At 40.5% G+C, this 66,682-nt stretch overlaps 11 protein-coding genes across 26 annotated transcripts in view; 7 read left to right on the forward strand and 4 right to left on the reverse strand.

The window, feature by feature from the left end:
- Positions 1–12,076: 12,076 nt before the first annotated feature.
- On the reverse strand, positions 12,077–13,258 carry LOC116202774 (F-box/kelch-repeat protein At1g80440-like). Its single transcript, XM_031534389.1, has one exon. It carries the CDS (start codon positions 13,256–13,258, stop codon positions 12,077–12,079), a length of 1,182 nt encoding a protein of 393 aa, XP_031390249.1.
- A 1,668-nt stretch (positions 13,259–14,926) lies between these two features.
- On the reverse strand, positions 14,927–22,211 carry LOC116208972. 7 transcript variants are annotated; one of them, XM_031542568.1, is made up of 17 exons: positions 21,925–22,073; positions 21,453–21,546; positions 20,975–21,369; positions 20,654–20,879; positions 20,322–20,567; positions 20,141–20,238; positions 19,792–19,890; positions 19,597–19,684; positions 18,883–19,112; positions 18,131–18,312; positions 17,718–17,917; positions 17,241–17,573; positions 17,043–17,144; positions 16,642–16,939; positions 16,145–16,293; positions 15,767–16,051; positions 14,927–15,645 (listed from the first exon to the last, which is right to left on the reverse strand). In XM_031542568.1, the coding sequence occupies exons 3-17, from the start codon at positions 21,271–21,273 to the stop codon at positions 15,436–15,438; spliced, it is 3,045 nt and encodes a 1,014-aa protein (XP_031398428.1). In that variant the 5' UTR covers positions 21,274–21,369; positions 21,453–21,546; positions 21,925–22,073; the 3' UTR covers positions 14,927–15,435. The 7 variants fall into 7 exon arrangements, with proteins under 7 accessions (XP_031398428.1, XP_031398437.1, XP_031398418.1 ...); XM_031542577.1 differs by lacking the exons at positions 20,975–21,369; positions 21,453–21,546 and adding an exon at positions 20,880–20,927 and having other exon boundaries at positions 20,322–20,535; positions 20,654–20,697; positions 21,925–22,211; XM_031542558.1 differs by lacking the exon at positions 21,453–21,546 and having other exon boundaries at positions 21,925–22,079.
- A 910-nt stretch (positions 22,212–23,121) lies between these two features.
- On the reverse strand, positions 23,122–25,508 carry LOC116199828 (probable inactive heme oxygenase 2, chloroplastic). 2 transcript variants are annotated; one of them, XM_031530375.1, is made up of 4 exons: positions 24,934–25,504; positions 24,321–24,544; positions 23,646–23,753; positions 23,122–23,553 (listed from the first exon to the last, which is right to left on the reverse strand). In XM_031530375.1, the coding sequence occupies exons 1-4, from the start codon at positions 25,472–25,474 to the stop codon at positions 23,461–23,463; spliced, it is 966 nt and encodes a 321-aa protein (XP_031386235.1). In that variant the 5' UTR covers positions 25,475–25,504; the 3' UTR covers positions 23,122–23,460. The 2 variants fall into 2 exon arrangements, with proteins under 2 accessions (XP_031386235.1, XP_031386244.1); XM_031530384.1 differs by having other exon boundaries at positions 23,411–23,553; positions 23,646–23,776; positions 24,934–25,508.
- A 265-nt stretch (positions 25,509–25,773) lies between these two features.
- Positions 25,774–32,108, reverse strand: LOC116199812. 4 transcript variants are annotated; one of them, XM_031530339.1, is made up of 10 exons: positions 31,076–32,056; positions 29,317–30,474; positions 28,036–29,130; positions 27,808–27,849; positions 27,519–27,595; positions 27,274–27,358; positions 27,074–27,157; positions 26,855–26,956; positions 26,672–26,770; positions 25,774–26,306 (listed from the first exon to the last, which is right to left on the reverse strand). In XM_031530339.1, the coding sequence occupies exons 1-10, from the start codon at positions 31,799–31,801 to the stop codon at positions 26,196–26,198; spliced, it is 3,579 nt and encodes a 1,192-aa protein (XP_031386199.1). In that variant the 5' UTR covers positions 31,802–32,056; the 3' UTR covers positions 25,774–26,195. The 4 variants fall into 4 exon arrangements, 3 of the variants coding, with proteins under 3 accessions (XP_031386199.1, XP_031386223.1, XP_031386214.1); XM_031530363.1 differs by having other exon boundaries at positions 29,317–30,427; positions 31,076–31,209; XM_031530354.1 differs by having other exon boundaries at positions 29,317–30,431; positions 31,076–31,201.
- Positions 32,109–34,755: 2,647 nt separating this feature from the next.
- LOC116192891 (26S proteasome non-ATPase regulatory subunit 14 homolog) lies at positions 34,756–37,751 on the forward strand. Its single transcript, XM_031521586.1, has 6 exons — positions 34,756–35,009; positions 35,510–35,687; positions 36,289–36,370; positions 36,810–36,986; positions 37,093–37,260; positions 37,357–37,751. Exons 1-6 carry the CDS (start codon positions 34,877–34,879, stop codon positions 37,546–37,548), a joined length of 930 nt encoding a protein of 309 aa, XP_031377446.1. The 5' UTR covers positions 34,756–34,876; the 3' UTR covers positions 37,549–37,751.
- Positions 37,752–38,700: 949 nt separating this feature from the next.
- Positions 38,701–40,088, forward strand: LOC116192413 (succinate dehydrogenase subunit 5, mitochondrial-like). Its single transcript, XM_031520960.1, has 4 exons — positions 38,701–38,938; positions 39,044–39,360; positions 39,493–39,678; positions 39,856–40,088. Exons 1-4 carry the CDS (start codon positions 38,755–38,757, stop codon positions 39,910–39,912), a joined length of 744 nt encoding a protein of 247 aa, XP_031376820.1. The 5' UTR covers positions 38,701–38,754; the 3' UTR covers positions 39,913–40,088.
- An 829-nt stretch (positions 40,089–40,917) lies between these two features.
- LOC116192412 (origin of replication complex subunit 2) lies at positions 40,918–44,256 on the forward strand. Its single transcript, XM_031520959.1, has 6 exons — positions 40,918–41,281; positions 41,412–41,518; positions 42,218–42,350; positions 42,496–42,790; positions 43,178–43,405; positions 43,631–44,256. The coding sequence occupies exons 1-6, from the start codon at positions 41,150–41,152 to the stop codon at positions 43,825–43,827; spliced, it is 1,092 nt and encodes a 363-aa protein (XP_031376819.1). The 5' UTR covers positions 40,918–41,149; the 3' UTR covers positions 43,828–44,256.
- A 3,085-nt stretch (positions 44,257–47,341) lies between these two features.
- On the forward strand, positions 47,342–52,510 carry LOC116216055. Its single transcript, XM_031551976.1, has 7 exons — positions 47,342–47,773; positions 49,122–49,179; positions 49,319–49,399; positions 49,519–49,554; positions 50,914–51,153; positions 51,256–51,397; positions 51,606–52,510. Exons 1-7 carry the CDS (start codon positions 47,592–47,594, stop codon positions 52,103–52,105), a joined length of 1,239 nt encoding a protein of 412 aa, XP_031407836.1. The 5' UTR covers positions 47,342–47,591; the 3' UTR covers positions 52,106–52,510.
- A 1,250-nt stretch (positions 52,511–53,760) lies between these two features.
- LOC116192269 (putative dihydroflavonol 4-reductase) lies at positions 53,761–55,916 on the forward strand. The gene is made up of 5 exons (XM_031520764.1): positions 53,761–54,081; positions 54,171–54,299; positions 54,410–54,574; positions 55,106–55,411; positions 55,619–55,916. The coding sequence occupies exons 1-5, from the start codon at positions 53,815–53,817 to the stop codon at positions 55,757–55,759; spliced, it is 1,008 nt and encodes a 335-aa protein (XP_031376624.1). The 5' UTR covers positions 53,761–53,814; the 3' UTR covers positions 55,760–55,916.
- A 160-nt stretch (positions 55,917–56,076) lies between these two features.
- On the forward strand, positions 56,077–62,289 carry LOC116192270 (B3 domain-containing protein At5g42700). Of its 6 annotated transcripts, none has more exons than XM_031520766.1 (8): positions 56,077–56,803; positions 57,250–57,348; positions 57,427–57,447; positions 57,530–57,568; positions 57,649–57,819; positions 57,923–58,129; positions 58,268–58,350; positions 58,433–58,737. In XM_031520766.1, the coding sequence occupies exons 1-7, from the start codon at positions 56,444–56,446 to the stop codon at positions 58,313–58,315; spliced, it is 945 nt and encodes a 314-aa protein (XP_031376626.1). In that variant the 5' UTR covers positions 56,077–56,443; the 3' UTR covers positions 58,316–58,350; positions 58,433–58,737. The 6 variants fall into 6 exon arrangements, with proteins under 6 accessions (XP_031376626.1, XP_031376630.1, XP_031376627.1 ...); XM_031520767.1 differs by having other exon boundaries at positions 56,381–56,803; positions 57,530–57,561; positions 57,657–57,819; XM_031520770.1 differs by lacking the exons at positions 57,250–57,348; positions 57,427–57,447; positions 57,530–57,568; ... (2 more) ...; positions 58,268–58,350; positions 58,433–58,737 and adding exons at positions 60,885–60,980; positions 61,104–61,135; positions 61,241–61,403; ... (1 more) ...; positions 61,829–61,912; positions 61,997–62,289.
- Positions 62,290–64,517: 2,228 nt separating this feature from the next.
- The window catches only part of LOC116192361 (probable protein phosphatase 2C 12), a 4,855-nt gene continuing 2,690 nt past the window's right edge, over positions 64,518–66,682 (forward strand). Inside the window, exons 1-6 of the mRNA XM_031520897.1 lie at positions 64,518–64,764; positions 64,992–65,292; positions 65,632–65,803; positions 65,945–66,098; positions 66,213–66,276; positions 66,637–66,682. The exon at positions 66,637–66,682 is cut by the window's right edge and continues 62 nt beyond it. Coding sequence (XP_031376757.1) covers positions 65,095–65,292; positions 65,632–65,803; positions 65,945–66,098; positions 66,213–66,276; positions 66,637–66,682 — 634 coding nt within the window. The 5' untranslated portion in view covers positions 64,518–64,764; positions 64,992–65,094. The remainder of the gene's footprint in view (positions 64,765–64,991; positions 65,293–65,631; positions 65,804–65,944; positions 66,099–66,212; positions 66,277–66,636) is intronic.

Genomic DNA, 66,682 nt, shown 5'->3' on the forward strand with positions numbered 1-66,682 from the left:
ACTTGGATTAGTCGAGCTTATGGGCTTCTTGATGTACACCAAGAAAATTTGAAGTATTTGTAACGCCACACGCAGTGCTAATGCGAACTCTAATTCAAATAATATGACAACAAGGAAAACGGAACTTAATTAATAGGGTCCACACGGATATTCAGAAGCTCAATTCAGTCCAAGATCGAGTTAGGTCAACACATAAAGGAGCAAACTCTCTCGGTCTGGATTCTATTGAGAAGACTCGGGACACCATTGCATTTGTCATTAAATTTTATTTCCTTTTTGCTCTGCCTGATCTCATCTCATCTGTTGGACCCACTGTACGCCCAGCACATGTCAGCCAAGCCAAGACTGGATCGAGCAGGACCCGCTCGTGACCCTGTGGGCTGATGTGCGTCTGGTGTACGAGCACGAGATTCCAGCTGCCTATATCTTTTGTTTGATGCGAATCCTGATATCCGAAAACTCCATTGGGTTCCGATTAATCTAGTCGTCAGGTCAGCCCCCTAACCAGTAAAGCTCTCCCATTTTCTTCCCATTTTTCAGGGTTTTGCCAAAAAATTCTTTTTGCAATTCAAACTGGCTTCTGCTACTATCTTGTGTCTTACGATGACGTCTCCTGGCCTTTGATTTCTCGTCATCATTTGCTTTTTGAGGTGCGCAGAAGCTTATCTGGTCTCTTTAAAAAACCGATCGCAAACTCTTTCGACGATCAGATTGATTTACATTCAAAATTGTAGAAGAAAGGGGAAAAATTCTGTAGAGAATAGAGGAAAATCTAATGATAAATATTGCTTGATCGAGCGAAAGATTCACGGTGAGGAGTTTCATGAGTTCCAAGTTGATGAGAGGAGGATTATTATGGTTTTTTTTTTGGCAAGTGATAAAATTTCATTAATCACCAAAATATGTACATCATATAACCAAGCCAGGATGCCTAATCACCAGGCAAACAGGCAGCCTACACACAAGAATATAAACAACTAAAACCCCTCAGTGTAGGTCTAAATGACTTAGCCAATACATAATGTCTAAAGCCTAAAAGAAAAATTGGAAAGAGTCAATATTCTTGCCCTCACATCGACAAGGATCTGCTGCACAAATATTGAAACAGACAGTATACAACAGCTTCAAGCAAAATAGTGTATATCCTCTTGCCTTTGAGAGAGGATATCCACTGCAACTCTGAATCCCATTCTATCTGAGCTCTCTGTATTCCAATCCGTGCTAGAAGACTCTTCCAAATTGCTTGGGTAACAGGGCAAGCAAAAAATAAATGATCATGAGTCTCTAAGCATCCACTGCGATATTCACATTTTGGGACTGAGACCTCGACTTTCCATTTAACCAACCTATCTGTTGGGCCGATTTCTCTCCTATATGGAGAATGGTGAGGGCGGGTGTTGGAAGTAATCCCACATGGAAAAGTTGAGAGGAAATCCATAGGTTTATAAGAGATAATGGTCTAGCAACCCATTGGCTTAAACTTTTGGGTTGCGGATGGGCCCGAGTCCAAAGTAGACCCGTGGATTTTACCTAACAAGTGGTATCCGAGTCCGGAAGTGGAAGGCCGGCTCGAAGTCCTCCATGTAGTCGAGAAGGGGGGGAATTATTGGGCCGGTTTCTCTCCTATATGGAGAATGGTGAGGGCGGGTGTTGGAAGTAATCCCACATGGAAAAGTTGAGAGGAAATCCATAGGTTTATAAGAGATAATGGTCTAGCAACCCATTGGCTTAAGCTTTTGGGTTGCGGATGGGCCCGAGTCCAAAGTAGACCTGTGGATTTTACCTAACAAGTGGTATCAGAGCCAAAGTAACGATCCTGGGGAAGTGCACACGCTATGCGTGGAAACCCACACCACGACAAGACCCGAGTGTGGAACTCGTGGCTAGTGATGGGCCTAACAATTGGTATACGAGTCCGGAAGTGGAAGCCCGGCTCGAAGTCCTCCATATAGTCGAGAAGGGGGGGAATTGTTGGGCCGGTTTCTCTCCTATATGGAGAATGGTGAGGGCCGGTGTTGGAAGTAATCCCACATGGAAAAGTTGAGAGGAAATCCATAGGTTTATAAGAGATAATGATTTAGCAACCCATTGGCTTAAGCTTTTGGGTTGCGGATGGGCCCGAGTCCAAAGTAGACCTGTGGATTTTACCTAACACTATCTTTTGTGCTTAATCTATCAAGCACGCATAACCAACTAACGAAGGATGATTGGGGAGTGTGCCCCTCAAATCAAACAGATCCAATTCATTCAACTTTTTGCCCTTTTAGTCTAAGAAAATTCCACAAATTGGAAGTAGTATACTGCCCCGACTTGTGAAGCGTCCAAACAACAGCATCGCATGCTGCAAACTCCACTTGTGCAGCAATGGCATGGATAAAGACAGCCTGAGGATCAGAGCTTCTAGGCCAATTCCATTCTCCATCAGCTAATACAGAACTGACTTTAGCTTGCTCTTCCATAGTTGGGAAACACCTGAATCCCCTATCACAAAATTTGTTCAATGTTCCAACATATAACCAAGAATCAAACCAAAAAGAGACTCTTGAACCCGAACCAATTCTACAATTAATATATGGTTGAATCAAAGACCTCAGCTGCACAAGTTTGTTCCAATTCCATGAGCAATCAACAGGAATCCTTAAGGACCATAGATGCATTCCCTTTATCAAGTATCTATATACCCAAGCAACCCAAAGAGATCCAACTTTGATTAGGATAAACCCCAGATTCTTGGCAACACAGACCTTGTTCCGAACAGCTAGGTCTTTAATCCCAAGGCCCCCTTCACTCTTAGGAAGACATACTTTCTCCCATTTAACCTTGCCTCACTTAGTGTGTTGTTCCGGCCCCTTCCAAAGAAGCTTCGGCATTTCTGATGCACAAGTCTAATTATCCTACTGGGGAGAATGAAATGCAAGCACCGATAGTTTGCCATACTGAAAAGAATAGAGTTGATTAATTGGACTCTATCCATATAGGACAGGTGCCGAACATACCAACTTTTAAAACTTTTGATTATCTTTTCTGTTAAAGCTTCGCAAGTCTTTATAGAGAATTAACCAGAAATAAGAGGCAATCTCAAGTATCTCACACGCCATACTCCTTGTCTGAAACTAGAATAGTCAAGCAATTCACTTACTTTATCCTCAGCAAGCCCTCCCGTGAAAAGCTCAGACTTCTCCGGATTGAGTTTTAGTCCAGACCATAGATAAAATTCATGCAAGATCTTCAGAACAGTTAATATAGAATCCTTGGTACCATTTGTAAATATGAACAAGTCATCCGCAAAGCAAAGGTGAGTCAACTTCATAGACTTACATCTCGGGTGATATCCCAATCTACCCCCTGCTGCTGCAGCGTCAATGCTTTTTGAGAAAGCCTCCATTGCTATAACAAATAGATATGGCAAAGCGGATCACCTTGTCTTACTCCTCTCTTGCAAGGGAAATAGCCTACCAAAGAATTATTAATGGCTACCGAATAAAAAGGCGTTGTTATGCATCCCTTGATCCAGACAACGAATTTGCTTGGGAAACCCATAGCTTCCAGACAATGTAGTATGAATTCCCAATTAACAGAATCAAATGTTTTCATGAGATCAACCTTGATGGCACTCCTAGGGTGTACACCATGTGTGTGATAATTTTTGACAAGTTCATGTGCAAGTAGAACATTGTCAGAAATCCTCCTTCCCCGTACGGAAGCTGTCGGGTTCAAGCTGATTAAGTCTGGAAGCACAATCTTGAGCCTGTTAGCAATCACTTTGGTAATACATTTATAAACAACACTGCAGCAAGAAATAGGACGAAAGTCTTTCATAAGATCACTCTTAGCCTTTTTGGGGACAAGAGTGATGATGGTTGAATTGGCTTCCTTTCTCATTTCACTAATACAAAAATAATGTTGCATAGCCGCAACAAAATCTTTTCTAACAGTCTGCCAGTCTTGCTTCAAGAAATAGGCTGTGAATCTAACCGGACCAGGAGCTTTCTCATTCCCCATTGAAAACAGTGAATCCTTAATTTCTGACTCAGTGATAGGAGAAATAAGATGTTGTTTCATAGAACCTACTATTTGCTTTGTAAATAGGGCAGCTAATCGTGAAGCAGGAATACCATGCACATGCCTTAGTACTTCACTACTTCTTCCTTGATCTCTTTTATATCTCCAGATTAATTAGAGAAAAACTATTCGAGATCAGTATGCAAAACTCATTTCCTCCACAGATTAGCACGCAGAGGTTCTTTCTTTGCATGTTAACTCCTAAGTCGTTGCGAACACACTTATTAAGATTTAATCTTGCACAAGCATGATAATTGCTGTAGTGTTCGTATGATGCAGCGCGCCATTTTACACCGAATAATATTGTCACTATTTCCTTCAGCTGTAGCCAAGAGAGGCCCACAAATGCGACAGCCCAACTCACCCTTCAATTGGCAGAAGATGAAGCCTACGGACCCAATCTTCTATTAGAAGGAAGATTCATAAACCTAATACGTATTAGATAAAATAAGAGAAAATAAAGGGACACGAGAAATCTCACTTATAAAGAATTGAATATAGCGACGTCACTGCATTGAAATAACCCCACAATCGCTCATAAAATTATTTTAGAAATATGACTGAAGAAGAGAGACGTGATTCATATGTAACTAGAAAAGAAAATCTGGCATAAAATGATGACCATGTCCCCTTATTTAGGGCGAACTTATCAACTCGAGTCACGTATAACAGCTTTGAAGTCTTATGATGCTTGATGTCGTTTAGGAGCACCAACAAAACTTCCAAAGGCTTTACTGCAGGAATAGCGTGGCGAGAGGGTAGCATTTTTGTGAAATTCTGCGATGAACATTCCCGATTCTTCTAAAAAATTCAAGCCCGTGCATGAACATATGGTAGAGTATTAAATTAAGAAACTCAATCAATCTTATTCTGCATATATGTGTTCCTACACAAATTTCATTACATGTTACAGTCTAAACTAGTAATCTCTGTATGATAGATTATTAATTGCATAACGTCTACCTGCGTACAAGCGAATGTTCATATACTAATGCATGATTAGTATAATTTATTAGACATTATTTTCATTCACGTACAGACAGATATATGTTCATAGAAAGACGCATTATATGATTATGAATGCGGTTTATTATGCATGCAGGACATAATTTCTATCTACGGGTGATTGCTAATAGAATGACCAGCACTCGGGCTGCTCTCTGGTGTGAAGGGTCGGAAATCCTGGTTGATCTGGGCAGTCGACACGGTCAGGTGTCCAACCCCAGGGCTGTGGCCGGGGCCTGTGGAGTCCTTCTGGCGCCCCTGCAGCTCAGTGCTGCCCCCCCGGGAAGCAGTGAAAGGACCATATGGCGAGCCATGGTGCTGATTGTGGTCATCTTCCTCTCGGCTAACCACCACTCCTGTACTACCCCGATGTTGTTTCGACTGGTCGTGACGAACGATGATAATATCATTGTTCTTGTGGCTTGGCAGGAGCTTCCTTGCCTCACAAGACATGATTAATATTGTGGCAGAGAAGGCCACAAGGAAGAGAATTAAAGGAGAAGTGCTCATAAGTTTGAGTTGAGCCATGAAAATCAAATTAATATATCAATGGGGAAAGAGAGGGAGGGGGGGATGATTTTTCAAAATGTTGAGAACGGCTTGAGACTAGTTGTGATATTATGGAGGTATTTATAGAGGCCATAGGCCATAGATGGAATAATTAGGAGAAAAAAGATAATCAACGATAATATTTCTGTCTTCTTTTTTTTTCTCTCTCTCTGTTGTTTTTTTTTTAAAAAAAAATTGGCAGATATAACACAGTTGAGAGACTGTTGAAGGCAATATGAGTGATAGGGAAAAAGAGGACGTAACAAAGTAGTATACACAATTATTAACCTGTGTCCTTTAATTATCTACTAGAATTTCTATTTCGTTGAAATAGCTCCATGATTCTATGTTGTAACCGAAAAAATTAACATAAAAGATTTTCATTTTTCACTATCCCGTGATAGGAAAGAAAATGAATTACCGACCTATATTTTAAAAGAAGATCTTAGATGTTATATATCAACACTTGACGGTTCAATAGCACGAATTCTGGTCCAAAAAACTTTGAAAATATTAAAAGACAATTACTAAATTGACGAAAAAAATGTAATTTCGATTATTTTCTTCTCTCTCAAGGTTTAAGCACAAGAGATTCAAAAATGCACCATGAAGATGCTCTTTAGAGATTGTTGGCTCCTTCTATATGCTCGTTTGGTCGGTTTTACTTTTTTGGCCACATTTCTCGTCGTTTTTAGTTTGATAAAATGTTATTCTTTAACATATACATCATTTTTTCCTTGTTTACATTCTCTTGACTCCATGATGGAGTGGTCTACACAAGCTCGAAAGTACTTCAAAACATAAACAGCTGCCTATCAAAATTAATTTGTTTGGACATAATCAATAGAAATCCCAACCGAATCATCAATCATAGTACATAATTTTTTTCCCGATTTTAAGGAAGGGGCCTATTACAATAAAATATAATTCTAATAGCTAATTATAAAGGGACATGGGTGTACTTCTGCCATCATAATCAAAACTGAAATCTCTTAGTGGCTTGGTTCATAGATGACGTGGTGGACTAAATCCATCTAATAATTTCTTTTTGAGGAGGGGAGATGTAATAGTTCTCCCTGCACACCTCCATAATTTACATCCAATTTTAATATAGCAAGTGCTCGTGGAGGGCCTCCATTCCTTAAATATAAATCAATTCAACGCGATCTTATTGAAATAAGACACGAGATCTGAATTACCTCTCGAAACATACATGGCAAGCTAACTAGCTCGGTCAATCTCAAGCCGTTAAGACGATACATTTACCCCGATAATTGGTCGATACAAATGTGCGAACATGATCATTGTAAGGATGAATTTATGTAAGTCTTTGTAATGATGAGTATCTACAAATGGTGCAACAATTAAAGCATGATGATTAATTATTTGGTCAAACATATCTAGTGATTGGGAGGTTGAGAGGTAGAGAGAGGGTTGGGTTTCCTGAAAGTTTGGGGAAGCTTCTCGTCAAATCAAAATGAACCGCAGGTTGAATTGTCCAAGCCCCATATCTTCTTCAGTCACCAATTGCAATGATTATATGCTCTGGAAAATGTAAATGCAATCGACCGGTAGGGAGTCCATCTTCCAAAAAGGAGAGAATCATTCGCAAGAGCAGCCGAATCATAACCGTCGAAAAAGTCAAATGAAAGAACACAAAATTACCACACGTATATCAACATGAATCGATTTAAGTGATTCGATATTTTTTCTCCGTAAGTGAAAATCTTGAATTCGAGTCTTGTGAATGAAAAAAATTTACACTATGAGAGCTTTATCCTTTAATTGGCAGACCCGATTCGACTGGATTAGTCGAGATCCAATTAAACTTCTAAATACCATGATTCACACCAAAAAATTACCGCGTGTGTGCTTGCTTAGTCAATGAGAGAGTCTGTTACAATTTTCTTGAGATCTTAAGTTCAAATCTTATTGAGAGTTCTGGAACGAACTCTCGTGAATGCATTAAATCGAGCCCGTGTTGTGATAGAAATCCCGATAAGATTTAGACCTTGTAAATACAATAAACAGATTAAGATTACACTAATTTTGCATAAAATGTGTCATGTAGAGTAATTAGATTGGAACATGCCATGTTTTCTAATTTTCTTGAGGTTTCGAGTTTGAATTCTATTGAGAGTTTGTGGAAGTAACTCTCATGAATGCATTAAACCGAGGGTCGATGATATGATCAGGCTGGACCAACCGTTTACGTTTGCTGGAGTATTTTTTTGAATTCAGGCCAGATAAATTAATCCCCCACTGTTAAAAAAAAAAAAAAAAAGAAGCAAGAGGAAGAAAATATCTAGCATATAAAAGCAAAAAAGAAGGAATCTATACAATTCGAAGTAGCAATTGAAAATGGCGCATCAGTCACATTCAAGTGGATTCTCTTTGCTTTTTATTGCTGGCCTCTAGTGCAAAGTTATATGTCATAATTATGTCCCAATTGATGTACTTTTCATGAGTTCGAAGCCATCAAAAAGGGCAAGAGTTGACCCCTTTTTATTTTCTTGATAGTTCCTACATATCCTATGGTTAACTGTGACTCCGAAAACCCTAGCTAGCTCATCAATCTGTGACTTATCCTGTCCCGAGTCCCCAGCCGCCAGATCGCTCTCATCCCTCGCTTTCTTTTTTCTTTAAACAACTGGACGGTTATTAATTACATAATGGTAAGGTTGGGGCACCATAGAATTTGCTTTTCGCACCCATTTCAAACCACCCGACTTTTTATGAACACATAAAGAAATTTAAGTGATCAGAACAAGGAGTGTATATCTATAAAAATAAATAAATATATAAGATTGATGCCTAGCATTGATGAGAATAGGACCATCAAATGAAGAGGATGGATGTGGAACGTTGGTCCTCATATCATAGAAGAGATTTAAAGGTCCAGGGGTTTCCTTGAACTGTTAGATCTTGAATGATGCATGAAAACATTAATGAATAATTTGCAACACGCATGAACTTTTTTTGGGGCAAACCAAAGTGTATGAAATTTAATATAAAGAATTTTCATAAGAATACATATAAGTAGAAATACAAAAAAAAGTTGATATTGATTTATCATGGTTTTCATAATTTGAAGATCGAGAATTTGAATTGAAATAATATGAAACAAAAATTAATTCACTTTTACGAAATAGGCTCTTAGGCTAAATATAATGAAAGAAAAAAAACCCAATGTACTTTGTGGTAAACTAGTGGTCAAACTTACTTTTTTATGGTTGAATAAGTTACTATTTATGTGAGTTGTGCTTCTACTTATAATATATTATATATAGAATCTAGACAAATACAATCTGATTTGGTTTTTGAAAATTCAATATGTTTCATATATCTATAAAATAATTGATGTAATTGGTTTTTTAAAAAGTAAATATCATTTAACTTTGTAAAGAGTTAAATTATATATCAGTAATCCCAAATCATAATGACAAAGCATCATATATCTATTGTATTTATGGATCACACACATATATCTTTTTTATTATTATTATTATTATTATTATATATAAAGATAAAGATAAGCATATTTTCATAGACTTTCTCTCACCTGTACGGACATGTTGAATCATGAGATATAGATATTTTATAAAATACAATAGATAAAGATTTTTAAAATTTTAATAAATTAAAAAATACTAAAATAATCAAGAAAAATTCATTTAAAAATCGAACATTCTTGCTTTCATATAGATATATAGATATAGATACATATATAAATTTCCATGATAGTTGTACTTAAATTGAAAATTATATATATACACGTATATATAGACTCACACGTACATGGATGAATGACCAGCCTCTGGAGCACCATTACCCCCATTAGCACCCCAAAAAACATAAGTCGCCATTTTGAGGGAAATTTTCAGCAGATTTTTCACCCGGAAAAATCTGCTGAAAATATAATAGGTATTACAAACAAAATATAAAGTCGCCGTTTTTTAGGGAATTTCTGATAAATATAAGATATGTGGAGAAAAAGTTTTGCCTAGGAAATCCATTGGAATTGTGATTTTGGATGGATTTTCTCCGATTCTTCCCTCATAAAATTAGCAAAATCTTTTAGTTGAATGGTTGAGCAAACAAAGATTTTTAAAAGAAGAATCTTTAAAAAAAATAAAATTAATCCGAATCAAGCGAAAGTTTTTACTCAGAATCAGAAATCATTGTTTTTGACGGATTCTCGACGAAATCATCCCTGAAAAAGCTTGTGGTGGCAGTGGTTGAGCAACAAAGATTAAAAAGAAAAATGAAATTTCGAAAAGTTCGCTTGAAAATCTGAAAAATTTATGACGGTGGTTTTTTTTCTAGCGAAAGCTTTTACTTGGAAATTGTGAATTTCGACGGATGTTCAATATAATCTTGCCGAAAAATAGACATCTGAGGTGGCCAATGGTAACTTATATTTAATCATAGTATTAATAAATTATATATTGAGAGAGATTTTTTTTTCTTTGTTGATATTATAAGTCTAATAATAACTGTGCATATTTTTGGCAGATGCACAATTGAAGCCCATGTTGACCGCTGTTTTAATGCCATATAGCCGGGGCACTTGCTAAATAAAGCATTAATTTTACGATAGAACTAAAGCATAAATTAAAATAAGGGACAATTCACCGTGGTTCTAAGTATCAAAATTGCCAACTTAATCCTAAAAGTTTAGCCCCAAAAAAAAAAAAAAAAAAAGAACGCTCAGACCTTTTTCAGGTCTGGGTGCCACGAGGGATAGGGACCCTGGCGGCCGCGGCCCCTACTCCCCAGATGAGGTGGTCGATGAGTTTAGGGTTTGCCTTCAAATAAAAGATATATATCTAAATGATATATTTATTTAAGGGTGAAAAATATACCTAAGAACGTTTAATATATATATATAACAGTTTCGTCCATCAAACAAAAGATATACCCTAAGGGCGGAAAGAAAACTCATGCAATGATTCTCTAAAAATGAAATTGAAGAGACTAAACAATTCCTAATAATCAAGAATTTCATCGACATGGACTAAACAATATTCAAGCAGCATCGTTTGTCCCCATTATAACCTGCAGAAAATGCCTGGGAAATTTCTATCGGCCTCCGATTTGTAAGGTCTGAAGAGTAGCCTCTTAAGTCCAGATTTCCTGAATCATCACAATTTGTAAGGTCCAAAGAATACCATCTTAAGCCTCCCGAATCATAGTCCCGCGGCTCCCTCCCAAACACAATCAGCTTCTCGTGCCACCTTACCACCTGAAGCGGTATGAACGAAGAAGTCAGGAAAATCTGTGACCACCCGCCACCCGAAACTAGTATAGGCACAGGCCGCAGTCACGTTTCCCTTTCTGTGCAAGTGCAAGAATTCAGTTGCGTTATTCTTATCCACACAAGTTCGGGGGTACGAAGTTGTATCTTGTAAAACGTCATCAACGTCTTGGACAGGTTCCCAGCACCAGTTAATGGGATCAAATACCTCAATGGTATCCCAGCCAATGACCTGGAACTTGCCCTCGTAAATGACTTGTAATTGGCGATTCGGAGCGAAGTGTATGTGAAGCCAGTCGATTCAAATGTGTATAAATAGCTCCCAAAAACTACAGGAGTAGAGAAAACCCGAAAGTAGAGGAAAATCGAAGCATAAGTACATGGCAGTTTCTCCCCATGACAATGTGGCCATCCCATATTCTTGCATATATTACTTGAACGCGTCAATAGCTGTGGGATATGAACAAGTTCGAATCCCTCATGCATCAATAGGCATGGGATATAGGCGTTTGGTTCTGTCGTAACATGAGATACTTTTACTGTTTGAAACCTAACTTTTAGAAGTCTAGTGAACCTCGACTAATTAATCTAGTCGAAAAAGGTCAGTCCATTGAGGGAAAAAACTCCCAACGTTAATTTTCTTCATCCACAACACTAGAATGACCTTGCTTAAGGGGAAGCAACGTTGAACTACTTGAACCAAGCCCTACGTGGATTTGACGTGAGATGCTTCTTCTTTTTCTTTTTCTTTTTCCGGTGTGAACCATGTTATCCGGAAATTCAATCGGGCTCGACTAATCCAGTTGACCCAGGTCGGGTCACTAAGAGATAAAACTCTACCATCATGGATTTTTTGCATTCACAAGGACTCGAATCGAGACATTACTCAAGCGGAACAAGTGTCGAACCGCTTGAATCAACGCATGTTGGATGACATGAGATACTTTGATATTGTATAAATCTACGCAATTTGCGCATATTTTTGGGCATAGATGCACAGTTGAAGCCCCTCCTATTAAATTAGAAAAATGCATGGATAAGGAACAATTAAATATAATTTGGCATGAGGTCCACGTTAAATTGGACGATAAAGACTAAAGAATAAACTAAAAGGACGTCTAATATATGGTTTGATCCTTCAAATGAAAAATACGTATATCTAAGGGCGAAAAGAAAACCCATGCATTGACTCACTAAGTGAAACTAAAGGTAATTAATCTTCAAGCAGCATGCTCCATTCATGACATCCTTACCTGCAGAAAATGCCTTGGGAATTTCTAATCGACTCCACAAATTAGTTTTAAGGTCCAAAGAATAGGCTCTTAATCGCCTATGGCTTCCTAAATCATCATAGTTCCATCCAAACACCATCAGCTTCCCATCCCACCTTACCACCTGAACGGACATGAACGAAGGAATCGGCAACTCCGCGACTGCCTGCCACCCGGAACTGGTCCAGGCTGCAATCGCATTTCCCTTTACGCACATGTACGTGGATTCGGTTATGTCATTCCCTTCCACAAAAGTTCCGGGGTATAACGTGGTGTCCTGTAAAACGCGGTCTGCAAGTTCTTCGACAGGTTCCCAGCACCACTTCACCGGATCAAATGCCTCGACGGTCTCCCTCCCAACCCCGTCCTCAGCTCGTCTCTGGAGAGGGTCATATTTATCAAATTCAAGGCTGCGAATGACCTGGAGGTTGCCATGTTGGAAGGTCGCTTTGCAGGTCCCATTCCACCCCCTAGCCATGTCAGGCAGCGTGAACCATTGATCGGTCTGCACATCATAGGCCATGGCAGACTTTGATAGGTCCGAGGTTCTGCACCACCCACCGACCACGTACACCATCCGCACGCCATCGGACGCACAACAAAAGTCCGTGCGGACCCGTCCTGGCATGTCACGACCACGTTGCCACCTCGAGGATTTGAAGCTGTATATGTAGACGGATCTAAAGAATGTTGCCCAGTTGTTGCTCAGCATGCCCCGAGCCCGAACATAATCAGACCCTCCCAGGACTACAAGGTCTGAACCAACCGCAGCCAGTTGGCAGAAACTCGGCAACCCGAACTTTGAGTGAGGAATCGGCGGCAGGGCGGACCACCGTCCAGAGAGCGGGTTGAAGACCGCCAGAAAGTAATCGTCACAGCCTCTGGGGAGATTGGACTGACGTCGACTCACAGATAGCACCACGAGCACTTTCCTCCGGTCGAGCGACTGCATCACCATCCTCCATGCCTTGCTAACTGAAGCAGCAAGCCCGAATTGCTGGCGCGGAACTTGATGCAAACATTCTCGGGCTATTTCGTTAGGCAGCCCGGGAATCAATTCAATTGTTTCTTCTGAATGAACCTCTCTCAGTTTGAGTGAACGAATCAATTCCATTGTTTAATGGACGAATTTGCACGCGTACAACTCTCCTCCGCGGCAGAAATATTAAGCGAATCGAATCGAATTATAATCTAGCTAGAGCTAGCTAGCTAACTAAGTGTACAATATATATGTATACAGTCTGATATCTAATATTCTAAGTTAATTAAAAGAAGATCCGATGGCTTCAGGAAAAGATCTTCCTGCCTTCTTATTTTCCGTTCTCCTTATTAATTTCCTTTCCTGTTTGAACCAAGTCGGCGGGCACCTATTAATTAATTTATATACTGAAAACATATTGCCAATTGCAACTCTAATTAATGACCAGATATATCGGTAAAAAGGACGATGTATCAAGTTAAATGTAGAGATTAACGTGGTGAATTATTTACATCGCTAGAGGATGAAAGTGTACTCATTTTCGATATCACTCTATTGATATTTAAGGATAACTCGTAATATTCTGAATATATTACGAGCAGTTCTTTCCTTATCTCCAATTTTATCTCTTCCCATGTGAATCACTCCACATATATAACTGTATTTTTATAATATATATAACAATATATACATATAGATTTTGTGGGACTATGCATTATTTTCTCGATTTTAAAATTTTCTTTAAAAAGAATTTTTAAGTTTTTAAAAAAAATTTAAAGATATGTATAGATTTATAGATTTACTAAACCAGTCAATATTTTCTTTCTTAACTTTCTTTAAAAAATAATTTTTAAAATTTTTGTTTGTCATATTTTTAAAAGAAACTTCCGGATACACATTATCATATATATATATATATATATACACATATATACGTTAATGTATACAATTAATTATTTGTGCAGCTTTCGTTCATATTTTTACTTCCTAAACTTTGATAGGTATGAGACACAACATTGTCATACGATTTAATAAATAAAGATCAAATTTTAACATTGATAATAAAGATAATGAATTTGTGAGTATAGTTTATATATATATCATCACTGTCTGTAAAACAAATCAGAATATATCTTTTTTAGATTTTGTATGATACGTTATAAATAACCACCTAAATAATGGCATATTCAGTTCTCAAAGAACCGCTCGACATGCGTACTCTTAAGAAGTGCGTCTAACACTAAATGCAAAAATGAGTTGCTCAATAAATTCTTTCCTGCATGCGATTAAATTTGTATAAGCATATGTTGTTTGATTATTAGTGCTCTGCTTGCTATTGGATGGTAAAGATGAGTTGTTTAAGTTCTTTTCTTATTGTTTATTAATATTACCTCAGCCTTATGTTACTTTTTCACTTTCATCTTGTCGTGCTTAGATTTTTTCTTTTTCATGTTCTATCTCGTGCAACGCACAGGTTCAACAACTAGTATAATATAAAGCAAAGCTGTGGTAAACTAGTCTAGATATCCTCAAATACTCGAATTACTGAATGTAATTTTATTGGATATTTGAATTTTTTAATTTTTTTATATATTTTTGAAATTAGAAGGATTTTGTTTTAATTTTTTAAAGATATGCGGTTGATAAAATCCGATTTTTTTTTTAAATCTATTGTGAGTTCACAAGTGTTTAAATGCATCGGCCGATAAACTCCCACCGTCCTCGGTATAAAGGAGGCCGAGATTGGGTGAGTAGACACCGCGTAAAATCTTTACCGATACAAAGAATTGCAACATAACAAAAGAACAAGCAACACCTAAAGTCATTTCACCCTTCATTCCCTTTCTTGAGCTACTGCTAGTTCGAATTACCGTGCCGGCTAACAAGTACAGACTTTTACAGCTTACTTCATTACCAATCGTGAACTCACCAGAATAGCCTAACACATCATTCATTAGAGCTGAATGTATGTTCAACTAGCTAGAGCAGATCAATCAGTATATGAAAAATAAAAAACCTAAAATCTAAGCTTACTACAATTACTCTCACCACCCAACAAACACGGGATCCAAGAAGAGCAACGTTCTCTGTTCTTCCTTTCACATTCAGCAGTCATTGTATCTCGACCCCTGATCCGACCATCTTTCCTTGGCCCTGGGCCCAAGGAACTTGACGGACGCGACTCATAAGTTGTTGTCTGTTGTTGCCACAAAAGGCCAGATGATATGCTCTTCCCGACACCAATTTGCAATCCGGGCCCAATGAGTATTGCAAGAACTATATACATGACCGGAGTGCTAAGACTAGAGCGATCAGCGAGCAGCTGACCCATTACAGGCTGCTGAGTTAGGTTTATCAGTTCGATGAATGACAAAGTGATCAACGATTTTTACTGTGTTTACGGGATCCTGTATTGGGGTCGCAGCACTCCATTTACTAGGATACTCCCTGAGGTGGCTCATCTGCTGCGGCTGTCTCGGTTCACCGTCCCAGTCGGGATCAAGCTTCCATTCCTTCGGCACCTATATCAATTGAAGGTTCAGAGATTCCCCAAAGTGTACAATAAAATCAACTGCCTATCAACATCACTAATGGACAGCAAGAACATTCCATCATTAGAAGCAAGAAGACACCCCACAGTACCTTATCAACTGCAAGAGTATATACTTCCATGTCACCTTCGCGATTAATATGAAACCTTGTAAATGACTTGTAATTAGCGATTCGGAGTGAAGAGAATGCTTCATCAAAGTGTATGTGAAGCCAGTTGATGCAAATGTATAAGTAGCTCCCAAACACTAGAGAGACCACAGGAGTCGAGAAAACCCAGAAGTAAAGGAAGACCGAAGCATAATATATGGCAGCACCTCCACGGGACAATGTGTCCATCCCATTCTTGCAGATATTACTCCGGGTCACAGCCATGACCTGATAATAATTATTTGAACGCATCAATAGGTGGTGAATATCAATGGAAACCGCAACAAATGTGAGTAAATACAAGATAAAAAAGATACGAACCTCGGGGACATCAAATGCAGACATGAGATACTTGATGCATGCTGGGTAAAGGCCGAAGGTCCACTGTTCAATTCGAGCCCGAAGACCTGTTGGATCTGGAAAGTGCTCACTCTCCACTGTTCGGTACCACTGGTAAAGCGTGTGATAACCTGAAATGAATGATATCTACATCATATAGGAGTAAAGGCACCTTTTGGGAGGGTAGGAGTGCTATTTTGGATATAATTGAAACTATCAGTAGTGATTTCGTAATCTAAATTCAAAAATTGGAAATCACGGTTGAAAAGAAGCAGTTTCCTGGAACCAACAAATCCCCAATTTTGTCATCAATATTTCTGTCTCCATGGCATAAAGAATGGATTCAGTTTTCCAAATCCAATAAATGGCATACATTGAAGCAATTGCATACGAAACTTTCAAGTCTAAAAGAGTGTTGCTTATAGAGAAACCAAAAAATAAGTGCATTTAAGTGCAAAGAACAATGCCAAAATCATCACCTGAGGTTGCAAGTAGTTTATGCCTGATGCATGTCTCTACACCCAATTCCAACAGCAACATAAGAATTAATGCTGCAGATAAGTGTGCTGAGACATGAAGAATCCCAATAATTCCTCGTTTCTTCCGAGAAACTTTTGATGGTACAAATGTGATTGCAGCAACTAACAACAGAAGAGCACCCAGAAGAGATACATAGGAGTGTTCAAGAATATAGATGAAAGAGCCCCATACAGTAGCAAAAAAGCTCCTCAAGTGGCCAGAAAATGAATCATCTCGTAGAATGTGATCGAGCTTACACTGGAGGAGATGAGCAAAGTAGCTTTAATGTGGTGAAGAAACCTTTGTTAAGTGAATAAATAAGATCATTTAATAAAAGAGGCACAAAGGATTAGACAATCACCTGTGGGAACAAAGAAAAGACCAACACAAAGTAGATAATGCCACCGATAAAGTCAAATTGCCAGTTCTTCTTGCGAAATTTCAAAATATTCCCCAAAGCAATCTGCAAATTACAAACAAACAAATAGCAAGATAAAGCAAAAATCATAGCAAGCAGGCTAGCATTTGAGATGGATTATTACAGCAAATGAAATATTACCCTGCTTGAGTCATCAATTGAAGGATAAGCAGCCCTGTTTTCATACTTATTTCCAAGGAATTCCTTAAAATTGCAGAAGACATGGGTCGGATGCAGAAATGCCCCACCGCAACCATTCACAAGTAGATGCTGGACATAAACCGGTCGATCTGATGGGACATAAGAGTGTCGCATATAATGATGTAAATCCCCAGCTATTCGAAGCTTACACCTTCCTTTAAGATAATCACGAATCAAGTGAGAGACATTTTTTCCAGAAACATTGTTCCAGTACCAATCCAGAAGCCAAGTTGGTTCATGTGTCATGATGATCACAGTATCATCAGACCCCACCTGAATGAGGAATACGATGATAAATACTAAGGAGAAGCATTTTGTGATGATACTTCATAGAAGTCGAAGCTTTATTGTTTATGAGAAAAGAAAATTCTGATTTGCACCAGCACATGCAAAAATTGATAATATAAGCAGAGGTACCTTGGTATTCGCTAGCTCCGAAAAGAATTTAAACTGATATACATCAATATCCCCATGGAGAGCTAGATCAAGACCAAAAACCCACCATCCTTTCGGCAGTTGCAAAGCAAAGTAACTCTTCTTCTGAGGCATAAGCCACCCACCTAACCAGCTCTTATGACATATATATCTCATGAAGGTATGAAGACCATCAAACCAATCTGTAACACAAAATAAACAAACAAATAAACGAAAGGATGTTTTCATCGTATATTGAGATCAAAAGACACTCAATGAGCAGAAACAGGGGAAAAAGGTGGGAATGGCACTGTTTCATTAGAATAAAATGGCTTAAACACGATGTAACTACAATGAGATTATGCATGAGACGAATTATATTTACCCAGACAGAAGTATGGATTGAATGAACTAACCATGGTTTCCAGGAATAATAAAAGTCTGAGGTCCATCATACTGCTTTAAACTGGATCCAAATGGCACTTCAGGCTTGTTTACAGCTATCTGCTCAGGCTTGTACCATGGTGGAGGCTGCAGAGCATATTCAAAAGGACAAAATAGCCGCCTTTCATAAGTGAATGCTGACGGATTTGGGTACCTGTAATGAATGGACAACAGTCCAATCAGAAGATAAAACTAAATAAAGGTGTTTGTACATGTTATATCCAAGTCATCGTGCCTATCAGAAGGGTTACGCGTCCAAACCAGACAGTCAACTACAACTTAACGAAATTAGCTGGATGAACGACAAATTTGAAAGTGCCAGAACATCTATTTGATCTCAATTTTAGCTGCTAAATGACACAAATAAAATACACATTTCCTATTTAGGAGGAAAGCACCACTCATTGTTGTTAGCTAGTTGAGGCACATGATTGACATTCAACATTCCCCAAATATCTGAATAAATGACTCAAACCATGACCTAGAGAAAATTAATGTTGAGCAAGGCTGCAACAGTGGGGCAGTGTTTATCGTTACTAGTAGATTATGTTGAACAATAGACTAGACTAAAGAGTAAGAAATGCAATGTGCAGCAGCCACACCACATGTAGAAAAAGATTTCCAATGCACTACATGTACAAAGATGACTATCCATTGCAGCCAGGAGATGACTAAATATGATGTGCTCCGATCATAGATATAACGAAAAATATGGTCAACTTACGCAAGATCTCCTCCAATAAGTAGCAAATCACCCCGTGGTAAGAAAACCATTGAATCATCCGTAGTGAGTCGGAGGAAAGGTTGAGCCAGTAAACGTGCAACACTATAAGATGAGTTGCCACCATCACCGGTGTCAGCCATGAAGTCAAACCAAAAGTCATCTCTTTCCCGAAAATGATCATAGAAGAGATCTTGTGCAGCTCCATCTTTTTCACTTTTACTCATTGATGCCTAAAAGAACAGAAAAATGGAATTCAGAAGATGGAATACTAACAGCAAAAGTCATATGAAGTATGAATCTAGAGGATTCTTGTTTATAGGTTCCATCTGAAAAATCGCCTCATCTTTGCCGTGGGAATAATTGCAATAATCATCTAAAGCACCAGCATGGTTAGATGGTGTAGCCCACTATTTTGGAACTCGTTAGGATGTGATTTGTATAACACCGACCTCAGTTTATCATGCCTCGTACTAGAATACTGGATAACTGATAATAGTTCAACCCAATCAGTCAAGCTTATCACAATAAGACTCAAACCCACCCTTCATCTCATTTAGATGGCTAAGCATAAAGTAAAAGTTCAAAGCTACCCTTTAACATATTTCTCCGACCATAGTTATCAAAGAAGTACACATACAGTATTATTCAGTCATACAAATCTATAAACTTTTTCATGAAAGAGAAAGAGAGTTTTGTAAGTCTGACGAGACTCACCTGCATCATGCGCATGTCGAAACGTCCTACAAAGACAGTTACTGAGACCAGAAGGTCAAAAACAGTCTTGAATAGATCAGCTGATGTTCTGCAAAGAAACATAAGGAAAATCAATGCATCATATCAATCTCTCTGACCCCTAAAAATTTCAATAGACTGGAACACCATGAGAGAAATTGGAAAAGTCATACAGACCCTGAATACCATGGGACCATGTCCAGAAAGTCAGGCTTCATTTGCTTCTTCTTCAATTTCTCATATTCTTCAACCGACAAAGGATGAGTAAGAGCCCACCTGTTCGTTTCAGAGGTCAATAAATAAGGACAGGAAAGATGTTGATTGGAGGAGTATATTGCATAGTAAGATTTGGTGACTTTTGCACTTAAACACACTTAAATTATCAAAAGATGTATCGAGTAAAAATTTGTATCTAATTTCTGACAGGTAATTAACAAGGAGGAAACTTGATGGTAGGTGAGGAGGCACATGGCACTTTACTGTTCCTTCAAGCAGATAGAAAGAACTCATGCAGCAACTGACTCACCCAGTTGACCTTTCCACCACGTAATTGGCAATGTAAAGGCCTATAAATGTGGCCCACAGTGAGTATATGGGAGAAATTTCATCTGACGATCCTGCACCCTGTATTAGAAGAAGAGTGAGAAAATAAGGATCAGTTAGGATCCAGTATGCACATAACTTTAAGGCCAACAGCTTGGATTTACCTCCCCATATATGACCCATTTTGACAAAAGAGGATAGTCGCTTGCAGATCCCACGGGAGCAAACCAAGAAGAGCACACCTGGTCCTTCAACTCATTCATCCGAATGAATTTGGCAAGCCATGAGTTCATTTCCTCTTTTCGCCAAAGAGAAAACCATCCCGAAGTTTTCCGTTCATATGGGCTTTGCTTCAAAATAGCACTATTGCCACAGTGGCTATAAAATACACAGCAGGCAACGCTTAGAACCTATAAATGCAACAAAATGCATCAAACCAAAGACGTAAAATTGTATAAGTTCTAAACTCAATTATAACATCGGAATTAAAACTTACAGCACAGTTTTGGAAGATAGTCCAAATCTCTGGCCTTCTTCCAGCTACTCGGGAAACAAGCCCCAGATACCAAAGGCCAAGAAATATGACATGGAATACAAGAAGGAACAGTATAGAAGAGACATAAATGGTCAGAAACAAGGACAGATTCATTCTCATATCCACTCCCATTGACTGAAAACTAGGAAGATGATACAAAGCTGCCACTAAAATCCATGCTATGTACCTTCAAGAAGCAGAATCCAAAGTTACCAACAACAATCAGTGCTTCCTCCTGCATAATTGAATATGAACGGATGACAAATTGGTTACACTACTCACCATCGGCTGAAGTTCGAATAACTTGGCTTGATGGTCTTCCCTATGAACGGAGACGAAAAGAAATAGAAGAATCCAAGCAAACACGCATACATGGACCACCATTTTATGTTGTTGTCCAGCTTCTCTATAAGGGTGTGCATATTATCGGAAGATATGAAGAACAGACAGCCAACAACTACAGCAATTATGGCATGCCGAGAGTGCTCGTGCGGGTAGGGATATCGGTGAGTTAGGATAGTCCGGACGCTCTCCATCTTGAGAGAGTCTAGAAGGCAAGCAGAATGCTTTTTAGATCCCATTGCGCAATCTTATCCTCGAATCACTCAATTCAGAAACTCGTGGACAAAAGCTGCCTCAGTTTTGGGCAGAATCATCACAAAGCCAGCGGTTGATTCCTGATTTGAACAATCATCAAATGATAAAGTCACCAAAGGGGTCTTATCTATCTACAAAGTACAAAAACCCATCAAATCACAACCCTTTTCAAAGCTGCCAAAGCTGGAAACAAGCATGTCTGGGGAAAAGTCGGAGCAGAGAATGATGTCACACAAACCGTTATTCCAGGACATAAACTGCAGTGGGCTTGGGAAAGTTAACAGGATACTCCAATGAGCAATACCCCAGTAGTAAGCAAAACAGAAAGCATCCAGAAACACCATAATCACTGAGAGAGAGAGAGAGAGAGAAGGACCAAAATCACTGCATTCTTACAAACAATAGCAGGTTTTTAGGGTTCTCCCGGTTTGAGGGAAACCCAAAACTTCCATCCCACACAGCTAAAGCCAAATACCCCCCTAAAAGGGTATCCGAAACAGAGCTCAACGACCCGGATGATCCGCAAACCAGCATCCATACTTACACACGCGTGCTCCAATGATTCAACAGAACGAATAAGCAAACGAATAGCAATTACAGCATAGAGCATAGAGAGAGAGGGGGGGGGGATGAACCTGCGCGTGCGTGTGTGAAAGAGAGAGGGAAAGGGAGGGAGGAAGCGTGCATGTGGTGGTGGGGAACAGAAAATGGAAGAAATGGAGCAGTACGGAAATATAAAGGAGTGGGGAGAGAGAGAGAGAGAGAGAGAGAGAGAGAGAGAGAGAGAGAGAGTGGAATTTTGATTTCAACACGAGTTGGCATCTGAGAATGTCCGCAAGGAACATAGCAATGGCATATTCTCTCCCTCCCCGCCTGAAAAAAATGCTTCCTGTTCTGTTCGCAGATGGGGAGAAAGAAAACAGAGAGAGAGAGAGAGATTGAATGAGTTCTTTTTGGTTAACAATTGATTGATTTTGAGCTCAAATTATTGGGAAAAAAAAAAAGAGCAACATTAAAAAAAGAGGAAATTTGAATCATATCATATTTATTATTAAATCAGACAGAGTGGGCCGACCGAAATCGAATGGGGAAAGAAAACGAGGGACGACAGCGATTGCACCTTCTCCGCCTCAACCTCGTCGGGGTTCTGCTCTGTCGGGTCTGACCGACTCTGCTTTATAGTACCAACAATAATTTACGCACACCATAACTCGTCTTCTCGGAAAAAAAAAATTGTATTATTTTTTTAGTAGTTACGATATTCAGAATACCGCCACATATGATTTTGCGATATTATGGATGTCGAAAATGTAGACCGCGTCCAAGTTTCTTGTGGCATCACTCTAGTCCTCTAAATGCGTGATGGACTGCACCGACCAAGAGTTACGATCATTGTCACACAATCTCGTCTATGTCGTTTGAGTAAACAGTCATCACGTCGGAGGAGTTCGTTGTGCCCAAAGTCATAACTTTAATCGTGTGGAATGGAGACTACAATTTGGTCAAAATCTTCCCAATAAGTACCGTCAACATTTTCATTTATTATCATCGATATCTTCTTATGAGTACCAAAGCATAGATATTTCTTATGGGACAAGTGGGTTGGCAAGTAAATATTTTCTTCTGAATTAAGGTTGCCCCATAAAATCTTTTAAAGAAAGGGGGGGAAAATTAAGAAATAAGAATCAATGCGAGCCAAGCAGCCCGAGCCCTTTACAAAAAATTTTGTTATCCACTTATATATATAATTAATTAAGAAGAAAAACGAATATTCTTATCCTATAAAAATACTTTTAGCAATTAATACATATAAAAATATTATTGGACCGACATATCTAAGAATCAATGAAAATTAATGTCCCTTTTTAAGTTTATTAGTATCAATCAATAAAAAAAAAAAAAGAAGCATTCCCACGCTATGAGATGCACTCGTACAAGAAATGACCATGATGCTTGGTTCACCCACCACACCCATCCCCGCCTCATCAGCTTCGACGAATAGCCCGGCTCGGATTTCTCTCCGCGGGTAGAAGATGATCGAGCTTCAGTCCTGCACATCGGTGGATGGGCAGAATCCTAATTGGTCTTTTGGATCGCACGGTAACTCTATAGCAATTAGCATCCAAAACCAGTAGTTGCTCATCCAGGGAGTGGAGGAAGTACATTGGTCCCTATAAGATGATCAGCCTGACTATTTGACCCATGAAACGGAACGATTTCGTTGTCTCTCTCAAGCACTTGTTCTTCTCGTCACGAGACCAGTGCTGCAGAGAGAGCGAGACATCAGAGATGATGTATTGACTCAACTAAAATAAAGTGCGATTAGTAATGTTAGAAGGCAGTCTACATAACTTACCTCCCCGAGCATGTTGAGCTTCTCCCTCACGCCTTTGAACGAACCCAGAACGTCCCCTTCCCATCGGCAGAACTCCAGTTGCCTTCCTTCCAGCATTTTCTCAGATACCTAAGTAACCGCAACAAACCACTCTGAAAAATTAATCATAAACGTAAGATTTTCAAAGACTACTTGAACACATATCTCATTATCTCCAAGTGGCAGCTCGTTTTCGCTGAAATAATAGTTAGGCCTAGGACTAGAATAGTATAATACCTTACGAGATTGAAAAGTATAGCAGTGTATGCCTACGATCAATGCTTCTAAGGCAAGACTTGGGCAGTAATAAGAAAGCTTTATAAATTAAGGCGTTCATAAATTTCTTAACAAATTCAAGCTATCGCTCGCTTTGCCATACATGTATCCCCAACTTCTCCCTTCCCCAGAAGGTCCTCTTTCGTCCGGCTAAATTAATATCAGCAGACTCTCGTTTTATCCATTAAACAGACATGTTGCAGATGGGAAACGATGATTGACATGGACGACGTTCATCAACAGGTGCATATACTTTCAATTACTGTCAACTATGCCGAGCCAAAAGGAAATTACTGTCAATGTTGTTTCGATCCTGTATTTATTACGGTAAAGATCAAAACATAAGTTGATAGAGGATATTTACATTATACAGAGGATTACCTGATTTACTATCACTTGCCCGCCCGCTATATGGGAAAAGTAAATGTTATAGAAATGTGAGAGGAATAGAGGAGCACTCTTCTCTGCAAGTTCCTCGAGATACTTGGAATAAGTGACACCCGGGTTGCTAGGTTCTGGGATTGAGATATCCTGCAGGCTGAACCATTCGAGGTCCTTTGAGAGGCTTCCCGAACGTTCCAGTCCTGTCTTTCTGAAGTAAGCATCTGTAATGGTAGGATCAGCAGTGATGTATGTATAAGTCATAACGAGAAAAATGAAAGATTTGTTAAAGCCTGAACTAACCAAGCCGAGTGTATAAATCGGAGCACGGATCTAATCCTAGAATCATGTCTAGTCACCGCCTCAATGTACGAGCAGCGATATTTCCCAGGTTTTTGGTTCAGTCAAGAGATTCGAACCGAACATCGACTTTTTAGGTTTCGGCCAAGGGTTTAGGCTACTAACTAATAACAAATCCGAAGAATTTAAACACTTCTAGGATCAGAACAGTCAAGCACATAAGCTAACCAGATCCAAAAGCGGTAATGCATCTCAAGCACGGGGCAATTCTACAGAAGATTGAATTGAAGGATAAGAAAAGGATGCTACTCACACGCGACATCACTTGACTCATCGACAATCCGCTCGATCGTGTCGAACACGAGCTTACTGTCCACCAAGTACTTGACAACTCCCTCAATGCTCGGGCTCCACGCTTCCCCGTCCTCATCCCCTCCTCCCGCCTCAGACTCTACTCCCCCACCTCCTCCATCGTCATCGGTGGCCCAATGCCCCGTCTCGCCGTCACTACCGTCGCCGCTGCCGGCACTGCTCCGGTTGAGTTTGTGACTGTACTTGCCTTTGATGTTGCGGAGCCGCATGGCGACGAACCTCATCTCCTCGGTGATGCCCTCGCTCTCCCCCGGGTACAGCTTCCTGTATCTCTTCCTCTTCTTCTTCACCACCAGCGGGGGGCTCGTCGAAATTGCAGGGCTCGAAATGGAGCAGCGCAAGGTCGAGAGAGTCCTGGCGAGTGGAGCTGAGCAAGCCCAGGGGAACGGACGACATTGCTGGGGGAGTGACGGTGGGGATAGAGTGCAAGGTGGGTTTCCCGCTGCTGCTGCCGCGGCTGGAGAAGATGAATATGGCGCCATTGTTGCAGAAAGAGAGAAGAAGAGATAATGGTGGTTCGGCTTCATCTCTTTGTTTCTTATTGGGCTGAAATGATGAATGGGCCTCACATTTTGCAGGCCCATAAACCTTTTCGGCCCAAACAGAACAACACTCGAATCCTTTGACAGAGAAAAATGAAAACGGGAAATCGTAAAATGGGAAAATTGTTTTCAAAAACCCAACGCACCAGGTTTTCTTTGTTTTCTATTTCCCTGGGAAAACGACCTGAGAGGAGTACTATCGATAAGATGGAAATGTATCATCATTCTAAACCGAAACATTTCACCGAAAGAAGGAAGCTCGAAACATTTTATACAACTTCTCCATTGCAATTATCATATGCGAAATGTGTTGGTAAACTAGCAAGGGAACAACAAAGAACCTAGACAAGATTACAACATTAGTATGTACAGAGATGGAGAAGCTAAACGGTACGAGACAGATGACGAACGGTCGTATTACTTCTATAGGGAAGACCAGTTAATACCCTAATTGCTTCCCTGCAAATGCTCCTGAGGTACCTACCATGTGCTGTACAAGTTAATGACGGTGGCGGCTTGGTCTCCACCAAAGAATCTGTGAGTTCTGTATATCGATCTACAGACTGCTGTCTAGCCTGCTTGCGTCTTGCTCCTCTGTCGCAAATGGCTCTCTGCAGCAAATCAATTTTTGATTCTCCAGATGTTATGCGAATATAGACATCTACGTGCGTTGGGCTTTTAGCTTTCTTAAGAATTCCAAGATCTCCGTATATGAAGGATCAGTGCGGCTGAGGGGTTTGCATGAATTTATGTGATCTGTCGATTCCAACACCTGCATCAGAGTTGCAGACGATAATTAAATGGAAGCTACTGGCTGCCCAAGATTCTAAACTGGAGAATGTTTAAAACAGGCAAAAACAATAAAGCAAGGGTGGAATTCACTACTGCGCTTCTTTTTGGTATTCCTGAGTAAATACCAATCACTGTTGATGAATCCAATCTCAGTAACCTATATACAAAAAGGATTAAGGAATATTCTCTATGCCAGAATTCTGGTCCATTTATATGCGGAGTCTCTCTTTGTCAAAATATTTGAATGCTAAGAGTGCACTCTATATTTTATTGAGAAAAATATGCTTCCAAGAGAAATTGCATTTTCATTTTACAGCCAAAGACGTGACGAGCGATGATACTTACCACTAGTTCACCAAATCCAGGATATGCAGACTCAATTGGCACGATTTCCATTCGGAAGGCCCAACCACCATAACCTTCAACTATTGGAGTTACTTTCGTCTGCAGAAAAGTTAAAAGTGGTTCAATTTCAGATGCACATGCTTTAGTACACACAAGAAGAAAAGGATTCGACTCTCAATTTACCTCACAGAAGCTAAGTACATCAAGCATCCCCTTTCTGTGAAGGTTGCGGATGAAGTCGTTCAGCTCCACCAATCTCAGAGACCCACTTCTAAGCTCACCTATCTGTGAAACGATAAATTAACCGTGGCAATTCATCTCTCCTCTTGTAGGTTACGTAAAACAGATAAATGGATGAATGACTAAAATGAAATGAGTGATTAAATGCACAGGCCTACTGACCGTTGGGGCTGGGCGTAACACAAGACCCATACGCCAGGGCACATCTGCAAGTTTGCTTCCAAAGTGTGGGCAGCTGTAGAACACCTGAAACATTGTATCATAACAATCAAGACAGTTAAGAGGCATGATGAAAGATTTCTTTTCCTTTGCAAGGAAAAGGGGAAAAAATCTGACAGGAGGACATTCCGTCCAACACATACAATTCCAATAGTGTTCTTCACGAGATTATCAATATTCTCTAATTTTGCTTTGTGGAGAAGCTGCTTCACAACCAGACCTCCCAGGCTGCAAAAAACGATGAGGACCAAGTACTGATATTAGCTCTCCAGCAGTCCAATAATCAAAGAACTCACAGATATAAGGGAAGCAATAAGTATATTTGCCTTTATCTGTAATCTTTCTTAGACCGGACCAAATGCCTTAAAAGAAACAATTTCTAATTTACCTGTGAGTCACAAACACAACAGGCCGATTCCCAATGCCAGCAGTAACAAGCTTCTGCAATAGCATGGAGCTCACTTCCTATCCAAGGATACACCGGCTAAGTATCAGATTTACTAATAGCCACATAATAAATCAACTGTATTAAACTGAAGCTTGACACACAAATGTCATGCTCTAAGCATAGACGCTAAACTACAGGGAGATAGTCTAAATATGGCAAACTCCTCCAAGTCCAAAACCTTTTTAAGTGACATAAAGAAGCTTAAAGACGATGTATCACAGGCACAAACCTGAAGAGGCAGACTAGCACCAGACCATTGTGTGAGATTTGTCTGCATAGGAAATTAAATAGTAGTTGGACTTCAAACCAAATGGCATGATATGGTAACTGCACGTTCACCACAAGTAAAAAAGCAGGAAAGCGGATCCAGAAACCTGTCCACTAAGAAATGTCTAAAAAAGCTCCTAGAACATCAAACCAAAGTCCTTCCAAAATTACAAATTCATCTTAAACAAACCTTATACTTGAGAGTAAACAGACGCGCCTCAGGGAAATCAATCGAAAGCCATTCACCTGGCCAGAAAGTCCCTTGTTTCCCTGCTTCCTGATCAATTTTCTCAACTAAGCCACTCTTTGTTGAAGATTTGTCCTCTGCTATGCGCCACGTCTTATAAGGGCCACCTCGCAAGCCATGAACAAAAACAACATCCAAAGGAGGAGCCTGCAGTTCCGAGCTCTGTTGAGACTTACTAGACAAGGTCTTCCCATTTGAATCTGTCCCTGCAGAGATACCCTCAGAGCTAGTCTTACTTGGGGATGATTTCTCGCCTTGATTGCATCTCCAACGAGGTAATTCTGGATTTATTAAGAAGATCACATCATTATATCGAGGGCATTCTCCATTTGCAATTGCTTCGCCAGAACTCGAGTCTCCACCATTCTGTTCATTGCAGAATATATTTAACAGAGTTGCCCTGGCATAACTCTGTAATTTAAGGTCATTGCAACCTGGGAGTTTCCCACAAGAACAATCTTCAAGCCATTTACACCAGGTTTCATCTTCTACAATGGCTTTCTTGACTTTTGGGACAAGGGAAAGGATAGTCAAGAGGCGAGCTGCATGCCTCCTTACATGTGCTGTAGGTGGGACTCTAACACTAGATTGGTCTTTGTGATCTGGAGCAGGTGACTCTGATGGAGTATTTTCAGCCTTCTCTTGCGCTTCAAGCACCCTTGACGCATCATATGCTTCAATAGCTGCCAGTTTCTCATAATCATCACACAACAAAAAGCGCCTCAGCAAACACAAGATGCCGGACTCAGATATTTTTTCTTGAGAGGAAGTATCCTCGGCACATAAGTCGGCCAATGCTTTAATCCCTTTAAGTGTTACCACTGCAGAATCCGCAGCATCAATTTTGGGCAAACTGTTTTTCTTTTGGTTCTTATAAAGTACAACAAAGGGCTCAAGAGATAGGAGATCAGCCAAAGGAGACGTATCAATGGTCTCTGCACTCATCCCCAGTTGGTTGCCAGCGAGACTGACAACAGCACCAGCCAACTGATTAGCAATTTGTCCAGCTGAAAGCATGTTCAATTGATCGACTTGAGTCTGGGGAAAACAAAAAAAATCAATCACGGTGCAAAACAAATAGATTAATAGTGTGAACACTTACATTAGTCCCAGAGATACTATAAGAATTACAACGAGTGTCATTGAGCCAGGAATTTCAAGGAAAAATGGTGAATTTAAATTGATGGAATTATGGAAAGCAATATTAGAAGAGCTTGTACAAACCTTTACTTTGTCGCTTTTCTGCTGAGCACTTCCTTTGGCTGAGAGCTTGCTGGAACCCACAATTTCTGCGAGTAGGATAGCTAACCATGCTTGAGAGATTAGCACAGAAGACGGTCCATGGCTTTCAAGGATATGTGAGAGAATTGTTATGGCCGAAGATCTCACTGTATCAGACGAAGTGCTTCCACAAGCCCATTGAAGCAATATCCCCGACCATCTTTGACTCTGTTCAAGAGATAATTGCATATCACCTGTACATACTAACTGAAGTGCCTTTGCCAACACTTCTTGAACCTGTTTGTGCTTTGTTGTGCTCTTAGCAGTATCCCTCAAAAGATGCAGACCTTTGTCCATCACAATCTTCCGCGCCTTAGTGCTTCTCTCAAGAGAAACCAGAAATGCAGATAAAGCAACCTGAGCCAAAGGGATGTCTTCATTTTTAGTTGCATGAGAGATAGTTGACAGGAGGCTCGAACTCCAATCTGGAACAGAATCATTTAAAGGCAAGTTACGGTCCTCCAATAGCAAACGAGCTACCAGACTCCCATGCCATTTGACAGACCTCTCAGGCGCAACCAGAGCAGTCATGATGGCATTCCCATCTTGATCCAGATCCTGAATGCGTGACCTATTCTCCTGAGATGCCATTGCCCAGTTTGCCAATGCCCATGCAGCAAAAGGGACAGCAACATGTTCGCAATGCAGATCATCCCAGAGACCCGGAATAACAGCAGATGACAAGCTAGCTTGTGTTGATGAGCTATCGTAACTATTTTGAAGCAATAATCTTCGGGGGGCATGTCTTAACATTTTTGTATTGGAAGCATCTGAATGACCCAAGTCCCCTGAGTCATTAGTCCTTGCAAGTCCTAGAACAGTAGTGCCCTCAAGTATCTTGATTCCAATTCCCTTCATACCACTGCCCCCATTTTCATCATCTTCATCCTCTGGGGTTTCATCCATGTACAATCCACCTTCCTCAATAACTTGAATAGCCGCAGCTATATCTCTCGTTTCAGCATTTTTGGGCAATACGTGCTTAAATAATGCTTGGTCCATACCGTCACAGTTAGACGTAACAATTTCCATTATGGCAGCGACAAGCATGCTCCTACCTTTCAAAGAATCAGAAATATCGAATGAACTACGTCTCGTGTGCTGTTCCCAGAAAATGCAATATACTATATTAATGGCAAAACATTAATCCAGAAACCATAAAAGATTAAAAGTAAAATGCTCAAAGAATTGATCCATTTTATGATTGCATAAACTCTCAATACAAAGCCAAGATTTATCCCCCCCCCCCCCCCCCCCCAAAAAAAAAAAAAAAATAAAAGGCATGTCATTCTTGAGACCACATGAATAATGCAAGACAGTCTTAAGGTGCTATGATATAACTAGTAGGAATTGGCAGTAAACCAGTGTTTGCACTTTCTTCATACGTCCAGATTAACCTTTATTAACAACCTAAATAACTTCAGCCTATAAAGGTCCAGCTTAACAGGATATCTCTTCCAAACGCAATGCATTTTGAACACGGAAATGGAAGCAAGCAGTGCAGTTGCCACCGCGGTAGCTAAGACGGAACTGAATTCGCGAAAAACCATGATTAGGCAACCTTATTCCACTCATCTAGCTTGCAATGAAAGGAGAAAACAATCGACATGCACATAATTCTCAATCTTACAGATCCACAACAGATCGCGATAATCAACAGAGAAAAACTCAAATGGAGACAGAATGAAATTAAAGGACTCGCCTTCTTTGATCGCTGAGGCTGGCAAGAAAAAATGAACCTCAGCAAATTGGGCACGGCATGAGGCCTCCCAAGAACGGTCTCGCACACATTGGGGTCGGCGATTAGGTACGCCAGGGCCCTTGCCGACTCTGCCTGGGTGCCACACCCATCGCGCGGAGTTGCCACCGTGTCCAGCAGCCAATCAACGACAGCCCCGCCACCCGCGCCGACGATGGCAGTCCTCCGGCTGGGGCTGGCTGCGGCGATGTCGGCGAGGAGGGCAGCGACCCTGAGCTCGAAACCTGTGCGGAACTCATGGTTGGCCGAGGAGAGCACCGACCTCAGAGACTGCCAGAGGACGGAAGCTGCCACACCGGTCTGTCTGAAGTGGTGATAGATTCTCTTCAGGGAGTCGTTTGATTTGTGGACCGCGGTCTCAACGGCATTGTAGAGAGGGTTAGCGTCAGGGCGACCGGATTCATCCTCGGAGTTGTAGAGGGCCACGGAGGACGCTATTATGGCAGCGAGGAGGGTGGCGGAGAGGGTGATGGCAGAGCCGCGCGAGAGGGATGTGGCGGAAGCGGCGGGGTCAGGGGAGAGAGACGACGTAGCGGTGTGGTGGAGGATAGGCGGTGGCGCATGGTGGTGGTCCGTCCCGGCGGGGATTTTGGAGGAGGGAGAGGAGGAGAGCGAGCGAGAGATGGGGAGCCGGAGACGGCGGCCGCGTTGGAGGCAGAGGCGAAGCATAGTTCTGACGTTGTGGGTGGACTATCTTGGAAGAGAAGATAAAAAGGACAAGGAAGAAGACGGACGGTGGGTCGTGCAGAGAGAGAGAGAGGCGGGAGGAGATTTCGGGATTTGTAAGGAGAGAGAGACCCGTCGGGCCGTCGCCGGAGATGTGAGAGAGAGAGAGATGTCAATGGAGGGAGAGGAATTATCTTATGAGCTTATGAATATGCGAATCAACGTTGGAAGAGACTCATCACGTGCCCATCGGGCCAGCCATGGATCAAAAGAATTGTGCCTCGGGCCGGTCCAAATAGACGGTCGAGGGTCCGGTTCGGGGTGACTACATTAGACTGTCAATGAATGGCGAGGCTAGTGTTTTCCGGATCTGTGAAAGAGCGCCGGAAAGATCGATGTAGTTCTCTCGTTGAGATGCTTCAAATATAATGCTTCGTAGATGATGAATTGTCGTCAATAGAATTGTGAAATGAAATGAGTGTATTCACAAGCTTATGGGGCGATCGAAATCGATTTTTACAATATCTCTTTTATGTATCATTCGAAAAGATAAGCTGAATTAATTGCAGTTGGAAGCTAAGAACTATTGATTCCTTTAATCACGAATGTCGTGAAAATGTATATGATGTGGAAAATAAAAAATCTAAAGTATTTGCACGATAAGATTGAAGATAGATGAGTAGATGGCTTTCTTTATATAGAGGAGAAATGGCTTGGCTTGCTCTTGAAGTAATTGTCTGCCTTCCCTAAAATGAGCCTTCGTTTGTCCATGTTCAATGGCGCTTACTCATCAAGCTAGCTTTTGCCTCCTTCATTTGATCAGGTCAAGATTACGAGCCAAGAAATCTTGGGCTTTCGTATCAAATCGGGGCCGATGCAATAGCCCGAAAACTCTCTTCCAATTCTTATCGAGTTCAAAGTTGGACATGACGGCCTAACTTTGGAATAGTCTCGTAGTAACTAGACACATCGCATTAACCCCCGCAAAATTAATTCATCCTTTTTGTAAACGTTATCAAGAATAACTACTTGAAATTTTCTCCGACCTCGAATCTTCACTTCCACATTCCAGTTTAGGCAGAGGATTATGGATGTAAAAGGCCAAATTGGGCGTGACATTGAAAATCAACAACAGCTGGGATGAGACTGGCAATTGAGGGTGCGTTTGTTTTTTAAAAAATTTTCAACTCAATTCCACTTATTTTCAATTCAACATCGCAATCATTACTTTTTTTATTTTTAAATTTTTTTAAACAATTTAATTCAATTTTTAATATTAAATTCTCTCAACTATTCATTACTTTTTCACAATTCAACAATACAATAATTACTTTGTCTCAATTATTTATTATTTTTTCACACATTTTCTCATAATTCAATAATACAATCACTACAAACTAATTAAAACTAAAACTCAACTCAACTCAACTCTAAATTCAAACGCACTCTGAGGCATTGTTTGATTATGGAATAATTTTTTTTACTCTATTTCACTTTTAAATTTATTTATTTTCAATTTAATAATACGATTATTATTTTTTAAAACTTTTTTTTATCTTAACTACCATTTAATTATATTTTTAATACAAAATTCTCTCAATCATTCATTACTTTTTTTTCTTTTTTTTTTATAATTCAACAATACAATCATTATTTTTTAATTTTCTTATTTTACTTTACAACTCAATTAAATATATATAGACATAGTCAGAATGGAGTTGAATTTAACTCTACTCTATTTCCAAACAAGATACACTGCTCTAGCACATTTTGTACTTCAATTGGTTCCAATCTTATGTCAATCCACTTCGCGTGGCATTCTGCATGTTCCGTGCTATAAATCCAAACTAAGACTTGACCTCCCTTCTGGAACACCCCGCACACATTAAAAAAAGAAAAAGAAAAGGGTCGGGAGCTGCGGTGGTGGCCTTGAGAGGCCACCACCCCATAATTGGGGTCAATAGCGGGAATGGCCGCAATCGAGGTCACGCCGTAGAAATCGAAGGATTGTGGTCGCAATCAAGGCCACCATCGCCAAACCACACCGACTCTTTCCTCCCTTTATTTATTTTCAGTCCGACCCTTCCTTTTCTTTTTCAAAATTATTTTTATTGAATAAAAAAATGTGGGATTCACTTATCGAATAATATGGCTATACGTGATTTCGTTAATGTTTAATTAGCTAACACCGTTAGAATTGGCAAAATATTTAACAACGAGTTAGATTGAAGACTAAAACAAAATATCGTATTTTTCTATACTATTTTCGAGAGATCGTGTTAAAATTGAAAATTTGAGTAATTAAATATTGTGCTTTTGTACGTAATTAATGTTTCTATTCGCTTTTTTCCTTCCCCTAAAGTCATAAACGATTTCGCTTTATGTATATAAGAACTTGAATTTCTCTCTCTCTGGATATATATATATTATTTACATTTTTATAAGATAATAGTAAGTATTTATTTTTTTTATCATAATTCACTTTATTTTTTTAATCTTCCTCACTATTTATCTGGACATGTCTTCTCAATACATATGTTTTTTTCTATTTATATCTATTTGTAATATATGTGATAAAATATTCAGCGCAACGTGCTGGTATCGACTTAGTTATATTTATGCTCCGTTTGATTTCGCAATTAAAATTACAAAAATTTTTAACTTTAACTTTAATTCAACACACTACACAACAAAAATACATATTTCCCAAGTCAAAAATTTTAACTCAACACACTACACAATCATTTATCATTTTTCACGATCAAAATCAAAATTACTTTAACTTTGAAATCAAAGCGCACCATTATATTCTCAACCTTGTTATCCTAAAATAACCCTCGCATCGTGATGTTTTGAGCCAGTTCCAACTTCCAACTGTACATGTACACGGACCAAAGGTAAAATAATAAAAATAAAAAATAAAAATATAATTAAAAAGAATTAGAGTGATATGAAGGAAGATGAGACTGTAGAAGAGTTGTGTTCTTCCTCGTATCGTGTATAGTTCCTGTCTTGCAGCTGAAGTCAGCTCGGAGGATTCGCATATCAGAGAGAAAGAGCGCGAGAGTGCGTGAAGTGATGGAGAGACTGCAGCGGATGTTCGCCGGCGCCGGAGGAGCCCTGGGCCACCCGCCCCCCGACTCCCCGACCCTCGATTCCTCAGAGCAAGTCTACATCTCCTCCCTCGCCCTTCTCAAGATGCTCAAGCACGGTAACCTCCTCTCACCCCAAATCTGCTCGGGTTCCGAATTAGGGTTTCTCTTTGCGTACTTTCTGCTATCATATGATTAGAGAGGGGAAGGTCCTTCTCGTCATATCAATGAAGTGCCAATTAGGGTTCGAATTCCGTCACTTTGTTTAATTATTGGGATTTGAATTTGTTTGTTGTCTTGGCACGTTGAGCATCCGAGCTGTGGTAGGAGGCGCTGCGCTTGCCTGGGAAGCGAGAAATGATTGCTTGCTCTGCCATTATATTTATATTGTTTGTGTAGTCAAAGCATCGATCTTTTTCTCGGATGAGTTGGACCTGTTCATTCTTATTCTGCGTTAGACCAATCTTTTCTCTGTGCTGACTCGCTAGTTGCCATATATTTATATCGGCATTGGGGATTTTGGTTGGGAAAAAGAGAATCCGTTTCTAATGGGAGTTCTTATTTTGTGCCTGGATTTCTAATCCTCTGCTCCTCACGAGCTGTTTCTTTGGGGATCTAGGGAGAGCTGGAGTGCCCATGGAAGTGATGGGTTTAATGCTGGGAGAGTTTGTGGACGAGTACACTGTTCGTGTTGTAGATGTCTTCGCGATGCTGCAGAGTGGAACTGGTGTTAGTGTTGAGGCAGTCGATCATGTGTTCCAGACCAATATGCTCGATATGCTCAAACAGACTGGAAGGTACTCTACTCTTCTATTTGATATGTTGGGAAGATCTTTTTATTGTTTCTCAAGTCTTAGAAGCCTGCAACTCAGTGTGATTCTTCTACTCTTATGTGAAGGGATGTTTTCCTACTCTAACCTCTTGGATAACATCGTGGGTGTATATATTTTTACTCACTTTTTCCCTTCTAATAAAATAATCATAAACATGACAACAGAACTGTGAATGCTGGTGCTTAAGTACATATTAACGATGTCCTATGTTCATCGTACTAAATATCTACCTATCCTTGAATAGATCATCAGATGTGACGATAGAACTAGGAGCCATTCAATCATTTGAAACTGATTTATTGTTGGAGATTAAATGCAAAGGATGATTTTTCTAATTTCATTTGGATGAGGGTTCCAAATGCTTGAGCATTTTTCATGGCATGTGCAACTGATAAGAGGAAAGAACTGCAGAACTTGCTTATTTGATACTAGACCATTCAAAACTTGTCAGCAGATCTGCCACATGGGTTTGATGAATCTACAGTTCTGCTTCCGCCTCTTGGCAGGAGCAACATTTCTATGCATGGCATGAGTAACAGTTGCTTTCGTTTATTTGTTGATGCAGACCAGAGATGGTGGTTGGCTGGTATCATTCACATCCTGGATTTGGCTGTTGGCTCTCTGGTGTTGACATAAACACTCAGCAAGTAATGTTCAGTACAACTTATGTTACTCTCTATATTTTTGCACAGCTCTGTGCTCTGAACTAGTCTCAGCTGATCCTCATGTAGCAAATTTACTCTGTTCCAGCATGATTCTGGCGGTGTTGTCACACCCACACATTTGCAGTTATTTTCCTGCGACATATGCTAACTGAGATTGTTGATGATAGGTCAGGGCTTGTTGGACACATGACAGTTTTATATGGCTTTTCTTTTTGCTCTGCTTTTATGGAGCCTCAAATGGCACAAGCTTGCTTCTGTATTCACGCATTCTTGAAAGTTCTTTTGTTTTACTTGTATTCTCTGTATTTGTCACTGTAGAAAATGTTCGTTCTGCAAATGTGATCTGATCTGAGGTATTATCATGCAGCTATTCACATCAGGGAGTTGAGTTTACTGATATCCTCGATTAAATTGAATGCAGAGTTTTGAGGCTCTGAACCAGCGTGCTGTTGCTGTGGTCGTGGATCCCATTCAGAGTGTTAAAGGGAAGGTGGTGATTGATGCCTTCCGCTTAATCAACCCACAAACCATGATGCTTGGCCAAGAACCAAGGCAGACGACATCTAACCTTGGACATCTCAATAAACCTTCAATCCAAGTGAGTAGTACTGGCTAACTTTTGTCTCAACTCTGGACACGGAATGATGTATGAAATGATCTATGGGTTCATGTGGTCTGATTGACTTGTCTCTGCAAATTCCCAGGCACTCATCCATGGGTTGAACAGGCATTATTACTCCATAGCCATCAACTACAGGAAAAATGAGCTTGAGGAGAAAATGCTACTCAACCTTCACAAGAAGAAATGGACTGATGGTTTGACGCTTCGCCGCTTCGATGCACACTCCAAAACCAATGAACAGACTGTTCAGGTTTATAAAGATTTTATGTTCTAAATACTTTTTATTTTTTGGCTTGGGCTGCTGCGTGCATACGAGAAATCAATTGGTCCAATTTAATACATGCAGGAAATGCTAAACCTAGCGACCAAGTATAACAAGGCAGTGCAGGAGGAGGACGAGCTACCACCTGAGAAGCTAGCCATAGCAAATGTCGGGAGACAAGACGCGAAGAAGCACCTCGAAGAGCATGTCTCCAACCTCATGTCTTCGAACATAATTCAGACCTTGGGAACCATGCTCGACACTGTCGTGTTCTAGTTCTAGGAAGGTGATCATTCATTGGTCGGGTTCCATGTCCCTCGTCCGCCTTGTCATCTCCGCTTCAAACAGAAAGGATGTTTTGGGTCGTGCAATGTATTGTAGCAAAAGATAGTGGTTCATTACTCACAACTTCCATTTGATCCTATTTGCATCAATTGTCTCCCCCCCCTCCCCTCTCCCGTCAAGGGGCCAGTTTCTCATTTGCCATGCTCTTTAGTATTTTATGTCCGTTCGAATTAATCACAACAAATTGTATTTCAACTAAACGTTGGTAGGTTATAGCCATATCAATACATCGATGCCAAGCATGGTGAAAATGTGTGGTTTAAACGTGGGCCTGCTTATTGAGAAGCTCGAGAAGCATAAGCTCAAGGACCCTTCTCCGGCTGACCTTTACGTGATCGAGGAGCCCACGAACTTTGATTCGGATGACGATGATAAGAGGCTCAACCCGGAAACTATGAGGAAGAATTTCGAATTGTTTGAGAAGAAGTAGAAGCACCACGAGGAGTTGCTTAACAACTTCGTTGAGTGTGTTATAAACCTTGTTATCCCTTTGTCTTCATTTCTTCTCGTAGGATCGAAGCACACCCTTGTTTATAATCCTCATTGATAAGCCCCGGTTAAGAGTCATGATTCGATTCTCTCTGTTGGAAGCGACAAAAGTCCCCGGGATTCAGTTTCAACCATGTAGGAGTTCGGCACATTTCACTAATGAAAAATGTGAAAGAAAGTAAGCCGAAAATTAGTTTAAATCTCTTTTTATTTTTTAAATTATTTTATCCTTAACATTTATTATTATATTAAAAATTGCAAATGAATGTTAAATTTTAAACCAAAATGATTTTGCGATTCACGAATATATTAAAAATTCTTTAAAAATTACGTAAGTAATTTCTCAAATCATGCAATGTGGCCTATACTTAATTTTTCTAAACTTGAAGGGAGGTTATGCATTTTATCAAAGAAAAAGAAAATTTATAAGAGAGATTATTTTTGCAATTCCAAAAAAGGAACCTTAAAAGTAATCACCCTCTTAACAAGCGCGCCTTCTCGGACTTCAAAAAAGAAAAAAACGAAAACGTGGCAGTTACCTGCATGCCAATGCCAGCTGCCGACCGCCCGGCGAGAGCTTCGTTATTGTCCCTCCTCCACTTCACTTCGTCTCCACCGCTTCAGATTTCCCGACCAGAGAAGGCGACAATGGCGAAATTGGTGAGGTTGGGATTGAGGTCCACGACCATCATCATGCGTCGGTCAGTTTCCAACTCCGCTTCCAGCGGCCGCTCCACCGCCCTCCTCCCCCAGCACGGTGGCGTTGCCCGCAGCTTCTTTGGCTCCTCTGTCCCTCCCGTCGCCTCCACCACCAACAGATATCTCCCTTCCGGTACATTCGCATTTCCCATCGGTAATTTACATTTGATCACGGCGATTGCTTTTGTTCAATGTTCCGTGTCTTGAATTCGTTTTCCTGCATGAGCAAACCGCTAAGGTCGCAGCAGGTCACCGTTCGTCGAGACGGGCACAGGGAGTGTACGTCGGTTCAGCGAAGATATCACTCGTAGTCCGAACATCAAAGATTACGTGATTTACTACGCGTACAAGGACCTCATGGCGGATACTTGGGATGATCTTTCCGATTCAGTCCTCTACGATGTGAAGAGTGCGCTGTCCAGGAACACGGACGACAAGGCCGGTCAGGAGATCCTAAAGAACGTCTTCCGAGCTGCTGAAGCAGTGGAGGAGTTCAACGGTGCGCTGACATCATTGAAGATGGAGCTCGATGACTGTGTCGGGATGACCGGAGAGGTACAAGAGATCAGAAAAGTGGTCTGGATTGAACAGAACAAAGACCTCGTTAGATTGTCGGGGGAATGCTTTCGGAATTGCTTTGAAATTTGGCGAACACGGACATCAAATATTTGATAATTTGTAGTGCAGGATGTGAAACCGTTGCCGGATGAGCTCACCATGGCGCTTCGTACATTCTTCAAGAGGTACGCTGACTACTTGGACTCTTTCGGGCCCGAAGAGTCCTATGTAAGGAAGAAGGCGGAGATGGAACTGGGAACAAAGATGATTCATTTGAAGATGAGATGTGCCGGACTCGGTTCCGAGTGGGGCAAGGTAACAGAATTAACTTCATTCATGGTGTTGAAACCTTTACGGCAGCAGATTCGATTCGGAATGTCTTACAGCAGAGACTGAGATACACATACATAGCATCCTGGTTCGGTTGTGGTCTCTCCTGTCTTTATCAGTGCGGTGTTGCTTAAGTTTATATCGGTCATGTTCCGACTGCAGGTCACTGTCCTCGGGACAACTGGACTTTCGGGATCGTATATCGAGCAAAGAGCTTAGCTTGGAGGAGCAGCATATGAATAAGCTGCTGTTCAGGGTGTGATTTCTGCCTTTAGAATAGGAAGTGCAGGGTCCAAGAAACTCTCAGTTGACAATGGAAATGCACATTGCAGAGGTTTTCGGCTTTAGTCTGCAATCAAAGGTTTTTTTGTTGAAAGAAACGAGTCTTTGTTCGATATGGTTTTCTTAATTGGAATCGAAACATGGGTGTTGATGCCGATATTAAAACTCGACTGATCGAATTTAAACATGCTATATATTTGTGATGAGTAAATTTCGAACCGACAAATATACAGAGCATCTAAGGCCTAGCTAGGAATCGAGGAAATGAAATGAAATCCCCGTAATTAGCACCGAATTCGTTAACGGTCACAATTAACGACCTTGTGAACTCATATCGGAGATTTTCGGAGCTGGTCGGAGGTGAGGGAGATCAAAGACTGGAGCTTGGCGATGGCGGATGTCTTATCAGGCGGGCACTTGGAGAGAGCGATATGCAACGACTGGAGGGCCTCGTCGAGCTTCCCGGCGGCTAACGCCGCACACCCTGCCCTGTAGGCTTCATCAGCCACTCGGACATCGTACTTCGCCGCCTCGGCATCGTAGCCCCGACTCCTAGGGGCCGAAGCGGGCGGAGACTGGAGGAGGGCAGTGGCACGGGCGTACTCCAGGTCGGCGGTCGCCGCGTTGATCTCCGCCATGAGAGCTTCGGGCGTCGACGGGAACGAATTCACCCCGTCAAATACGCTCCAGTGGTGGCTCCTCCCTTTAGATCCCATCACCTCCTGGCCCTTCAACAATCGGGGATCGATGCAATCCACTGGGTCACGGATGGAAGAAGAGTTGCGGCGCAGATCGGAGATCGTCCGGAGGGAGAATTGGCGGAAGCTGTCAAGCGTCTGGATCAACGGCCACCGAGAGACACCCAACCGAACTTCACCGGAGGAGAGGGAAACTCCGGGAAGTAGAGGAATAACAGGAGGAGAGAGAAAGGGAGGCCCAGCCCAAAAAAGGGCTGGGCCTTTTTAAAATGGGCCATTGAGCTAGCCCGGGAACACTGGCCCAATACGCATGATGACAGTGTCGTTGCGTGAAAAATGGCGGGAAAATTACTGATAGCCAACCCCTAGGGCACAACGGCTTCATCATAGTCTCATTCGTCTTCCGAACTCTGCAATTTCGCCTGAACTCATTCGCTTCATCGATCGCTCCACTGTGAAACATAGAGCTGATTTTCATGGAGATCGACGACGTCGATGAGGAGGAAGTCGGATTCTCCAGGAACTATTTCCTGGCCAAGGAATCGGGGAGCTCTTCCTCGAAGAAGTCCGGGCGAAAGGTCTCCGACATCCAGGTCGTTGATGAACAGGTCGGGTTCACTCTCTGCTCGTATAAAGTCATGGACTTTCTTTCTGTTCACGTGCAAATGTGCTGAGATTGGAAGCTTGGACTGAAGTGAGGACTGACGTTTTACTTCCTCTTGTTAAATGGGTGTGCAGGAGTTGATAGCAGCAGTGGCTAATATTGAACCTAAGCACGAGAAGGAAATCGCAGCCCTGAAGGATAGCTACAAAAGCTCGTACTCCGAATGGGTTTTCCTGCTTAGGTATCATAACTCTTCTGTTTCTTCTGTTTAGCCTTTGAAGGACTTGCGCAGTCAGTGGTTTACTTTATGATCATTTGGAGTATGATCGCGGGGGATGGCATTTGCTGCTCTATTTGGCGTCACAACTGACTTGGCTAGGGGTGGGACTCATTTGAAGTTGTTTCTGACTGTCATTTTTCAGTCTAGACAGTGGACATTGGTGAATAGATAGTCAGAATATTTGGCTTGTGATGGGTGAAATCATAGATAAGGGTTTTGTATGGAGATTCTCAGCTTTAGTAGAAGAGGTCATGATTGCTGAGGAGGAAGATTTTTCAGTGGAGAAAACTATTCTCGACTTTTTCCAATGATTTTCTTCAGGCATAATTTTAAGATTGGCATTTTATAGTACTCAATATTATTGCTGTTATTGGGTTATACTCTTCTTGCATATTAGAGCAGTACTTCCAGACAGTTCTGTGTTTTTGAACTTGGTCAATGTCTATTGCCCAAGTTGGTGCACATTTCGTATTGCATATATTGCAGCTTATGCTTTTCTTGTAAATGCTGAATGAACTTAGTCGGGATAAAATGTGGCCTTATGACTAATGTCTTTCCTTCCATTACTTGTCTTCCATAAGCTATAAGTTGCATCTTCCTCCATAATTGTGATTTTTTTTTAAACGTTGTCTCTTACTTTGCTCTCCAATCAAATGCAAGGTGTGGTTTTGGCCTGCTATTTTATGGATTTGGATCTAAGAAAGCCCTTATCGAAGATTTTGCATCAACAGCACTATCTGAGTATACTGTAGTCGTAGTCAATGGATACCTTCAGTCCATCAATGTAAAACAGGTACTTCTACTTGTATCCATTGTGTATACGGTTCCTTTTCGCTGATCATTGGCTTATAAGAAGAGATCGTACTTCTTATATGTTCAGAGCTGATTTTTGTGGGGAGAGTGTTACGGCTGTGTTGTAAATCCTTGATATCTTTTAGGTTGTGGTTACTGTAGCCGAACTTCTCTTGGAATTTCTAAAATCTAGGAAGAAGTCTCCCAAGGCGAACTTGCCTAACCTTCAGCAGCCATTTAGCTCTCGATCCATGGAAGATCTTTTTTCTTTCTTGGATGGATCATGGATGGAAGGAAATGATTGTTTTGTATGCGTCGTTATTCATAATATCGATGGACCTGGACTAAGGGACTCTGACACTCAGCGATGTCTTGCACAACTAGCTGCTTGTTCCAACGTACGGATTATTGCCTCTATTGATCATGTAAACTCACCTTTGTGTAAGTAATCTTGTCCTATCCCCCCCCAACCCAAACTTTCAAATTGCTATCGTCTAGACATGAATTATCTTGTAACTTACCTCTACTCCTTAGTATATCTCTCTCATTTTCTGTCATATGATTCAGCCAGATGCTTCCTGCACTACATCTGCACTTTGAAAATCATGCTTGTATCATTCCAAAATGGATGTTTTTGAAAGATCTTGCCAACTGTAAGAGCTAGAAAAGTTCTTCCATTGACTAGCAATGGGGTTTGCTTATGCATCACCAATAAAATTCACTGGAAAGAAATAACGGCAGCATTTTGTGGAGAAAAATTGCAAGTTCCAACCCTGAAACAGTTTGTCCCACTAAACTTATTATATATGTCCATGAATTCTTTGACAGTGTGGGACAAGAAGATGGTTCATACACAGTTCAACTGGTACTGGCTTCATACTCCAACCTATGAACCATACAAGATTGAAGGAATGTTTTTCCCTTTGATCCTGGCACATGGAAACACGACTCAAAGCGCCAAAACAGCCACGATTGTACTGCAGAGTTTGACGCCCAATGCTCAGAGTGTGTTTAGAGTACTTGCAGAATATCAGATGTCTCACCCCGATGAAGAAGGCAAGTATCCTTGCATGATTCAAACCAATATAATGGGAAATTCTTACATGGAGAAGAAGAGTTAAAAGCTAGTCGATTGCAACCTTAGAATAATATTTTTCCTGTGACAGGCGTCATGGCAAAAGATAGTTGTGATGATTTATGAATGATGGAGTTTCCCGTTACCAGAAATATACACCTTAAAAACAAACGCTTTGTGACCATATCTTTTGCATCATTTTACAGGTATGCTGGTCAGCAGCCTGTATGCGACCTGTAGAGAGCGTTTCCTAGTGAGCAGTCAGGTCACACTGAACTCCCATCTGACCGAATTTAAAGATCACGAGTTGGTGAAGATCAAAAGGCATCCCGATGGAGAGGATTGCTTGCATATCCCTCTTGCGAAGGAGGCTCTTGAGAAATTGCTATCGGAAATCAACTAAGGTATGGATAATGTGCGATCATCAACCACGTTCTTGATACCTTAGTTGGAGAGGAAAGAAATTTAATATCACAAGACCAGTTCGGAGTCGAGCCGAAGAATTTGCTACTGCAATCGGTTGAAGAGGAAGGAAACTGGAGACTATTCTCAACAAGCTGTGCTGGACAGGATTTATGTTATCTACTTGGAGGGAAAGGAACTCAGGACTCTTCATAAACAAGCGATTGGAAGAGAGATCGCTGGTCTTGCTTTAAAGTTAGTTATTGTTTTGTTGCTAATCGGTTTTTCTTTAGCGATCCGATGTAATTAGGTTCTTTGAATTGTTCTGCCTCGCTCTGTTTTCGTTAGTTTCGTGAAGTTTCAAATTTATCAACAAATTGCACTTGTTGATAATTCATACAAAGTCAAAGAGTGGGTCCCATTTATATCACTTTTTTTTCACAACAAAACGACATAATTCATATAAAGTCAAAATGTGGATTTCATTTATACAATCATTTTTCAAAATCAAAATCTGATTTTAAAATTCTATCATGAAACCAGACCCAGCGTAAATATGTGTTTCTTACAACTGATAACTCAATATCAAATCTTTATCAATTTCCAGAAACAATTTTGGATATGCAATATTGTCGAAAGTACCATACTGTTTAGTGTTATGTCCAATCGATATGTGGATTCAACAGAAGTCATTATATTATATTATCATCCTTTGAGATGAACATATTCTATTTCTGTCATCACTGCAACTGCACAAGGTTCACACATTTGTATAACACGAGATGTCTCGCTATCGAACAATAACCGATCACGACGCTAACTCGGCACCATGCACTCTAATATGTCCATACCTCTTTCAACGTCGACTTCCATTTCATGAAATAAGAAAGGAGCCGGGGACTTTAGCTTTTGCTTTATTGGGTGTTTCGTGCCTTTGTCAAATTGATGTCTCTTTGAAAGTTAATCTGTATGTTTTCTCAGATGAGATTGGATTGGGTTTTCAAGCAATCCATCATACCCATCAATTGTACATTTCCGTAATGCGGGAAAAAAAAAAAAGAAGACGAAAGCCTTGTTGTCTCGATCTTATGGTCCTTTTCAATTTATGAGTAACGTGACTATCGGATAAAATACACAGACGTCCATGATCTTTTCCTAGTCCGCATGATATTACCAACACCAACTTTGCTTGCGTTGCGTGGCATTTAATCCTCCATTATGATAGTTGACAAGAACTTGCTCTATTACATGAGTGTGTTTACAATCAAGAGCATCTTAAAAGTGCACTTTTAATTATATCCCAAAAAATAATAAGAGAACTTACCATTTGATAAGAGTCTTATCATATATCCATAATAATAATTTTTTTTTACAAAATAATGATTCATTTAGTAAAATAATAAGTTTCTTGTTAAATAAATAATTAACTCTTATTATTTAACAAGTAATTTTATCGGAGGCGGGGACAATTATTTGCTTTTTTTTAGGGGGTCTCCGAACAGAAGATTATCTTCTCATGTAATATTAATCAACTTTTCGTTGCTGTAAGCATAATCCAAAGAAAAGTCAAGAGTAATTAATTAACACAAGGAAAGAGAACGAAAAAGAAGAACCCTTTTTCTTGCTGACTAATTAATAGTCATTAGACGAGACCTCGAGATGAAATTGAAACTCGAGGCCGTCTGATTCGATTGATTACGCAACGAGAGCTGATAATTTAGATATGGTCGCTGTTACAATAAAATAATATGATCTTGAGTGACACCCCTATATTGTCAGCTTCATTGGATGGTTCTAATATGTTGCAGTGTAACGACAATAACAGCCAACATCAATCCGTCAATTATTTGGAAACTAACAAAGAAAATTTACGTAAGATAAGAAAGCGGATCGTGCCGATGATCCTCGTCGAGCTATGTATGAGTGTACTCGGTGCAAAATTTTGATATAGCTTACGCGACCACATCGAGAGATTTTGCCATGCCATCACGCAGTGGGTGGGACGGAGGAGTGGATTTTTTTCTTTTTATGTTATCATTCCGGGTCCATTTGGCAAACATTTCTCTTGGTGCTATCATTCATCATCCCCAACTTATAATTCGATATGGATCCATCTTTTAGTTAAACTTGCCTAGGCGATGATGCATTTTCATTAAAATGCAAATTCTTTAACCAACTGATGATAACAAGTCTATCAAGTGTATCGTAATAAATAAATAGCCACTCTACAAAAATAAACTCTTCATTTTTTTAAAAAGAGAATACCGCGCGCTTTTAATTAAAATCAAGAGATTCTAAGCGCTCGTTCGTCGAATTTTCCACTCTCTCTCTCTCTAGATCGAATGTTATCTGTTGCTTTATTGCTCCGTCGCCAGCAAAAAATAATAAGACCGTAAATTGATGAATTTCCAATCAAATCATACGCATATAGATGTATGTATGTATGATACACAGGGTTATTAATTCATCTAATTATTATATATTTTATTTTAAGAAAAATGAAACGATGATAACATTAAAATTGAAATATCGAAAAAGTAATGCTAAAATTATGTAAGTGTTTGCTTATCGATATGATTTTCTTCACGAACAAATTATAGGAAAGAAGTCAAAAATAGAGTGAAGCGCAATAGTGTACGCCTTAACCCGTTGATTTAGAGATCATAGACTTGATATCTAGTGAGATTACCCGTGTCTCTTTATTAATTATTTAGAATTTTATTTTTCATTGTCCTAATACCCATATTAGAATACTTTTTTGGCAGCACAGAGTTGAGCCCCGAATTCGTCTTAAGAAACCCCAAAATCCGACCCAAAGTCCTCTCATTGACAAATAAAGAGTGATAATAGTTGTAGAGAAGATAATGGGAAGAAGCAATTAAGTGATGAAGGAGAGGTTGAGAACTTCATAACAACAACATTGCTAGTGAAGATAGAAGGGAAGAGAGGAGAGCTTCTGACCTTTTATGTTAGAAGTCAAAGTTGAATGGGGTTTACTTGACCCGGCCGGTTCAACTTTCACTCATACAAATCATTATAGTAGTATTACAAATCAGCGTATTTTACCAGAAAAAGTAACCGAAAGACTAAAATAGAAAAACAACGAAAGGTGCCGGACCCAAGTAGATAAAAAAAAAGAAGGTAGGGTGAAAATAAAAAAGTAGTTAAATTTAGTGGGGTAAGAGTATAATTTTTTCCTTTAGGTAAATGAAAGGAGGGAGAGAAGAGAAAATGAAAGGAATAAAAAGTATAGAAATTCAAATAAAAAGAGGAGAGGGAAAGAGTGAGTTAAAAAATGCCACGTGAATGGTTTCGTTCAATTCTTGACGGAAGCTAGATAGAAGGGCTCCTCTGATTTGTTTTTTAACTATCGAGATTTTATGCGATGTAAAAAATAATTCGAGAGTAGTCGGTGCAAAATCGATCTTTTAAGGGTATATTTGGCAGTTTTGTCAAGAATGGATGGTTTTTGATGAAGAAGAACAATCATCACTAATGGCAAGCGTTCAAAGCCACTCCCTCGGCCTCGGCCTCAGCCTCGGCCCCAAAAATAATATATATATATATATATTCGGTTATTTATAAAATCCCAATCCGGAAAAATCAGCAATGAGACGAAAGCTGGTAGCTTTCTTCCTTCCTCTCTATTGACTTCCGCTTCTGAATCCGACCGGTACCGAGCTTTCGGGGAGTCCGAGGTCTGAAAGGGGTTGCAGCTGTTTCTGGGTCTCTGTCTTCTGGGGAAGAGGAGGGAGGAGGAAGAAGATGTGGGGCTTCGGGGGTAGGTACTATTGGGGAAGGAGGGTTGGGGACAGGGAGAAGGCTGAAGGGGTGGTGGTGGTGTTCGCATGGATGTCCAGTCAGGAGAGGCACTTGAAGAGCTACGTTCAGCTCTACGGCTCTCTGGGGTGGAATTCCCTCGTCTGCCACTCGCAATTCCTCAACATGTAAGTTGTCTCTGGGTTTCGTTCTTTTCTTGCCCACGATCTCCGTTGGTATGTAGAATCGATAAGTTTGTTGCGGGGGCTGTCCTGCGTTCAATTTGGCCTCCCGTGTCTTGCTGATTTATGAGCTCGCTTGAGAATTTGCCTGTGTGGAAGGGAGGGAGATGATTTGAGGCAATTCAGGGGTTTTGGTGTTGACTGCGGATGAGTGTTAAGTGTACCCAATTGCTTGGTTAGCTTAGTTATCAAAGAATTTCGAGCTTTAATACTGTGGATGAAGTTCATCTTTTTTTAATGATGCAAAAGTGGGTGTCTCTTAGGTCTCCGTTCTATTCTTCGAATGAATACAAGAATTGATTTTTGTTGCTTCTGGTGCCAAATTAACTGTGGAGTTACGGATGCTTGTGAGTGGAGCATCAGAATTGGGCCTTTGTCCTGAATCCCGTTGGATGGTTATGTCCTCTAATGTGCCTCCTTGAAGAGGGGAAAGAATTCAGTGCTAGGATAAATCGCACGTTTGTATTGGTCCATATTAAAGTTCTTTGGAGCGAATTCTAGTGCGGGGACTGTCATTGCAGATAGTGCTTACAACAGGGTGTTTAAATTCTCTGCGTCTCATAACTTCTTATGTTGACCTTTTTAACCAGGCTTCAAAATCTCTCATCTAAGGGTGTGTAAAAATCATGATTAAGTGGGAAGGGTTGATGTTACAGAGGCATCGATTCGGTTAGAAGCCTTAATTTATCTGCTCTTGCTATTGGGTCTGTCTCTATCTGGCACTATCAGGCAATGCAGTTCTGTAAAAATAGATATCAAGTTTGGTCAAACATCAGGAAATTTTTCTTGAGGTGGATTCAGTTACAGTCAGATTGAGTGCTACAGTCAGAGATTTTCATAAATATTGACTTTGGAAGCCTGAGATGGATCCATTCAGTTCAGACCTATTACTTATTTGATTCAGCGATCTGATTGGGACTGGCTGGTCGATTCAAAAGACACTTTTTATGATTGGCTGAACTGCTGAAATAACTACCGAGTAAGATCAGTCCAGGAATTGTATTTTGTGTGCATTCTCTCCTTTTTGGCTTAAAGGATGAATGAATATGTAAATCCTACTTTTCGCCCTTTCACAAATATACAGTTATGTGGACTTCCGAGTTATTGTTGTTTTATGATTGTACTGGCATTTTTTTTATCCCTGCCTATCATGCTCCATAATATTACGTGCTAAGGGTTCCAACTTGTAGAATGGACTTACTCAGTTGTCATTCTTTAAGACTGATGATTGAGATAGCATACTTTTCAAAATCCGTGGCAGAAAAATGAGCTTTGATTTTGGTGGTATGTGCAGGTTCTTTCCTGATAAGGCTGAAGCTCTTGCAGTACAAGTCCTCAGTGCACTTATTGAGGTTGGTTTAACTGCATTTTTTGTTTGGGTCCACATACTTGATCCTACGGGGAAATTTCTCTGTAGAAGTGGATTTAGATTTGAAAACAATTGTTGGTCAATCATCGAATTACTGATTGATTGCGTCCAATGATGCACAGGAGGTAAAGGTTCGGCCATTTCCAGTAGTTTTTGCTTCGTTTTCTGGTGGGCCCAAAGCTTGCATGTACAAAATTATTCAGGTAACTCGTTCCCACTTATCCATTCATCCTGCTTGTTGTACCTCGCTTCAGAATCAGAAAATAGCTTCCTATGGTCCTTTTCTCCTAGTCTCTGAAATTTCTTTACATATTTGTTGCAGATATTAGAGGGACAATGTGAAACTCAGCTGAGTCCGGTATGCTTTTTACGATCCAAACTCAAGTCTTCTACATCATTTTATACAACCATGTTTATAAATTTTTGGGTTAATGACCCAAAAAAACATGAACTTTGACCACTTTTAAAATTTTGGCATGAACTTTATTTTTTGGCAAAAAAAGGCACGGACTTTGATTTTCTTGTCAAGTTAGGCATCTGTGTCGTTTTTTATCCATTTTGCTAACGCGGCGAACAACGGTGCCTACATGGCAAATGATATTATCCCATGTTAGCAAAAATAATAAAAATTTAAAGGAAAAAAAGGGAGAGAAATGCTTTGATCGGAGAAAGGGTAAGTCCCGGCTAGCCACCATAACCTCGACTGGAGTCGTCGGTGACTTCAGAGGGCATCGACCGGGGAGTAGTGACCGGGATCGAGGCCCTACCCTCCGAAATCGGGATAATCCCCAATGGTAGTGGCTGGGATCGAGGCTCCACCTGCCGGAATCAGGAAAAGCCCCTAATTTGACGATTCTCTTGATTCCGGTGGTATGATTTCGTCCACCACTCTTGATTAGGTTTGTTAGTGCTCTTTAGGGTCACCAACGACTCCCATTGGGGGGGCGGTGGCCCACCCTGTCTTCGAGCAATGCCTCTCTCTCTCTATTTTTTTTTTCCTTTAGTTTTTTTAAATTTTTGCTGAAGTGGCATGACACCATTTACCACGTAGATACCGTTTTCCGCCAAGTTAGCAAAATTGATGGAAAATGACACAGATGCCTAACTTGAGAAGAAAATCAAAGTTCGTGTCTTTTTTTGCCAAAAAATAAAGTTCGTTCCAAAATTAAAAAATGGGCCAAAGTTCATACTTTTTTGGATCATTAGCCCTAAATTTTTTATGTATTGGGCCTACGTTATGGATTAAGTCTTGAAAATGTCAGGAAGTAGAGAGAGGAGTAAGAAGGGCGTGAGGGAGAAACAGGGAAACATTTTGAGAGCTCTTTTTTAAAGTAGTTACATTACTTAGTCTGCTGTCAAGTTCATTAAAAATTACCAAATGAATTTACTAATTTTTTCCCCTGAACTTCGTCTGTCCACACTTTTCCTCCTGATCTATCTTCATAGGCTATGAATCATAGCTAATTATTAGCAAACTTTTCAGCGCTTAAGTCATGAAGTTTTATGAGATGCTAATTTAATGAATATGACTTATTAGAAGAAAATGAAATAAAGTTATTATCTTGAACAGATTAGTGGATGTTCGCGAGAAAGTTTCTGGCAGTTTGAACATAGTCCTACGCTCCGGAATATGTATTTAATATTTATAGTCTTGGCTCTACTTGATGTATATTTGAATGTCTTGGCTCTACTTATGTGAGCTTTCTCTTTTTTGAAGGACAATGTCCGATTGGTCAGAGATTGTATGTCGGGATATATTTTTGACTCTGGCCCAACCGATTTTACGAGTGATCTTGGGGCTCGTTTCGTGGTACACCCATCTGTTCTTAAGATGTCCAGGCCACCAAGACTAGCTTCATGGGTCGCCAATGGAATTGCCTCGGGTTTGGATGCCCTTTTCCTCAGCAGGTTTGAGTCGCAGCGGGCAGAATATTGGCAAACCTTATATTCTTCTATCGTAAGTCAATAATAAATTTCGTGAAATAGGATTTAATCCTTCTCTGCTACCCCTTTTCTACAATCAGTCAATTGATGGTTAGTTGAATATATTTCTGTGAAGGGAGTGGGGGCACCGTATTTAATCTTGTGTTCAGAAACCGACGACCTTGCTCCATATCAAATTATTTCTAATTTTGCTCGACGGCTTCAAGATCTTGGAGCCGATGTTAAAATGATCACCTGGAGTGGATCTCCTCATGTAGGTATGTTCTTGGTTGGCAGTTATCTGAGCTTCATTCGTCTTCCATTTCTTCAATTAATGACTTGTGAGTTCGTGAGTATATTTTGTACTTAGGTAAGATTCCTTTTTTTTTTTTTTTTGGGCACATCATTACATTGTTACTTATGTTTCGAATCTTGTAGATTTGAACGTGGCCCAATAAAAATCTCACAACTAAGATTTCTTTTCAGGTCATTACAGGCATTACCCAGTTGATTACAAAGCTGCAGCGACTGAGCTCCTTGGTAAGGCAGCGGCTATCTATAGCCAGAGACACAACCGTGTCGAACAAGAAAAAATGGGCTTTGAGGGAGGGCGAGACGTAATCCCTGACCCAATCTTCAACCTTGGTAAAGCCGCCACAGGCCTCAGTCAGGGTTCCCATGGGCTGACACTCGCGCTGAGTGACCAGTTTCTTGTTCCGACCTCAGTTGTGTCGTATGATGGGGGTAGTAGGAATTTTGGGTCAGTGCAGGACAACCACCAAGAGGATATGATCCACTTGCCTGCACGACCAAGTATTAATGCCCACGGGGTTTTAGGCCAGATCCTCTTCGATGTCTGTGTCCCGAAGGACGTGGAGGACTGGGACATAAAGCAGTCGTACTACTCAAATCGACGTCCTTTTGCCTCCTCTAGGAGGCACGCTCCGTTCAACCCAATAAAGTGCATACTTCGGTCGAGATTATAGAGCTGGCTTACAAGTCCCCGGCAATGTTATCTTCCAGTTGGGTTGTTCTTTAGCGTGGCAGCCCCTTGTTAAAGGGAAGATTCTGGCATTCGAAGCGGTCGGAAAAGATTCATCCAGACCAGAGCGTTTATAACTGTCCATACATCAATTAGCCTAAGGGAAGTATCTTCTGGAGAAGGTTCGTTCCGGGTGGGAGTTTGAGTCCCGGAACACTGTTCAAATATTTATTCGTTGGGGTTGAACAAGGAAACCGCGAATATGGGATAGCTGGTTGATGTTCTGTTTCATCACCACAGGAAAATGTACAGTAACCGCAACTTACTGGAAATGCTGATCTTTTTGTGAGTTGTATGTAAGGATAAATCTTCTTGTGAAATAAGAGCAGTCCAATGATCTTGCCACTCATAGTGAGCAGTCCAATGATCTTACCACAACTGTCTCGTATTTTGCTTAACCGTGATTGATTCTGTTCAGTATTTTGGTCTTAGTAGTATGAGTATAGCCAATGATCTCGCCACTCATAGTTGACCCTTTGGATTTTAGTTGCATTCTTTGATAGAACGTCGAAACATTAGCTGCTCTTTAAGCATGCAATTTATCACATAGACATTCTGTGATATTGGTTTCTCACAAAAGGTTAATTCAACTATCTTATAGAGAATTGGAATGATCTTTAAAGAAATTGGTGAAACCGTCGAATTCTCCATATAACTTTGATGTTTTATATGCATCTGGTCGTGCATAATGGTGCAGGCTTGCATGATATCAAGGATCTTGGCCGACAGCCCAGGCTTGCAGCATATCAAGGATAATGTTACATTGCAATTCCTGAATTAAAATATTGACAGTAAATTGATAAATTGGCCATCCAGAAATGCATGTTACATCAAATCTGACCTCAAGAAATTTTTTACATAAAATTGAACATTGAGAGGTTAAGTGTATATCAAGTCCGACCTCAAGAAATTTTTTATATCAAATTTAACATCGAGATATTAAGTATACATCAAATTGAACCTTGAGAAAATTAAGTGTACATCAAATCCGATCTCAAGAAATTTTTTACATTAAATTGAACTTTGAGAGATTAAGTGTACATCAAATTGAACCTTGAGAGATTAAGTGTATATCAAATCTGATCTCAATAAATTTTTTACATCAAATTAAACATTGAGGGGTTAAATGTACGTCAAATCCAACCTTCCGTCAGAGTGCCGTCCAAAAATGAATGGAAAAATTTGATCTGACATTCAACAGCTGATGTTGCATTGTTTGATTATTTTCTCTCATATTTTATTATTCCCCATTTTTATCTGGTTTAAAAAAATATTTCCTACAGTTCCATCACTTTTTAATCAGGGGCGGGAAAAACTTCCTACTCCCGGCGCGTCCTCCTCAATCGCTAATGCTCTCGTCCATCCATTTTTGGACGACATTATGACAGAATGTCAAATTTGATGTACATTTGATCTCTCAAGGTTCTATTTGATGTAAAAAATTTATTGAGGTCAGATAAACATGCATTTTTGGAGGATCAATTTATCAATTTACTCAAATAGTAATCATATGGTTCATGTGATGTGATCACGATATAGGCCAATCATAATAACCCAATAAAAGTAAATACAAAAATAAATTATCGGGTATTTAATTGACTCGGATCCACCCGAGTACATATCCGATTAAAGAGAATCTCTGTCCGCCGGAAGATGAAGAAGATACTGGTGACCGGCGCCACCGGTTACCTCGGCGGAAGGCTGTGCGCCGCCCTTCTGAGGGACGGCAACTCCGTCCGCGCCCTCGTCCGCCCCACCAGCGATCTTTCCACCCTCCCCCGCGGCGAGGCCCTTGAGCTCGCCTATGGCGACGTCACTGACTATCGCTCCCTAGCCGACGCCGTCTCCGGCTGCCACGTCATCTTCCACGCTGCCGCTCTCGTCGAGCCCTGGCTTCCCGACCCTTCGAAGTTCTTCTCCGTAAGCAAGACTCAACTATGCCAAACCTGTTGCCGTCAGTGATGCGTGAAAACGTCTTAATCAAGCGCGGTTGTGATGGGTGTTGTCAGGTCAACGTCGGAGGTTTGGAGAATCTCCTGCGAGCGGTGAAGGAGTCGGACGCCGTCGAGAAGATCATCTACACGTCGTCGTTCTTCGCGCTCGGACCTACCGACGGACATGTCGCCGATGAGAGCCAAGTATGAACTGCTTGGACATGTCAATCCCCTGACTGATTCCATTGATCTTCCTGTCCTGTCATTGGATATTATCGTTATTATATATGATTGATGAATTAGTGTGATCGTAGGCTCATCACCAGAAATTCTTCTGCACGGAGTATGAGAAATCGAAGGTTGCAGCCGGTAAACTTGCACTGCGAGCTGCAACGGAGGGGTTGCCCATTGTAATGGTGTTTCCCGGGGTTATCTACGGGCCCGGAAAGCTCACAGCTGGGAATGTCGTTGCTCGTTTGGTAAGATTGATTTTCTTGTGTCGGCTCTCATAGAAAGTAGTATTGTTGAATCCGTTATCGGGGCCCGGCGTAAAATTTAGTTGAATCAATTATTTCATAGAGTACTTTTCTTCCTGCTGTTCTTAGTATTTGATTATTCCTCTATCTGGTTCCTTTGGAGTGAGGGTAATTTTCTTGATCGTTCTGATTATTGCACGGACGTGTCGCTGTCTCGCAATGGCTGTTTATCAATGGGTTTGTTGGTGATGTTGCATGGTCTGAAATGGTGAAACGTGAAGTGGTGGTTTGATGATAGGTCAGCAATGTGGTTTGTGTGCATTTTGATCGAGTTCAATCCCTGTACTTCCAAGTTCGCAGTGAAGTTGGATTTACTCCTGAAAATTGCTTGTAGACGGATTAGGTAGATCGTTATTGGATCAGATTTTCCGGAGCTTTCTCTTACCATTGAAAAGGGAAACTTTGTGCATAGACCCTGAATCCAAAAAGTTACCCGTTCTCCTGATGGATATGTTCCCTTTCCTTTGGTTTCAGTTGATAGAACGGTTCAGTGGAAGGTTGCCTGGTTACATTGGTAAAGGCAGTGACAAGTACTCGTTCAGTCATGTGGACGATGTGGTGGAGGGGCATATTGCTGCGATGCACAAAGGCCGAATTGGTGAAAGATATCTGCTCACCGGAGAAAATGCTTCCTTCATGCATGTTTTCGATATAGCTGCTATCATCACCGGAACAAGCAGGCCGAGGATTCACCTCCCATTGTGGGCAATTGAGGTGTATGGATGGTTGTCCGTTTTCTTCTCCCGTATCACTGGAAAGCTTCCTCTCATCAGTCCCCCGGTATACTTCATTGTTTTCTCTGACTATTGGATCAGCATAATTTTATATAGCTTAAAATTCAGATTAGATCAGCTGGCAAGATCAGTCAGCCCATAACCAAACCATCGTCCAAGCCACAGATACCGAAATGGGCTCTTTATCAATCGTATGATACTTGTATTATTAAAATGCGTTGCTGATAAGGTTACGATGTTTTTATATGGGCAGACTGTTTATGTTCTGAGGCACCAGTGGGCATATTCATGTGAGAAAGCTAAAGCAGAGCTCGGATATAGCCCTCGAAGCCTCAGAGAAGGGCTAGAAGAGATGATCCCTTGGCTGAAGAGCTTAGGACAGATCAAATACTGAGAACATAGAAACCTTTTGATATCACTGCACTTATGTTCTTACGCTCGGATCAACAACGGAGTGCCGCTGCGAACCATGACTTCCCAGCTGGACTCGTGTAAAATAAGGACATGTGATTTGATATGATATTTGTAATGTTACTGACAATTCTGAAGGAGATTTTCTAGCTCGGGCCACACTCCTTGACAAGGCGCAAGTCGTGATCGGAGTGAAGTAGTAGTTGCTGTGGTTGGTCGTGTCACTCATAATGCGGCTCGTTTGGCATGAATTTTGTGTTCCCGAGCAAAGAGCTCGGGAAGTGCACCACATCTGCAATGCCCCGATGCTTCGCATCTCCGTTCGGTTTCAGGTTCGAGAATGAATACCAAATCCATATGGAGTGTTGCGTAGAAAGTGCCAAAAGAAAAGCTATCATCGATCATACTCTAATTCCATCAAACACAAACTGTAGCCCCAAATGACTATCAAGAATCAATTAATGATGTATTAGCATTTTAGCAATGACTATTAAGAACCAATTGATTATTCTTTTACCCAGCCAAAAAATTAAAAAAAAAAGATCACACTCTTACGGAGAAAAATGGGAAAAACTCATATTTATTATATGCAAGTTAATTATAATCACCACTAATACTGTGATTAATTAGTGGTGAGAGAATTAATTACATTCTCAGTCAGACACCTATGAGCAGGTTTGAGTGGGAATCCAACGGTCAACTCGAAATTCAAATCCTTGGAAAATGTTCTGAAGCTCTCTGTCTCTGCTCTGCTCTTGCTCAGCTGCGCCTACTCTCTCCCTTTACCTTCCATTTGCTCTGTGAAAAGCGAGGAGAAGGAGGAGGAGGAGAACGAAGGGCAAAGGTAGCAGAGTCCTGGGTTCTCGAGCAGAGGAAAATGGTGGCGGCTGCTGCTGCAAAGGTCTCGTACGAGGAATGCCGTCGGAAGAGGCTGGAAGAGAATCAGAAGAGAATGGAATCCCTTAACCTCCCCCAGCTCGCTCAATCTCTCCGCAGAAGCTCTTCCCTCTCTCCCTCTCCCAGCCCCGTAACATCCTCTCTCTCTTTCTCCCACATTGTCTGCGTTAGGTTTTCTTCGTCCTGTTTTTTATGATCAGGGAACAGTTATTGAGCTTGAAGAACGATCGCTTGGACAGAATTTGTTAGGAGACAGTAGTGTGCATGTCGGATCACTCGACATAGGAAGAACCCATAGGAAATTTCTTCAATATTAAGCTCGATCTTGTTAAGTCAATAGCGTAATACTGAAACTGCATTTATCAACTCACATCGCACGTATTGATAAATCGGCAGTGTCAACAACTGCATCTTGTTCCGAAGAAGAAAGTTGTGGTGCTTGAAATTTTGGGACACACACGATCACATTTTCTGTCCCACCCGTGTCCCCTTCTCGATGCATAAGTACTTTTGACACGGTCCTCCGAATACTATTACTATGGTTTGACAGAATCTAATATTTCTTGGATTATTCAGATGAAGCAGGCTAAGCCGCGGAGGACAGTTGAGAAGCAAGTTGTTGTTGTCAGGAGGTCCGGTCGGGTTGCTAACATGCCCGCTCCCGTTTACAAAGAAGTTGGTCCTTTTCTCCCCTTCATCAAGTCTCCTCCCTTCCTGCTCGGGATTCTCTAACTTTAAATTCTTTTTGCGTAGACGTTCAGCCTCCATTCTCGAGTTACTTCCCCGTATTTTGCTCCTCGGAGATGAGGTAAAAAAAATAAATATAAAACATTGATAACTTTATGCCCTTGTGCAGGTCGTTGTGGACAGGATCAGCACTCCAAGAAGGTACATGGTACAATTGTCTCGATAGCTGAACTTGGCATCTGGAATTTAATTAACTTCATCGAACGTCTAGAACTGATGTCTCTGAAGCATGTTAGGATTTACAAGCGGAGGGAGCCAATAAGCATCGTATTTGCCTCAAATGAAGGTAGAGAATATGCAATAGAGAAGGCCAAGGAGCTGGAATCCACCTTACAGCTTCAGTATCCCACCTTAGTCAAGTCCATGCTTCCTTCTCACGTCTCCGGGTGTTTCTGGCTGGTAAATAACAATAGATATTTCTTATTTTCATATCAAGGATTGGAATTCCCGTTGAAAAATGAATACTGATTTACTGAAGTGCTTCCTTCTTCTTACTTGAAAGGGTCTTCCTGTCCATTTCTGCAAGACAAGTCTCCCGAAGAATGATGGCATGATCACTTTGGTTGATGAAGAGGGAGAAGAGTTCCCAACTGTGTATTTGGCACGAAAGACGGGACTTAGCGGTGGGTGGAAAGGGTTCTCGGTGGCTCACGAACTGAATGATGGGGATGCCTTGGTTTTTCAAGTTATTCAACCCACCGTGCTGAAGGTATATCAATAAACATAACTTAAGATTTCACATCATTTGTCTCTGACTCTGAGAGATCACATGATTCTATTCTTATTAGAAGTTAAACTTTCACAACGCATCTCCAATTAATTCTTGCTCTAATGGTTCCTTTCCCAGGTCCACATTATAAGGGTGAGCAGTTATGATGAGGGTGAAAAGTTCTAATTGAATACGGCGTGGCTCAAATTTCAAGTGGAATGGTAAGTTCTTTCACATGATATTGGCTTAGATGTGCCCCTCTTCATTATAAGTTCCCCAGGGGATTTACATTGTATGTTGCAGGTCTTAGGTTGCCACTGGAGGTTCATCTGCTCAAGAAAGTTTCTGCTATTATCAAAGGGGAAGCATTAACAGTGATTTGGAGAATTTTGATTAGTTTGTTCATAAGTAGGCAATTCTGGCTTGTTATCAGCTTTTCAGTGGAATCATATGTTTTTGGCAGTGTACGGGTGCACATTTTGCTCTTTTTTGTTATGTATTGGCGGATGAAAATATGCCGGAAACGCCTGTTTATCTTGATGAACCAGCTTGCTCTTCATTGAACTCATCGAAAAGAATACAAAGAAATGCCCATTTATCATTATTGACCTCTCAATTTTAATGGATGCAACCACTCTTTCATCTTCTCTGTGTCTCAGTTTTGATGTTCTTAGTATCTTGATTACATTCTAATTTGTTTTTTTTTTTTCTGATGATGAATAAATTCCCTGTTTGCGGTTCTTTGTATGTTGATCACTCTTCAATTGGCCAGACAATGCCGTTTTTCTGCATTTTTATCTAGTTCGACTTATATACTTTCAAGTTTGCAGTACAGCTGGATTTACTCCCGAAATTGCTTTTCAAATCGTTCAGAAAGATTGGCAGCTAAGCACATTTTCCTAAACTTCCATCTATACCTTGATAAAAGAAACAGCCGATGACTCTACAAAATTATGACCCAATCATTGACAGGGAAACTGTGTCCACCAAAAACAAGAACTAGTATTTCCGCAGTTTTCTTATGTTTCAGTTGAGCGAGCGCCCCGTGAAAGGTTGCCTGGTATATTGGTGAAGGCAACTCTTTCAGTCTCGCAGATGATGTGGTGGAGGGGGCATATTTAACCGATGCCTAAATGCTTGATTGGGAGAAAGATATGAACTTGCAGAAGAATATGCTTCCTCCATGCATGTTTTCGACAAAGCTACTATTATCACCAGAATAAGCTGGCAATTGAGGTATATGCATGGTTATTGGTTTTTTCCTCCCGGATCACTGGAAAGCTTCCTCTGTCAACCCCCGCTGTACGCTTTGTTGTTCCTGTGAACTGTTATTACCAGCTAATAACATAGTCAAGCAGAAGAGACCAGTTCGAAGAGCTTGGGATTAATCAAGTACCCAGAACGTGGATGGAAACATCACCATTGAAATATATCACAACTCTTGCTGCCGTGTTCGGATCAGCAGAAGAGTGCCCAGCAAACCTCGACTTTTCGTCGCCTTCTGCTGAGAACCGCTGTACAACGCCATACTCTCCCATATAACTTGGACATGTGCTCCGATCTGATACTTAAAAATATTACTGTCTGATCTCATAGAAATTTATTTAGTCTGCGCAACTTTTTCACGAAGGTGCAGGGCCGTAGATCGTGGTTGGTGTAAGGTAGATTTGCCGTAGTCATTCGTAAGTCAGCTTGTGTTAACAGAAATACTCGTGGGCATGGAGCTTAGGAAGTGCATTGCCTCTTCGAGCATTGATGCTGCATTCCGTCGGTTTGTTTTGGGTGAACTCGGATCAGTGTCCAGGGACGCAGAAACCAACATAAACAAGAATTCGAGGTGGATTTCGTTGTAATTCCAGTATCAGACGCATACAGAATTCCATCAAATATGTATCATATATGAACTTTCTGGCCAAATTAGACTTATAGATATAGAAATAGTGATTATAATAATAAGGAAATAATTCCTTTTATGGAAAAAAAAAGTATCATTAAGAGACATTTTTTTTTGTCCAATGAGAGATGTCCACGTACGAGGTTTGAGTGGGAACTCAACGGTCAACTCGAAATTCAAACCTTTGCCCCTCTGTACATGTTCTGAAGCCCTGCTCTGCACTGTAGCGACTACTCTCCCTTCCCTCTCCATTTGCTCTGTCAAAACCTCAAGAGGAGAAGGAAGAAGAAGGCAGCAGAATCCCAAGGTTGGATCAGTTCTCGATCGAGGAAAATGGTGGCTGCTGCTCCGAAGGTCTCGTACGAGGAGTGCCGTCGGAAGAGGCTGGAAGAGAACCAGAAGAGAATGGAAGCCCTCAATCTCCCCCAGCTCGCTCAGTCTCTCCGCAGAAGCTCTTCCCTCTCTCCCTCTCCCAGCCCCGTAACCTCTCTCTCTCTCTCTCTCTCTCTCTCTCTATCTCTCCGTTGGCCCCGTAACTTCTTTGTACATGTAAAGATGCGATTTTTATCTCATCAAGGAGCAAACGTTAAGCTTGAAGAACGATCAATTTGAACAGTTTACATGTGTTAAGAGACAGAACAGGAGTGTACAATTCTGATCACACAACATAGAGGAGTCTCCAAAAGAATTTCCTGACATCACATATGTTGTCGTTGCATACTCCGTCTTATTAGCCATTGCTGAAATGCCATAGCTGCATATGTCCTGCGCTCGAAACTCAGGATGCGCACAATCACATTTTCTGTTCACTTCTTTATGATGGTTTAATTAATGAATTCTCGGGTGCCTTGGAATGCTCAGATGAAGCAGACTAAGCCGCGGAATGTTGAGAAGCAAGTGGTGGTTGTCAGGAGGTCAGGTCGGATCGCTAACATGCCCGTGCCTGTTTACAAAGAAGTTGGTCCATTCTTCCCCTCCGAGATCTATTTCTAACCTTAGCAATCGGTTCTCCGAGTTACTTGCTAGAAGTTTGTACTTAGAACTGGAAAATGGTGTTGAAAACTTCGTGTCCTGGTGCAGGTTGTTGTGGACAGGATCAACAGTCCCAGAAGGTATGTGATGCATTTGTCTCCATACCTGAAATTAATATCCTTAGAATTTCATTTAATTCATCGATTATCAATTTTTGGATATCTGAAATCTCTTGAGTTCGTTAGGATATACACGCGGAGGGACCCATCAAACATAGTATATGCCTCAAATGAAGCTCGGGAATATGCATTAGAGCAGGCGGAGGAGCTGCAGTCCACCTTGGGACCTCAGTATCCTACCTTAGTAAAGACCATGCTTCCATCACACGTCTCCGGTGGTTTCTGGCTGGTAAATGGAATTATATATCTCCATTTTTATTTTTTGAGAGTCGGATAATTCAGTCTGCGGGATGAATGCTGATTCTGTATTGTTCCTTAAAAGGGTCTTCCAGTCCAATTCTGCAAGACAAGTCTCCCGAAAAATGACGGCTTGATCACCTTGGTTGATGAAGAGGGAGAAGAGTTCCCAACTGTGTATTTGGCCCGAAAGACAGGACTCAGCGGTGGGTGGAAAGGGTTCGCGGTGGCTCACGAGTTGAATGATGGTGATGCCTTGGTTTTTCAACTGATCAAACCCACCGTTCTGAAGGTATATATCATCGATGAGCTTCTTAACGTCCACGGGAGATAAGATGATTTTATGCATAGGCTATATGCAGACTTTCACAATGGGGCACCGTTGATGAATTCTTGATTTAATGTTTCTTTTCCCAGGTTTACATCATAAGGGTGAGCAGTTACGACGAGGGCGAAAAGTTCTAATTTTAACGCGGGATGCTTCGAATTTCTGATGGCATGGTATACCTTCTTTATCGTACTACCGACTTAGAGGCGACTCTTAACATTTCAAGAATCTGAGGGGCTTCACATTCTATATTGCAGATCATAGGTTGCCTTTTGAGGTTCCTCTTCTCAAGAAAGTTCCCTGCATTTACCTGAATGGAAGTGCTGATGATGTCCATTGTTTCAGAGTAATTTTGTTTATAAGTAGGCAGTCTTAGCTCGAGTCTGAGCTCATCCTTAACAATTTAGGGGAATCATGCTAAATGCTTTCGACATTGTATGGGCGCACATTTTGCTGTTTTGTTTTGTGTTGCCCGATGAAAATGTGCTGAAAACAAAAGAGTACCAGTAGACCTCCCAATTCTAATGGATGCATTCACTCTTCTCATCTACTCTCTTTAGTTCGATAGCAATTCTGCTAGCAAAAGCAATGCGAAAAAGAGTTCTGCAGGAGCTTCCAATTCCAAACAGCCTAAGGTGAAGGAGCAAAACATTCAAGTGTATTCGAGACCAGTGGAAATTCTACCATCCGAGGCTCCTGTCACTGAAAAAAGTTGACCCGACGATCACAAAATGGGCAGGAGAAGCTTCCATTTAAGGAGCTCATAGTTACATTATCCGACAAGCTCGTTGGGCCGTCAGGCACGCGACCACCTTCACATATGATGAACTTCATAGTTAACCAGAGGAGGAAGTTGAACTTCCTTTTTTAAAAAAATATAGTTTAATTAAAAAATATATTTTTTTAATAAATAAATTTTAATCTACCCTTTTATTTTACGACTTTTTTTTGGTGGAAAAAAGAAAAATAAGAAAGATTTATTTGATGTACCAAAATAATATAATAATGACCCATCATTTAACGGTATCAGCACTTATAGTTGATGTAATGTCGTTGAGGATCTTAATGACGTGATGAAGGATCATATTACATATCCATGGACCTGCATAACGCAATTTTCTTAAGTGAGGGACTCGACTGATATAATAATGACCAATTTGATGCAATTTTGCTAATTGAGGGATTTGAATGATATAACAAGAATTAAATTGATGTAAATTGAAAAAGTTGAGGACTTGATTGATGTAAAAAATTAATCAGGGAATAATTTGATATAACTTCATAAATTCAGGGACCAAATTACATATTTAGTCGACTTTGTAAGTTGAAAAGTTTTAAAGTCAGCTAATGATCCAACCATGTGAAATATATATCATATTTAAAGTAATATAATATATATCTTTTTTTTAGGCATTTGTATATTAAATATATGGGTAAATTATACCGGTGGTCCAAAAGGTTTCATGAATGTTTTAAGTTGATTCAAAATATTTTTTTGATAACTTGTTGGTACAAAAAGTTTCAAAACCGTTTCAATATAGTACATTCCGTCAAATTCTCTTAACGCCGTTAACATTTTGCTGACATGACGAGTCATATGTGTCACTTTTGACACGTGGAACTAATCACAATGCGCCATGTCATTTAAGAGAAAATAAAATTTGAAAAAGTCTAATAAAAATACAAAAAATAATAAAAAATAGTAAAATTTAGAAAAAATAAAAAATTATTTTAAAATTTTTAAAAAACTTTAAAAAATAATTTTAAACTTTTAATTTTAAATTCAAAATTAAAATTTAAAATAATTTTTTATTATTTTAAATTTTAATTATTTTTAAAAACATTTTAAAATAATAAAAAAATATTTTTAAATTTTTAAAAATAATTTAAAATAATTTAAAATATTTTTAAAAAAATTTAAAACTTTTTATTTTTCTAAATTTATTCTAAATTTTTACTATTTTTTTTGTATTTTTATTGGATTTTTCAAATTTTATTTTCTCTTAAATGACGTGGCGTATTGTGATTGGTTCCATGTGTCAAAAGTAACACATAGGACGTGTTACATCAGCAAAATGTTAACGTTGTTGTTAGGGGAAATTGACGGAATATATTATATTGAAACGGTTTTGAAACTTTTTGTACCAACAAGTTACCAAAAAAATATTTTGAACCAACTTGAAGCATTCATGAAATCTTTTGAACTATTATTGCAATTTACCCTAAATATATATATATATATATATATATATATATGTATAAAGTCACTTTCGTAAACAAGATACCTATATGAGATTTTTATTCTTGTTGGATGAACAGCACTACAAAAATTTTCATTTCGTGAGGTCTTCCTTCGCAAAATGCTAATGCCACGGTTTGTAAAGAGAAACAATCCAACAAAAAATTTCTTTCATTACCTTTCGCTAAACTCAGATTGCTCATTCAGAGGACCCCGACTCCTCTTGTATGTGTCATTGATAGTTGGAAATCAGATCGGGCTGCTTTCTTCTTTTTTTTTTTTTTTTTTCCTTCCTCGGCTTTGTCGAACCGACATGTCGATAGAGATAAGTTCTAACGAACTGTATTTGAAACCAATCTTATTTCCGACTGGCAGTAAACTCTCCTACCATCTGAACCGACTATTAGCTACTCAGCCGTGAATCGTGATAGGTGGTGGGAGCTTGTTATCCGAAACGCTGCATTCTGGTAGGGTCCACGCGGTGGGGCTGGTAAGGAAAAAAAAGGGGAGAAGGTGCGTTTTTCGTGCCATGTCTGCTCGCGAAATTGCATAACTTACTAAAACGACTCCCCTCCCTCCCCGTCAAACAAGAAAAACGACATCCCCTTCTCTCTCTCTCTCTCTCTCTCATCTCTCCTCCGAGAGGAAGAAGGCAATGGAATATTTGCAGAACGAGGGGATCCACGTTCCTCGGTCGCAGCAGCTCCTTCCTCCATCCCCCTTCCCCACCACCATTGCCCTCCGCGCTTGATCTCCATTCCCGACTTCTTCCTCTCCTTCACGCCGGTAAGCATATTCTTCCTCCGGCAATCCATGTCCTCCTCGCGTCGATTGCTCTTGATCGGCATCGATCCTCTCCATGTAGCAATCTGCATTGGTTATGTTGTTGGTGATTTCAACTTTTCCAAAACTGTTGGTTTCGTTCCTGGTTATGTGCTTCGTCGTCGGAACATTATCTCGTGAACCTTTCCGTATTTGGATGGTTGATTGGTGCGTTTTCTGTCCGTGTTTAGGATTTCTTCTGGTGGAGATCGTAAATGCTGGATTAGAGGCGCTTGGCGGAGCTCATAAGTTGATGCGAGGCTCTGAGTTATCGAGGGCGCCATTCGAGGAACGATGTCCATGAGGAGTGAACACCAGACGGTTCAGCTCTCGGTACTGCTCGAGCGAGAATTGGCTAGCGAGAAGATCGGTAGGCCCGACATTGTGTACGGAGAAGCCAGCCAGAGCAAGAAGGGCGAGGACTTTACCTTAGTCAAGATCGACTGCGAGAGAGTGGTCGGCGATGCGGACTCCACGTTTTCTGTTTTCGCAGTATGTGTTCACCCACCATTCTTACACTTGATTGTATTGCACAAGCTTGAGTTTAATGTTACCGGCAATGAAGAAGATAGGAATGAAGGATTTTGTTCATGTTCTACAAAGTTCATACTTGCTAGCTCGAAGCTCTCGATTTCGTTTACCAATATCAATACCAGAGAGGATACTGAGACGAAAGAACTACGAACTAATTTCATTTAAAGTATTTTGATATGGGGATGTGTTTCTGTGTTTCCGTGCTATCTTCTGAGGTTTGGCATTCATCTCTGGGTCGATTTTTTTTTTCCTCCTATATAGCAGCTACTTACTTTCTCGCCTTATTGATTTTTCTAGCTATTTGATGGACATAATGGGTCTCAAGCTGCTATATACTCTCGAGAGCATCTCCTGGACAATACTATAGCAGCCATACCTCCAGACCTGGACAGGGATGAATGGGTGGCAGCACTGCCAAGGGCACTCGTTGCAGGCTTTGTTAAGACTGACAAAGATTTTCAAGAGACAGGTATTTTCAGTTACAAATGAACAGTTCAACATAGATTGGCTTGAGCAGAAAAATCATAGCTTTTTCTTGGTTTTTTTTTTTGGTTCCTGTGGTGCTAGTTCTATGTGATGACATTCATAAACTTGCGTGATTTCTCTGCAGCAAAAACTTCAGGAACAACCGTCACCTTTGTCATTCTAGAAGGCTGGGTTATAACTGCCGCTTCTGTCGGTGATTCACGTTGCATTTTTGAATCTGCTGATGGAGATATCTATTATTTGTCTGCTGATCATCGGCTTGAGTGCAATGAAGAGGAGTATGTCGTTGCATCATTTTTAGTTTCATTTTCAGTTATTTAGTTGCTGTAATGCATCTAGCCTTGGGTGAAAGTTGCCTCTTGTTAACTCCTAAAAGGTTGATGCTGAATTAGGAGGGAGCGTATCACATCAAGTGGGGGCGAAGTGGGCCGGCTAAATACAGGTGGTGGTGCAGAGGTATCATTTCTCCTCTTTTTAACATCTTTTTCAACATTTCCAAGAAAATATCAATTTCGAAAGTGAAATGGTTCTTGAAGATATTAATGTTACAGGCGAAAAGACTCACTTGTACTACCTTCAGGATCTGGCCAGATTTAGATCGGAAATGTATTGTCTTGTAGTCTACTGAAGGAATGGACTGCATATTGTTGGACTAAGTGATATGGTGAAAAAAAATTAGAAAAAGTTACATTTTCATTTATACGATAATGTAGCATTTCTAATATCGAATATTAGATTACTACTTGACATGATTTAGTTGGAACGTGAATCTGCTTTGAATTCTATCTGTCTAACAAGCATTGGCTTCTTCATTAGATTGGTCCCTTGAGATGTTGGCCTGGTGGATTATGTCTGTCACGGT

Source organism: Punica granatum, chromosome 1 (assembly GCF_007655135.1).
Source record: "Punica granatum isolate Tunisia-2019 chromosome 1, ASM765513v2, whole genome shotgun sequence".
Lineage (NCBI taxonomy): Eukaryota > Viridiplantae > Streptophyta > Magnoliopsida > Myrtales > Lythraceae > Punica > Punica granatum.

Excerpts from the sequence above, each read along its gene's own strand:
- LOC116199828 (XM_031530375.1), bottom strand. The coding sequence starts at position 25,474 with ATGGCGCCATATTCATCTTCTCCAGCCGCGGCAGCAGCAGCGGGAAAC. Across the intron at positions 23,754-24,320 it reads GGCAAGTGATAGTAAATCAG|GTATCTGAGAAAATGCTGGA; the intron begins GTAATCCTCTGT and ends GCGGTTACTTAG. Across the intron at positions 23,554-23,645 it reads AGCTCAACATGCTCGGGGAG|CACTGGTCTCGTGACGAGAA; the intron begins GTAAGTTATGTA and ends CTCTCTCTGCAG.
- LOC116192891 (XM_031521586.1), top strand. The coding sequence starts at position 34,877 with ATGGAGAGACTGCAGCGGATGTTCGCCGGCGCCGGAGGAGCCCTGGGC. Across the intron at positions 36,371-36,809 it reads TTGACATAAACACTCAGCAA|AGTTTTGAGGCTCTGAACCA; the intron begins GTAATGTTCAGT and ends AATTGAATGCAG. Across the intron at positions 36,987-37,092 it reads TCAATAAACCTTCAATCCAA|GCACTCATCCATGGGTTGAA; the intron begins GTGAGTAGTACT and ends GCAAATTCCCAG.
- LOC116192269 (XM_031520764.1), top strand. The coding sequence starts at position 53,815 with ATGAAGAAGATACTGGTGACCGGCGCCACCGGTTACCTCGGCGGAAGG. Across the intron at positions 54,300-54,409 it reads ATGTCGCCGATGAGAGCCAA|GCTCATCACCAGAAATTCTT; the intron begins GTATGAACTGCT and ends GTGTGATCGTAG. Across the intron at positions 55,412-55,618 it reads TTCCTCTCATCAGTCCCCCG|ACTGTTTATGTTCTGAGGCA; the intron begins GTATACTTCATT and ends TTATATGGGCAG.
- LOC116208972 (XM_031542558.1), bottom strand. The coding sequence starts at position 21,273 with ATGGGATCTAAAAAGCATTCTGCTTGCCTTCTAGACTCTCTCAAGATG. Across the intron at positions 19,685-19,791 it reads ATGGTCCCATGGTATTCAGG|AACATCAGCTGATCTATTCA; the intron begins GTCTGTATGACT and ends GTTTCTTTGCAG. Across the intron at positions 16,294-16,641 it reads TAAACTACTTGCAACCTCAG|GTTATCACACGCTTTACCAG; the intron begins GTGATGATTTTG and ends CATTCATTTCAG.
- LOC116216055 (XM_031551976.1), top strand. The coding sequence starts at position 47,592 with ATGTGGGGCTTCGGGGGTAGGTACTATTGGGGAAGGAGGGTTGGGGAC. Across the intron at positions 47,774-49,121 it reads CACTCGCAATTCCTCAACAT|GTTCTTTCCTGATAAGGCTG; the intron begins GTAAGTTGTCTC and ends TGGTATGTGCAG. Across the intron at positions 51,154-51,255 it reads AAACCTTATATTCTTCTATC|GGAGTGGGGGCACCGTATTT; the intron begins GTAAGTCAATAA and ends ATTTCTGTGAAG.
- LOC116192270 (XM_031520766.1), top strand. The coding sequence starts at position 56,444 with ATGAGCAGGTTTGAGTGGGAATCCAACGGTCAACTCGAAATTCAAATC. Across the intron at positions 56,804-57,249 it reads TCTCTCCCTCTCCCAGCCCC|ATGAAGCAGGCTAAGCCGCG; the intron begins GTAACATCCTCT and ends TGGATTATTCAG. Across the intron at positions 58,130-58,267 it reads TTCAACCCACCGTGCTGAAG|GTCCACATTATAAGGGTGAG; the intron begins GTATATCAATAA and ends TTCCTTTCCCAG.
- LOC116202774 (XM_031534389.1), bottom strand. The coding sequence starts at position 13,258 with ATGGAATTGATTCGTTCACTCAAACTGAGAGAGGTTCATTCAGAAGAA.
- LOC116192412 (XM_031520959.1), top strand. The coding sequence starts at position 41,150 with ATGGAGATCGACGACGTCGATGAGGAGGAAGTCGGATTCTCCAGGAAC. Across the intron at positions 41,282-41,411 it reads TCCAGGTCGTTGATGAACAG|GAGTTGATAGCAGCAGTGGC; the intron begins GTCGGGTTCACT and ends ATGGGTGTGCAG. Across the intron at positions 42,351-42,495 it reads AGTCCATCAATGTAAAACAG|GTTGTGGTTACTGTAGCCGA; the intron begins GTACTTCTACTT and ends GATATCTTTTAG.
- LOC116199812 (XM_031530339.1), bottom strand. The coding sequence starts at position 31,801 with ATGCTTCGCCTCTGCCTCCAACGCGGCCGCCGTCTCCGGCTCCCCATC. Across the intron at positions 30,475-31,075 it reads AGCCTCAGCGATCAAAGAAG|CACACGAGACGTAGTTCATT; the intron begins GCGAGTCCTTTA and ends TTCTGGGAACAG. Across the intron at positions 29,131-29,316 it reads AGAAAAGCGACAAAGTAAAG|ACTCAAGTCGATCAATTGAA; the intron begins GTTTGTACAAGC and ends TGTTTTCCCCAG.
- LOC116192413 (XM_031520960.1), top strand. The coding sequence starts at position 38,755 with ATGGCGAAATTGGTGAGGTTGGGATTGAGGTCCACGACCATCATCATG. Across the intron at positions 39,361-39,492 it reads GTGTCGGGATGACCGGAGAG|GATGTGAAACCGTTGCCGGA; the intron begins GTACAAGAGATC and ends TTTGTAGTGCAG. Across the intron at positions 39,679-39,855 it reads TCGGTTCCGAGTGGGGCAAG|GTCACTGTCCTCGGGACAAC; the intron begins GTAACAGAATTA and ends TTCCGACTGCAG.